This window comes from Arachis hypogaea, chromosome 20, assembly GCF_003086295.3.
Source record: "Arachis hypogaea cultivar Tifrunner chromosome 20, arahy.Tifrunner.gnm2.J5K5, whole genome shotgun sequence".
NCBI classification, from domain to species: domain Eukaryota; kingdom Viridiplantae; phylum Streptophyta; class Magnoliopsida; order Fabales; family Fabaceae; genus Arachis; species Arachis hypogaea.
Genome location: NC_092055.1, coordinates 28,697,706 through 28,769,794, shown reverse-complemented (window position 1 = coordinate 28,769,794; position 72,089 = coordinate 28,697,706). Strand labels below are relative to the sequence as shown.

The 72,089-nt window shown below is 36.7% G+C and overlaps 1 protein-coding gene, 1 long non-coding RNA gene and 1 pseudogene across 3 annotated transcripts; 1 reads left to right on the top strand and 2 right to left on the bottom strand.

The window, feature by feature from the left end:
- The window catches only part of LOC112785283 (cycloartenol synthase-like), a 7,996-nt pseudogene extending 5,791 nt beyond the window's left edge, over positions 1–2,205 (bottom strand).
- A 46,175-nt stretch (positions 2,206–48,380) lies between these two features.
- LOC112784582 (uncharacterized) lies at positions 48,381–51,141 on the bottom strand. The gene is made up of 3 exons (XR_011878688.1): positions 50,665–51,141; positions 50,406–50,522; positions 48,381–49,633 (listed from the first exon to the last, which is right to left on the bottom strand). It is a non-coding gene; the product is annotated as an uncharacterized lncRNA (long non-coding RNA).
- A 12,987-nt stretch (positions 51,142–64,128) lies between these two features.
- LOC140182584 (uncharacterized) lies at positions 64,129–68,072 on the top strand. Of its 2 annotated transcripts, XR_011878473.1 has the most exons (4): positions 64,129–65,012; positions 65,085–65,195; positions 65,275–65,420; positions 67,837–68,072. XR_011878473.1 is itself a non-coding variant. In XM_072229691.1 (3 exons), exons 1-3 carry the CDS (start codon positions 64,685–64,687, stop codon positions 65,322–65,324), a joined length of 489 nt encoding a protein of 162 aa, XP_072085792.1. In that variant the 5' UTR covers positions 64,129–64,684; the 3' UTR covers positions 65,325–65,660. The 2 variants fall into 2 exon arrangements, 1 of the variants encoding a protein (XP_072085792.1); XM_072229691.1 differs by lacking the exon at positions 67,837–68,072 and having other exon boundaries at positions 65,275–65,660.
- Positions 68,073–72,089: the final 4,017 nt, after the last annotated feature.

Below are 72,089 nucleotides of genomic sequence, written 5' to 3'. Positions count from 1 at the left end.
TCACCAAGCAATCTCAGAACAACATAATTCAAGACAGAGCCAAACATGGTGCTTGGACCTTCAATATGCAAACCCCATCCACCATCCTTGTTTTGTAGTAACAGTTCACTAATGAGAATAATTTCTGGGACAAGCCCAAAGATTAGGGGGAAGGATGGGACAAAGCTCTTACCTGTTGATTATAGAGATATCGGCATATTTCCTTTTTATGTTCTTCTGTTAAGACTGCATTCAGTGCCCTAGTGACAGAAAGTGTAATTATCTGTTTGATTGGATATCCTAAACAGAATTAGATATCCACAGTTTATCAGGTCAGAGGGAAGACAATGTCACATAATTTTGAAGGCAAAGTTGCAGTATTGTCAAAAACAATGTATTTCAAGGCCAGAATATGCATGATATAGCAATTAACCCAAACATTATTTGAGTTCCACAGTTATCATTTAGGAGGGAAGACAATTTCAAACGGAATTTTGAAGGCTGAAGTTTCAGTATTGTCAAAAAGCATGCGTTTCAAGGTCAGAATATGTGGAATATAGCAATTAACAGAGAAAAAAAATTCACAAAAGAGAAAAGATCAAGTGCTCAAAATAAAACTTACCAAGCCAGGCATAAGAAACATGGGACCTCCATAATCTCCAGGCCAGTGTCCATCGTCACTCTGGAGGGTTGAATGGAAAGTAATGGCCCTTTTTAATGTTCTTGTCACAGTCTCTTCAGTAACATCTTCAATATCATTTGCTCTGACTTTGGGTAAGACTTCACTAATTGGGTTCTCTTTTGCAAACTGCAATGTTTTGTAAGAAACATCATTGAATTTAAAAGGATTGAATTTCTGATATCAGAAACTTATAGCTTTGAAACCATAACAAAGCACAAAATATAATATACAACCTCCCAGTATAACAATATGATAAAATGATTATCTAAAATGTCCTCATTTTAAAGATTTAAAAAACACTTCTGAATTGATTTCCACGTTTGAAGAAGGAACAAGTATCAAACAGTACACAGTATAGTAATAATTGCTGTAATTTTCTAAGAAATTAATGAACTAGTTCAGTGTCTGACTGATTAACAGCAAATAAAACCACAACTAAAAGCAGAATTTCTATAAGAGGGGATTATTATGCCAGTAGCAACCAACTTTGTAGACAAGGCTAAGAAAACACCTGCACAAGGATTAGTTCCACACCCAAATGTAGCAGAAAACAACTCATAATCTTACCACCCTAGACCCACCTGTTCAAACTTAACATATGCTGTTACTTCTCCTCTACATAAAGTATGAATCATTGATAACTCTAATCCTTAAAATTTTTCAAATAGGGACCACTAATCAAATCAAATGCTCTTGCAACTTTTGATACTTTATTTAAAAATAAAAAAGAATAAAAAATAAAAAGAAATTTATAAAGTATAAATTATAAATAAATAAAACAAATTTACTTCAATATGATCATTCCAAAAGAATTGAGTGATACATAAAACAAGAAAGAGACAAACAATGCAAAGTCACTAGCAGTGTATTCATCAAAAAATCATAAAAATACATCACTTAACACATCACCACATTTAAAATAAAAATAAAATTTAATAAATGGCCAATGACCAGCAGTGTTAAATTTGTCATGGAACCTCGAAGAAGAACAAAGATGCACAGTTTCATACCAAAACAACTCAACTTACAAATTAAATTAAGATACCGATAAAATGCCGCCTAAACAACGCCAAGCAGAAAAATGTTACAAAAATGCACAGTACCATTATAATTATGACTATAATCACTATTATAAGTTTACCAAGCATCATCATCATTATTATAATCACTAATCCTTTCGTCTTTACTGTCTTCGACAATGACATCAGAAAATGAGAAAAACACAAACTCAAACACGCAATGATAGACATTAAAAATAAAAATAGAAAGAAACTAAACTAAAAAGAAAAAGAAAAACTATCAAAACTTGAATGGAAATTAACCTCAAAGAGAAAGAGTACCTGAATGCGCATGAGGAGATCAGCGCTATGCTTGTGTTCAAAGCGATTCTCGCGGAAACTCTTGCGAGAGGCTTCAATCTGAGCGAGCTCTTCCGGCGATCCGAGATTAGGATCGAAATCCCAAATCTGCCGGCCAATGTGATCGTTAAGTGTCCGAAGCCATGGGCTTCCGCCGTCGGAAACCTTGAGCTTCCACATTCTCTTCGGTCTAAACGAAACAAGAACGGAATGAAGTTTGAAAGTGACAGAGCTGAAATGCAAATGCAAATGCAAATGCGAAACTGAAAATAGAAATGAAAATGGATGTGAAGGAAGGTATGTAGGAATAAGAGTAAGTAGATGCCATTGGGTTTAAGAAGAAGCCACACGAGGTTGTAGAAGCTGATACAGGTGTACATGGTTTGGTTAATCCAAAAACTAAGCCTGTATTTTGGTTAACCAAAAATTTAATCTTGATTAATTAACTAAATTGGTTTTATATGATAAAATTGATTATTAACCGGTTAAAAAATTTAAAAATCGATTTTTTAACTGGTTATAAAAATAAAAACCGATTTTAAAAAAATAACTAGTTTTTGAAAAAAAACTAGTTTTGTACTAAAAAACCAAAAATTCGGTTTTTATTAAAAAAAACCCTTTTTTAAATTGAATTTTTAATCTAAAAAATTGAAATTAGAATTTTTCAGATTTGGTTAACCAGTTAAAAACCAATTTTTTTTTAATTTGGTTTTGGTTAACCTATTTTAAAAAATATGGATATAGTTTTTAAAATTTTGTTAAATTGGTTAACCAAAATGTGGTTATAATTTTTTAACCGGTTAACCATATTTTAGTTTTTTTATGTATATCCCTAGAAGCTGACCTGGTTCTGATGGTGGTTGTTTGCTCTTATGCAATAATTATATGAATATCATACACTGAATGTGACTCACTATAAGTCTATGATGCCATCAATGCTCGTATTAAATATTTGGTTTAACGAATGCTTTGAAAAAAAATTTAAGTTTTAATCAAGATTCTGAAAAACGAACCAATCATTGAACCACTCTAGTCACTGGTTTACTGGTCTAACCGGTTTAACTATAGTTTAATTGGAAAAACCGTTTTATAATAAAATAATTTTAAAATTATAAATACACCCTAAAAAATACAAACATCAAAATATTATTCAAACTTTAATGGCATTATGTATATCATTTGATGACTAAGATTAAATTATTATTTCATAATGACATGATATTCATAATTTATATGTAAAAATAAGATAGTAAATCAAAAACAAAATTTTTCACCATATCACTATTTAAAAACTCATATATCCACCTTAAACTAAGACAAATAAATTAATCTGAGAATTAAGACTTTCATAATGCAACATAATTTGTGAAGCTACACATAAAGGTCAGTCTTAAGATCCAAATAAAAGGGTGCTTATAGAACATAATTCATATTTTCTAGTACTAGTATAAACATCCTAAAATATAGCAGCATGGCAGAACAACCATCCTATATAAAAATCACAACACAAAATAGCAGCATAGCAGAACAATCATCCTAATCAATAATCAATTAATCATTCAATTTAAGCACAATTAAGTCACAACACAAAACAACAACACATCACTATATATAAAATACAAAACATAAAACAGCAACACAGCAAAACAGACATGGCTAATCAATTAATCATTCAATCTAAGCACAATTAAGTCATTAAGACAGTCACAATCTAAGCACAATCGAGTCACAAGACAACAAAAAACAGCAGCACAATTTTAATGAAGATTAACAAGATTAACCAGTGAACTAAATCAATTGAATCAGCACAATTTTAACAAAGATTAACAAGCAAAATAAATCAACTAATCATTCAATGATTCAATCCAAAACAAGAAAACAGAGTATAATACAGCTAAATTCAAATTTCAATCTGAGTAGCATTAGCAAAAGCCCAAAAAAAAATAATGTTCTGAGTAAAGAATGAAGAATAGAGAACGAAAATTAAAAAAAAATGAAGCTATTGCCTTCGTTCTGAGCGGTCTGAGCAAAGGGGCAGAAGCACCACGGAGACGGAGACCAGGCAACGAGCAGGACGATGGACGGCGCAGAAGCGTGGCGAACCAAACGAAGAACAAGCACTAGCAGTGAGCACTGACCTTTGAAGGACGACTGCGAGCAGACGACGTCGACGGTAGAGAACGAAGACTGAGAGCCAACAGGGGTTCTTCTTTGGAGGATGCCGACAGAACGAAGAGAGGAGCCCCTGACTGCGACGGACGGCATGGGTGGCTCACTCCTTAGGTAGTGAGGCTAGGGTTTCCGTTTTTGTTTGGGCCTTGGGGAGAAGGAAGGGGATAAAAGAAACTGGAGAAGGGGCTCCAGGGTTGGGAGGAGAGGCTTCTGTGCTTCACATGTACCCCTGACTGCAACGGACAGCGGCGGTTGCTCACTTCTTGTGGCTTGCGGCGGTGAGGGTAGGGTTTCCGTTTCTTTGGAGAGGAGGAAGGAAATGGGAGAATGAGAGAATTGGAGAAAGGGTTGGTTCTTGTGGCTTCAGTAAGGCTCTGACTACTGGTTCACTAGTTTGCTGGTTCAACCGGTTCGATCATGGTTCAACCGAAAAAATCGTTTTATAATAAAATAATAAATAAAATATAAATAAACACACTAAAACATAATTATAGTCTAATATAAACTTTAAAATATCATCTAAATTAAAAGTACTACATAAACCACAATGATATAATCTCATTCAAATATAAACTCAAAAGTCAAATAACAAAAAAATTATTGACAATATGTCACACCTATGTTTAATATCTCATTTCTTGAGTGGATCATGGCAGTAGTGTGATTCAAATAGAATCATCCTGAAGACAAGAATTAAATGCACCAAAATGAGCAGCATTTAAGGTTCCCATTACCATTACATACAATTATTCTTAAGTTTGAACAATAAACACACCTACTTTTCAACAAACTAAGAATTTACATAATGACACATCCTATATAATATATTTTCATATGGCAGTACTAAAAAGTTTACCATCAAACATTCAAACCCCATCTACTACTACTATAATATAGAGTGTGAAAGTACTACTACTACTACTATAGTATATAGTGTGAAAGTCTTGAAAACAATGTAGGTACTAAGTTTAATAACAAGAGTATGTTCATAGGAAAATTGAATAACAATCAAATGAGAAAATCAGTAGTCTTGTGTTCTCACAAAAATTGCGCTATAACAAAAGACGGATCATAATGAACAAATAGAAACCCTGAAAAACTTTTAACAAAATTTACAGCATAATTTTAATAAAGATTAACAAGATTTTCAGCTGATCGCAATTTTAGCAAAATTTTAGCACAATTTTAACAAAGATTAACAATCTTTTTCCAAAAATTAACCAAAAAAACACCCAAACAGTGGATTATTCATTCAATGATTCAATCAACACCAAGAATACAGAATATAGAGTACAGAACAATACTGGAGCATAGCTAATCATTCAATGATTCAAGTTATGGGAGGGAAAGCTCTAAGATGGTTCAATCATAGCTAAAAACCAGATATGAGTTCAATCTTGCCAAAATCAAGCAACAATTCAACAATCATCAACCATAATTTCATATCTAAACTCAATAAAAACAGAAATTATATGATAGCAAATTAGTAATTACAATGAAGCAGCAACACAAATTCAGCATCAACAGAACCAACTGCAACAACTAAAAAACTTCATACCAAAATTCAAAAATCAGAGATGCAGTAGAAGAAGTAACAGAATTGCACATTGAGAGTTTAGATCTAGGAAGTTCAATTAAGCAAAATGCGACCTCATTCACTGTGGATCTGTTGTCGCACGGCGGAGCAAAGCAATGGCACCGAGGTCGTTGGTGAACGAGGAAGGAGAAGATACTGCGATTGAAGGCAGCGACAAGGTGCTAAATGCCAACGAGGACGGAGGTGCAATGACCGGTGGTGGCGCGATGAATGAGACTGGCGCTAGTGGTTCTGCGGGTGTGCTTCACCGCGACCTCGCGAACAAGCACGGCGGAGCTGTTGCGACGTAAAAAAGAGACAATGGGAGTACTGAGCACTGACATTCAGTGACCAGACGAAGACGATGGCGACCAGAGGGCAGACGAGTATAACAGCGACCAGAGGGCAGACGAAGACGACGGCTACCACGATGAAGCTGCTCGACAAAGACGACGACGGTGGTGGAGGCTAGGGTTGCCGTTTGAGCCTTTGGAGTTTGAAAGCTAGGGTTGGCTGGGTTGCTTTCTGATTCAGAAAGGGAGCTGGATTGCTGGAAGGAGGAGTGAGTGAGTGAGGTTGTGAGGGTGCTGTAGTTGAAAAATTCAACACCATGTTCAAGTTCATGCCCTTGTACGGAGAAGAACAAAAGAATGCTTCTAAATTAAAGTACAACTAGTTACTCTTACCTCATTAAGCTTTGTTGATTTTTCACTAATTTCAAATTTCAATATGTATCTAATATAAAATCTATACCAAAGTTCTGAAAGCTGAACCGGTCAGCAAACCACTCTAGTTACTGGTTCACTAGTTTATTGGTCCAACCGGTTCAATCGTAGTCCAACCGAAAAAACCGTTATAATAAAATAATAAATAAATTATAAATAAATATCCTAAAACATAATTTTAGTCTAATATAAATCTTAAGATGTCTTCTAAATTTAAAACACTACAAAAATGTCATCAACCAAAGTCTTATGTACTTATTTAAATACAAACTCAAAATTGAAACACGCAAACAAAACAGCAGCAATTCAATCTCCAGCAGCACATCACTAAGCAAGGAATCACAAAACACTATATAACTAAAATCAATAAATCATGAAGACAGTCACCATGTAAGCATAACTAAGTCACAAAAATAGTAAAACACAAACACAAACACAAAACAGCAGCAATCCAGTCTCCAGCAGCACATCACTGCAAAAAAACACAAATCCTACATAACTGAAATCAATAAATCATGAAGACAGTCACCATCTAGGTATAATTAAGTCTCAAAACAGTAAAACACAAACACAAAACAGTAGCAATTCAATCTCCAGCAGCACATCACTATGCAAAGAAATCACAAAATCCTACATAACTGAAATAAATAATCATGAAGACAGTCACCATCTAAGCATAATGAAATCACAAAATAGTAAAACAAACACAAACACACACAAAATAGCAGCAATTCAGTTTCCAGCAGCACATCACTACGCAAATAAATCACAAAACACAAAACATCAGCACAACAACATCACAGCAGAACATATGCTGAATTAACTAACTTAACAATCTTAGCACTAGTAAGCCCAAAGCATAGTTTTAATTAACTTAATTAAACACAAAAATGCTCAGCAGTGAACAACAGAGAGCCAAAAAACACAGCATAGCAGCGAAGAAGACACAAATTAGAGTACAACACAGCATAGCAGTAGTGAGCAGAGCCATTCAATAATCAATATAATTTGATAATTTATGAACTAAAAAACAAACACGAACATCAGGCACTAGTAGTGAGCTATGTGATATAATACGTATTAAGCACCAACTTAAACTACAAGTATTCCTTTAGCCAATGAGCACAAAATTTACCATCAAGAAACTTTAACAAAATTTAACAACAGAAAAAAAATAAAAGCATGTGCAAACCAGTAATAATTTATCGGTATCAATTTATCATCAATCAGTAGGAGGATTGGCGTCGGGGGAATGGAAGGGCCTTCGAGCACGACGAAATAGGAGGATTGAAGAACGACCACAACGAACCAGGCGGCGACGGTGCGACCAACGGTGGCGCGATGGAGGCTAGGGTTGTGTTTTGGGGAGAAATAATGAGAGTATGTATGAGACTGAGGCCAGAATTGAGGCTCAAGAGGGGGGCAAGGGCTTCAAGTCACTCAGGAGGAGAACCTGGCTCTTCTTTTTTAAACAAAACGCAAAAGCGATGCCATTTCATAAAAACCGGTGGTTGCGCGATGGAAGGGAAGCAAGGTTGCGATGGCTACTACGCGATGGAGGGGAAGTGAGGGAGCAGGCGGTGGCTAGACGGAGGTGAGGGACGACCAGGAGCTCGATGAGAGGAGCCCTGGACTGAGCGTGAGAGAGGCGATCTGGATCTGGATTCTAGACAGGACGATGGAGTTTGGTTAGGGGATTGGGGCTGAGTGAGTCAGTTAGTGTGCAGCAGCTTGAAACAACGACGTTTGGTTCCTTATTCAAAAACCGATCGGATCACGGTTCGGTTCAACCGACCGGTTTCTGGCCGGTTCGACCATTTAATTGCGGTTTTTAAAATTGGTGGTTTAGCATTTGTCTGATTCATTTTTTGCAGCGGTTCACGGTTCAACTGGTTCGAACAGTCCAAACTGATTTCCAGAACATTGATCTATACTCTACAAACTTCGTGTGAAACAAAAAATAAGGGTGAGCACGGGTTGGGTTGGTTCAGATTTAGAGTGAAATTAGAATCGAACCAATTGAATTGTAATTGGTTCGGTTTAGTTTGAATTTATGTTTTTTTTTATGTACCCGAATCAAACCAAACTGATTAAGGATAGGTTGGTTTGGTTCGGGTAATTAGGTACCCCATGAAACAAAAATTCATAAAAGAAAAACAAAATTTTTATCAAAATTTTGTAAGTACAATAAACATGTAAAATAAATAGAAATAATACAAACATGTTAAACACCAAATATATTAAAAACTAAACACATTAAAATTCAAACATATTAAACATTATATACATTAAAATCCAAACATGTTAAATACCAAACACATTAAAAGCTAAATACAAAAGTACAATAGAGAGAAACTCAAAATCATTAAAAGGCATATATAATATTTGAGAAAAATCCTAAACGGCCCCTGACAATTACTTCGAAAGACAACGAGGCCCTTAACAAAAAAAATACCCTTCCCGACTCCTGATCTTTATTTTTATGGGACTGATTAACCCTGTGCAAAAAAAAAAAGTCAAGATCAGTCCCATAAAAGTAAAGATCAAGTGCCAGAAAGGGTTTTTTTTTTTTTTGTTAAGGGCCTCGTTGTCCCTTTGAGGTAATTGTCAGGGGCGGGTTGGGTATTCACTCAATATATTTTAATTTTTTTTATTAAATTAATACATGATCAGGTCCATGGGTTGGTTCGGGTTCCGCACCCCTAGAACCATTACCTGGACCAATTACTAGAGAGAGCCATTAGTTTGGTTCGGGTCCGACCCGATAATCGGGCACCTACTACTCGTGCTCACCCCTAAAAAATAGGGTAAAGTATACTTTTTGTTCTGAAGTTTATTAAAAGTTTTAAAATTATCCCTAAGTTTCAATTTGTTTCAATTTTATTCCAGAAATTTTCGATTTGCATCAATTCTACCCCTAAGCGTTAACAGCGTTCAAATCACTAACAGACATTAGTGACGTGGCAAAAAAAAAGGGTTTTAATATGGCCATTAGTATCTCAGTCATTTTTTAAATATTTTTTATTTTTGTTTAAAAATTTATATTATAAAAATTAAATGCGTACAAATCTCAACCTGAAATCCTAAAATTTACTTCTTCATCTTCACCTTCGTCTTCTTCACTCTCTGTAAAAACAATAAATCCTAACTAATGGATTTCCAAGGCTTTATATCATCACAAAAAAGCAGTCAGCGACGATGAATGCTTACATGCAACTGTGATGAACCTCTTGTGCCGAGATGGTCGAAGACACTAGAGAATTTTGGCCGGAGATTTTGGGACTGTGTATATTTTAATGTAAGTTTCAATGCTTTTATTTTGATGTCTTCATGGGTTTCTTCAAGTTTTTTTTTATGTTGCAGATTGGGAAGGAGTGCACTTTCTTTGCTTGAGCAGATGGAGTTGCAAAAACAGAAAAGGCTGAGATTGTAAAATTAAAGATGAGAATTTCCACCTTGAAGGCTAAATTAGTTTATGCAAAATGCAAACTGTTGGTGGCTATCATTTTTGGTGTTGTAGGTTGTTTTATGGTGATTTTAATGTTTCAGTTGTGGGTAAAGAATGGAACTCATTTGAGATTAGGATATTGATGTGATTGGAACTACTGAAATTAGCAGAAGTAAGAGTAGGGTGGCTGTTTGTAATCAGTTCCAAAAGTGTACTCAACTCGAAAACTTGTTAATGTAGTTGTCCTGAAGTTTAATTTATGTTTCAAAAAAACCCTTAAAAAGATTGAAATAGTTTAGATTGAAAATTGGCATTAAGACCCTGTCGTCACAAATTATCTTACATGATACAAACCAATGTTCTGAAAACCGGTTCGAACCGGCCTGTTGAACTGGTCGAACCGTGAAACAGACGCAAAGACGGTTCGGGCAATCAGCAAAACCGCAAAAAATGAAAAACGGAGTTGAACCGATGAACCGACCGGAACCGTGACCCGGCCGGTTTTTGGGTTGCGCAACAAAACGCTGCCGTTTACGCCACTGAAGCCCTAAATCAATGATGTGAATCCCTAATTGGCTTCAGCACTCAGCAGTTCAGCCCTTCACAATTCTCATCGAGCAAGGTTCGGCGTCACAGGTTCGGTGTCGCCCAGTCACCTCCGTCGCGCAGTCACCTGCATCGCGCAGCAGCCGTCGTTCGTCGGAACAGCCACCTCCATCACACAGCAGCCGACGTCTCTTGAAGGTGCTCCACCACTGCTTGAAGTCGTCGCCCAGCCAGTCACCTCCATCACCCGACGTCGCTGTCTCCCAAGTCCCACTCTCCCTATTGCATGTTCTGTACTTGAAGCCTTGAAGGTGCCTTCGAGCTTCCAAGAGTTCCAGGTAATTTTTTTATTTATGAACTTATGATTGTTTGATTGAATCATTGAATAACTGTTGCATGATGAACTCTGATACTGTAAACTCTGATAGTCTGATACTGTGAACTGAACTCTGTTCGTTGAGTAGCTCTGGAACTCTGATACTGTGAACTGAACTCTGTTCGTTGAGTAACTCTGATATTTCATATTTGTGACATGATGAACTGCTAAACTGTGACTGTGAACTCTTTGATTGAGTAGCTCTTTGATTTTTCTTTGTTTACTATCAACCTCAAGTTATGGTTTTGGATTGATAATTAGGATAACTCTGTTTTCATGCTAGCATTTATAAACACTTTTGGCATATTGGTAAGTGAAGTTGAACACTTTGTTGAGGAATATATGACTTGATGCCTGTGAAATTGCGAAGGGTGATGTTTCAGGGTCTCTGGTGGAGTTTGACAGGGCAATTGAGTTGGACCCTCGTCAAAAGGCGTGTATGTTTATAAGCATTTTGAAAAAAAAAAGCGTTATATCAGCACTTTGGATTGGAATGATTGTAAATTGAGTTCAAGTTACATGAAATTTGGTTGTGCTCATTGTGTTTGTTACCAGATCTTTGGCAAAGGGGCCTCTCCCTTTACTACCTTGATAGGTACTCACTCTACACTCTTCTGTTATTTAATTGAGTTTAATTACTATTCACAAGGAATTGCATATTTATAATGTATTGCTTATGAATCTGTAAAAAGGGGGACTGAATTGGATTCCCATTTTGTCGTAGATTTGAAAAAGGAGCTAAGCAGTTTCGGCTAGATGTTGCACAAAATCTGAATGATACCGAAGAGTCCATATGGTGCTTTCTCTGTGAAGCTCAACTGTATGGAGTGGATGAAGCACGGAAGCGATATCTTGAGGTGAGTCATTAATTATGTTACTGGAATTTAACAAGAAAAACGAATATGTGAATCTTCACAAATCTGCAGCAAGTTATGGAGGATTTTGATTATTGATGACAAACTTGGATCATTTTGATGTTGCTATGTTATGTTTGATTGGTTGTTTTGTTTTTTGACTTTTGAATTTGTATTTGAATGAAATTATAACATTCTGATTTATGTAGTACTTTTAATTTGAATAATATTTTAAAGTTTACATTAGACTATAATTATATTTTCATGTGTTTATTTATATTTTATTTATTATTTTATTACAAAATGGTTTTTTCGGTTCAACCACGATCGAATCGGTTGAACCTATGAACCAGTAAACCAGTAGCTAGAGCGGTTCGATGACCGGTTTGATTTTCAGAACCTTGATACAAACAAACTCAAATAATGAGAGACAGTTTCAGCAGTGCACAAATAAAAAATTGCATGAAAATATCCATCACATTAGTCATTATCAAAATAACATAAGTCATTAATCAAGATAATCTCTAATTAACATAAGCCATAACCAAAGTGAAAACCAAATAACATAAGTCATTAGCAAAATAATTCAGTAACAAAGAAAGAGTTGGTCCCATAAAGTTTAATACAAAATGCCAACATTTTTCATTCTTTCAAAAGAAACACCCGACACAAGATGTGACACAACTAAGATCCAGTGAGAGCACTTTGAGTCAGACTCCTTTGTGATGAGGGTTGTCTTTGTGCACTTGAAGTTGAGTTGCTCCTAAGCATTCTAGTTGGCCTTGGTGGCTGAAATTTTTTGTATTCTTTAGGTTGGGTGTTAGGCCTTACTGCAATATTGGCCAACCTTGGTCAACCTGGTCCTCTTATGCACTGATCGAGTAGATCCAGCATTTTCAGTAGTGTTGTTCTGGGCTGGCAATGTTGTAACGGTTGCAGCAGTTCTAGTATTGTTGTGCTGGATTGGCGATGCTGAGGATGTTGCAGCAGTTCCAGTATTGTTCTTTTGGGCTGGCAATGCTGAGGTTGTGGCTGCAGTTGTTTTCTATCATTGATATCAATAAAAAATAACAACAATTATAATTATGATGAGGTAAATAACATAAGAAACAGTGCTAAATCTGGAACCATAATTAATGGACAAGTACTCACACTTGGCCTTCTAAGAGGGCAGCCTTGCTTATTGTGGCCCAATTTCGTAAATACACTAAAATACAAGTTATTAGATTACCTTTGCTTGGTCAAACATAAATGTGCTTTGTAATAATTTATCCTCACCTATGTCATCAATTAAGTTTGAGAGGAACCAATTCCATGAATCTTTTGTCTTGGCCTCCACGACTGCATATGCAATTGGTAGCATTTGGTCATTTGGATCCCACCCTATGGCAACCAATAGCCATCCTCCATATGGTGCCTTCAAAAAACAGCTATCAAGTCCTAACATGGGCTTACACTTTATGAAACTCTCCTTGCAAACCTTTAAACAAATATAAATCCTATGAAATCGTGGAATTAAGTCCATTTATGTATCAGGGTGCTCAGTTTGTGCTGCAAGAGGTAATTGGACTTGCAGCTTCACAGATGAACCAGGATTGGTGCATAGCAACTCATGGCAATAGTTGTAAAGTCTTCTATACTGCTCCCTGAAAGTTCCATTAATGTCAACCAGTGCAATCTGTTTGGCCCAAAATGTCTTTGCTCTTGAAATTTGCACATTCTACTTACTAAAAGTCCTACTTTGTATTTTGCCCAGCTTCAATTTCGGATTCTCTTCCACTTTCCTCCTGAAAACCTTCGCCAGCCACTTTGACTTCATCACTTTTATGTCAAATACAGTGTTACAAGAATGATGATCATTAACAGTTCTTAGCTACCAACTATCTTCATTGGCCATCTTCACCACATATGCAAACTATTTACACCCATCTCCATACTTAGCCCTCACTCGAACATTGTCCACCATTGGAAATTTTATGTTTCTCCCAGTGTGAATAGCATATGATGTCACAACTTCTTTGAACTCCTCTTTTGTTGCATAAAGAGTTCCAAACTCCCACTTATAGTTACTCATATCCTTCAACTCCTTGTGGATGAAAATTTTCTTCTTACTGCTTTCATCATCCTCACTCGAAAGCTCCTCTAACTCATCACTGTTCAATCCTTCATCATTGCTTAAACGAGAGCTCTTTCTCTTTTTAACATCCACCTTTTGAGTTTTCTTTAATTTCTCGACAGCAGTCTTACTTTTCTTAGACTTCCTTATGTCTTGGTGCATCTCTCCAAGAGTTATATCAGCATCAAATAGCTCATCATCACCACAGTAACCATCTTCACTATCACTAAAATGAATATCAGAATCAGCCTCATTATTCGGGTCATCAATGTCATCCTCTTCTTCACTATTATCCCCATCAACAACATTTTGAAGCACTTATTCAACATTTAAATGGACATCAACTAATCCCTGAATTTGGGCCTCTGCATCCACCCCTTCACCTTGGGCCTCCACTTCAATATTTTGGGCCTCTCTAATATTACTTGGCCCACTATTAGCATCCACACACTCTTCCTCAACAACCTTGCTCCCACCCCAACATCTAAATAACCAATGTCTTAACAGAAATCATCAGGAACTGAAGTCTTATGCATTACATACAAGTCAACTACCTTTTTTTAACTGCTGTATTTGTCATTTTCATTGCTTCTTTATCACCCGTCAACAACTTCAACCCTTCTAATCCTAACTCAGCATCTTTATACCACGGTACCCCAATGTTCTCAGCAATGTACCCAAGTTTTTCAACCAAATGATAAGCCTCTATAACACTCCATCTATCTCTGTCCCACCAGTTAACTATTATTACCTCACCATCAATATACTCAATTTTACCCTTATCACTACAAAACCTACCCCCTAACACTGAAACCATCCATCTTGCCATTATAAAAAAAATTTCTAAAACAGAGAACAGAGTAACTAATCTTTCAAAAATATAGACCACATAAATATGATATTTTTCACAAAAACAGAACATAAACCCCTCAATCCCTGAATGCAATAGAACCCTAACAGCAATCAAGAGTGATAAAAAATCCTAAACCCTAACCATTCAAACAACGCAGTTTCAAAATTAAATGGTGGCCTACCTCATTAGAAACCTTGATCAGAATGGCCCTATCCCAAACTCCCTTGTCGATGACTGAACCCTATCCTAGACTCCTTGCTCGGCCTCGACGATGTCGCCACCTGCACCGTCCTACACGTCGCTGCGGCGGACTGAAGACAACAGCGCGACGTCTAACCACCCTCTAAGTTTTTTCGTGTGACTCTGTTTCTTTGGCTATGTTTCTTCGTGCCAAAAGGAAAACAAATGGGTTACATTTGAAAAAGGAAGACAATGGGTTACTTGGATTACTCACAGAAGGATATTTTGAAAATTTTACTTTTCTTGCCACATCACTAACGTTTGTGACTAATTTAAATGGCGTCAAATTAAAGGGTAGAATTGATGCAATCGAAAACTTTTGGAAAAATTAAAACAAATTAAAACTTAGGAGTAATTTTAAAATTTTTAGTAAACTTTAGAGACAAAAAATATATTTTACCCAAAAAGTATCATCATTTAGCAAGAAAAAATAATGTTTATTTTATTTCCTTTTTATATTTCGTTTGTATATATTTTTATGATATAACATTAGTTTTTTAAATTTCTATTTTGTATCTTTTATTAATTATTTTTAATAAAAATAAAGATGTACAAGAAAAATATATACAAAAATAGTACATATCTTTTTTTTTTCACAATAGGAGGAATGATATTTGAACATGTAAGTAAAGAGAATTTATTAGAAAGTCCCACGTTTATAAAAATTGTTATCATGGTTACATAACAACACGCTAAGATATCATCAAGCTAGATATGAGTTGGATAAAACCTATAAAGAAAAAGCTTGTTTTGGCCACTAACAGTGCAAACATCTTCATAAACAATTAAATTACCGACGAGTAGCTAGATAGAAACAAGGTTGATGAAATTTGTGGACTAAACCAGGGGCTGATGCAAATGTTTGGTATAGTGTTTATATTTTGAAATAATAACGAGAAAAATTTAAGGTCGGCAATTTTAATTTATGTTGGATAATATTTTTAACCAATAGTCTAATATTTTTAATTCAGTATTATATTTTTAGTTTAATATTTTTAAATATTGTTGATTAACTATTGATAAAAAATAATAAATTATATTAATTGTATAATATTGCTCTAAGAAAAAACATTCAATAAGTTCAACTATGCTTTTTCACTTTACCTACTCTTCCATTCATGTATATTAGTGAACCAAGAAACATGAAAAGAAGGGTTCAATTACATATATAATTATTATTGCTAGATAGGTATTAGGTGGTCAAGTGAGCCGACACATAAAGCACTTGAGATTAGAGATGAACCCTTTTTCTTTTTCTTGTATTAACGGGCAGTGATTTGTCCTCATCTCACAATTCAAATAGCAAAATCCTTCAAGAATATTTTATAGAATCCCTAAAGAAATTAAAAGGGGTAATGTTTTTATTTTTTTCATTATTATTATTAAAGTTGTTCTAGTATGTCTAAAATCTTTTCATTCTTTTGGTGGATTAGATTTGTTATTGTTATAACATATGATTTTGGTTTTGTTTAATTTTTACTGTAGTAAAAGAAATTCTCTATATACAAAAATAAAATGAAAAAATAGACTTAACAGGCTTTTTCAACTAATTTTAATAGTGTTTCATAATACAAGAACATTTATTTTCGACAATATCAAAGTGGTTGTGTGTGTAAGTGTATATTGTAAGTGAATTTATGATATTATAATATATAAATATATCTGAAAACAATTGTTGTACCCATTTATTTAGTAGAATTTTTTTTACTGCAATAAAAATTAAATAAAACCAAAATCTAATACAATTAACTCATCTAAATATCCCCGTTACATATTCCAAAGACAAAACTAATCCACAAAAAATATTTTAGCATATTAAATTATTAATATAGCCAATAGCCATGTTAAAGTTCTGGGTGTCAGGGCTTGTCTGCGCCTGATGGTAGCTGTGGCTGAGCCAAGGCTGTTCGTTGCTAGTATTAGTTGGTGAACTTTTGAATTGGGCTATGACAGCATTGAATTGGGTATCCCAAATAATGAATTGGATCTCAAATGTTTGGATTTTGTTAATAAGAAAATAAAAATGAGAAGCAGCCCATGTTCAGCAATCAACATTAGCAATGGAGCCTCAAATGAAAATTTACACTGCTTTCGTGTCAATATTTTTAATGCCTTTTAATTCTTTTAATATTTATCTGGTTTGGAATAATTTATTTTGATTTCAAGAAATCGAAATAATTTAAAAAATTTATTTTAAATTTATTTTAAAATAGAAAAATTTATATAACATTTAATTTAAGTTGCAAAAAATTTTAAAGATTGAAACACAAGGATAGAAAAATTAATATCCAAAATTTATATATAACTTACAAATTGCAATGATCTTTTTTTCGTAAGCTTCTAAGAGAATAGTTTTCGTAACTATTTTCTAAGATTATAAAGTTAGCATTTAATACTTTAGCTGGTTGTAGTATTATAAATTTTTATAACTTTTTATTACACTAATCATCATATTAAAATTAGATTTTGTTATTCATATTTATTCTACATTCATATAAAATAAAATATGTGGCAAAAATTTAGTTATTATATATTTGTTTATTATTTTTATTTATGTCTATGCTTTTAAATCTACTACATTAAGATACTCATAGACATAATTCTAATAGTTATGTGAAATTAATGAGACGACATAAAAATTTAAGTGTGCTATTTTTTTTAAATAGTTTTATTAGTCTTTCATTTATACTCTTTCAAAAATATAACTTTATTGTCTTATTACTATTTATTTTTTAACATTATTATTATCTGTTTTTTATTATTATTATTATTATTATTATTATTATTATTATTATTATTATTATTTGATAAAAATAAAATATACATAGAGTCAGTCTACCAATCAATTTTCTTTATACATTTTACTTCAGTAAAAATAATTTATTCAGCATAAAAATAATTGTCATCAGATCTTTTATTTTTTTAAAATGCTTATTTTGTATTGAATAAATAATATGAAATATATATATTTTAAATATAGAAAAATAAATAAATAAATAAAATATAAAATATTATTTAAATATTTTAAAAAATAAAAAAAGAATAATCATCTTAAAAAAAACATAAAAAATATTAAATAATAATTATCTCCGTTATATGATTAAACTGAAACTACTATTTTACTTTTCTTATTTTATTTCATGTATTATATATGCTTTGCTCTTACGTTAAAAGTTTTTATATTCGTCAGTCACAGCGTATGATATGATAACATGACATAATATAAAATATAATACTTTTTAAAAAACAATAAAATTATAGATAATTAAAGATATTTAATATAAGATTGAAGACATTTTTCTTATCTATTACAATTATGTACGAAAATAAAAAGTATTTTGAATATAAATTTTTAAATTTGTTACAAAGCAAGGTTCAAAAAATAGACAAAGTCTAGATATAAAGACCAAATCCACTTTGCCAATGTGTTTGATCTCATAATAGCTTACCTAGTGTGCAGAATCTTAACTGCACATACAAATATGCTCATATATATATATATATATATTCAAATGAGATCTCAACACCTCTTAAAAAAAAAAGGAGAAAATAAACTACCCACCAAAATAGAAAAGGAGGTTATAAGAGTGGTCACTAGGTTACTTATCCAATTATTTAACTTTCATTTCCATCTTAGGAATTTCTCAACTCTAATCTATATAAAAACTGCCAAAAATTGTTGCTTACTTAAACATCCGAGTCCCTTGCAGGTACCATCCCACACACATCCTCACGAGAAACTCGGACGACTTTATCCCTCCATGAGAAGACGTCATACATTGCACCTGAAGGCGTCTAGGCCCCACGTTCAGGCCCAAATCATCTTCATCCCTTTGAGATTTAACAATCTCTTTGATGTTGTGAACTGTCAGGGGTTTTGTAACACCCTAACTATCAAAATGTCACGCTTCCGGCTGCGCTACTCTGATAGCTCAGGTATTACGACTCTTAAAATATTTAATACTAAAATGTGAGCCTGTTTAAATCTTAAACCAAATTTTCAAAACATACATCTATACTTTTCAATACAATTTACAATACTTACAAATAATATATATATATATATATATATATATATATATATATATATATATATATATATATATATATATATACATCATATCAATATATAAACTTCACATATCAAAACTCCTATCCCTCTTGCAAAGGTTATAATATTAATAGCGAGGGAAGAATAATGGTAACAAAACTAAAACATCTTCTATCGCATAAGCTAAACTCAACTACTCTTCATAAGCTTCTTCGTCCATTTCCTGAAAAAGAAAAGTCTGTAGCGTGTGAGAACCTAACCACATGGTCTCACCACAGATTTTCAGAGTTTATTATAAGAAGATATTTAGTAGGTAAACTATTTTTCAAACTCAGTGATTAAGTATCCAGAAATCAAAAGCACAGTTTTTCCTACAAAAGAAAATTAAAAGTTTCCTAACAGTATGAATGATCAATCTGTTCCAAATATAGGTTCATTAAGTCTATGCTGAACCAGCTTGATTTTTCATACTTTACTAATAAGTCAATCAAAAACCAATCACATCCTTCAACTAAGGGACTCAAACAACTCCACAACCAAATCATCATCTCATCATTAATATCCAAACTCAAAGATACCACAACAGAAACAAACACGAGCAAAAACATACAAGGAAAACACAGGTATAGATTACAGTTACAGCAAATAGCTCATATAGCAGTTAATAACAGTTAAGCAATTAGGCAGAGCCAAACAAATTCAAACTCAAGCAAAGCATACAAATACATATGATGAATGCTTATCCTATGGCTGTTGATATCAACTGTCGGTTACGTAGCCATCCCGACATATTCTCAAGCTCAAAACTACACCATGGGGAGAATCCCCAAGCTGACATGGAGAAGAAAACGCCCCCAAGCTCAAATATATCCATGGGACGAATCCCAAGTTGACATGGGGGAAACAATACCCCAAGCTCAATAGTAACCACGGGAAAAATCCCGGCTGACATAGGGCAACGCCCCAAGCTCAATATATTCAATAATTTTTCATAATTATCATTATCATTTCTGATACTAATTCATATCTCATTTTCACATTCATCCTCATTGTCATTCAATTATTCAAAAATCATACTCACAGATCAATCTTCACTCTCATACTCATTCTCATCATACCACTTGTTACTTTCTTCAATAACTCAGATTCAAAATATAATTGATTCTTTTCTAAATAAATCAAGCACCAAATGTAAACTTTTTCTTCATAATTTCCAAAAATCAAATTATAAAATCCTTGAAAATCTAAATCTTTCTAAATAAATATTTTTGAAACAAAGTCTCCAATTTTTATAAAAATTTGGGCATGCGGGTCCCATCAAAACCACACTTTTCAACCCATTCTCAACTAGTTTTCAATATCAAATCCTTTCCAAATCAACCAAATTCCAACATTATACATCTTCCAGTAATTCAAGGAAAATCAATTCGATAATGACCAACTTAACAAACCAAAATAGCAAATTAAAATAACTAGCTTCCTCAATAATTCAGTAAACCAGTCAAATAAATAATCACAACCATCCAAATAGTTCAATTCAATTTATAAAACTCATGTAATTATAAAAATATATTTTTCATACTATTATCGACTTATAACAACTCTTAAAAGTAAAATGAATTTAAGAAAACGCCCCTACCTCGAATGTCGACACTATAACCCAAATGCGCCAACAGAACATTTTCTCTCAATCTTAAAATCACCTGCAGCTCCAACCACAACTTCACTCACTTCCGCAGGAACAGGAACAACCCTTACTCACAACATGTGGCCCCGATACTTAATCCTAAAAACATTAACGTCGTGAAAACTTTAATAATACATAACTGAATACTAACGTGATGGTTTTTCAAAACATAACTACTTACTGAAATCACAAAACGAAGCAGCCGTAACTCCAAATCGACCCGGCAGTAGCTCCGACCATAACTTCAAGCGACAGCAGCAAGCAAAAACCCCAGTGACGGCGGCTGTAACAACGTGCAGTGTCAAAAACCTTCCCAGAATCCAAAAGAATAGAGATCAAAACCATAAAACTCTTACCAACAGAGTTTTCCGGTGACGGCAGCGAGGTTTCGAATGACAGAGGCAGCGTGAAGCTCCGGGGGTGCAGCCACAGCGGCGGTGGCTCCTAGTATCCTCTTCTATTCGTGTTTCCTCTCTCTCAGATCAGATGGGTGGCAAACCTCCAGTGGCAGCGATAGAGCATGAGACGGCGGTGGCTGGGCTTGTCAGCGGTGGCAACGACGATGCGGCTCGGCGACGGTGACGCGGTGGTGGCGCTGGCTTCTCTCGGCGACGACGGCATGGATGGCCGCAGCGGCGCGAATCCTTCTCCCCCTTCGCGTCTCTCTCTCTCTGTCAATCTCTCTCTCCTCCGGCATGGGTGGCTGGCGCGATGGCAAGCTGGGCGGCGGTGAGGCGCAACTGGCGGCGAGGCGTGGTGGATTCGGCGGATTGGTGGGGGGCGGCAGCTCTCTTTCTTCTCCCTCACTCCCTCGACGCTCCCTCTCTTTTCCCCCTTCCTCGATTCTGTTTCCCCCCTCTTCCCTTTCTATCTTTCTTTGTTTCTTTTTGTCTGAAGCTGGTAGGTGTTATTAGGGTTTGGGGAAGGGAAAGACGGTGGGGGTAGAAGGGTAGGATTAGGTAGGGATGCCAATGGGACGGGGCAGGGACGGGGGATGCCTCCTTGCTTCCCGTCTGCGCCCCCAGAATTGATCCAATCCCCGCCCCGATCCCCGCCATGGGGATAATCGTTCCCATTCCCATTCTCCGCGTTCCCCGTGTTTCCCACGGGGCCCCGTTCTCCATCTCCCTATGTTGAACATTTATATGAAAATTATAGTGAAAAATTAAAAAAAATTATAAAACATTATTACAAACATATCTTATCCAAGATTATAAGTTCAGAAATACAACATAACAAATTATAGTCCATAAGGGGGTAAGCACTGAGCAGGAAGAGTAGCCGGTAGCGACTGACGAGGGGTATGCTGCTATGGCTGTGACTGTGGACACAACTATGGGGGATTGGGAGTTTTGAACTTTTCTAGAAAGTTGGGGCTTGAAAACAGCGCTAAGTGGAGTAGTAGGAGAGAACAGAAGACATTCAGTAAGGTAAGATTAGGGTTTTCAATAGGCGAAATTATGAAAAACTCCCTATATTAGAAATAAATTAAGGGTATTTAAATAAACTCAAGAATTCGGGAAATTATCGGGGACGGGGCGGGGATCCCCGCTCGGGTCCTCGTGCCTGTCTCGGGGGGATTTTAGTCCCCATCCCCATCCCCACGGAAAAAATTCCTCGCCTTCGGGTCCCCATTTGGGGCAGTCCCCACAGGGATCCCCGTACTTCGGGGAATTTTGACACCCCTAGGATTAGGGTAGTTTAGGTAATTTTTATTAAAAATAGGGATAGTAGTGTAATTTTATGAAATAAATAAAAAGTAAGATAATAGTAAATATCAAATTAAATATAAAGTATCCATCTTTAAAAATACCTTTTAATTAATAATCTTTAAATAATTTTCAGTTAAATATCAATTTAATAAAAATTAGAGATAAGTAAATTAATTCTCCTTTATTTATAAAATAAGGTTAAAAATCTATATATTAAAATTAAAACATATAAAATACTCATTGTTCCGAGGGTTACCTGAAACTGGAGGTCGATCTCGGATGAGATCTTCTGCACTGATCGGAGCCGACGTGTCCGGTCGGTGGATGACGGCCGGAGCGGGTGCGTCCGACTTGTTGGATTGACTGCACTGCTGATCCTTCGTCAACGGAGGGTGGGGGGTACCTGCAAGAGACTCCGATGCTTAAGTTAGCATGGGTATTAAGCAGGTTTTATGTAGAATTAGAGTATGAGTTATACCTGGGTGCTCCAGTGTATTTATAGTAGTTGTAGAGTGACCTTTCTAGATAAGGTAAGTTAGTTATCTTATCTTATCTTTATCTTTGAGTTGAGGTCAGCTTATCTTCAAGGGAACCACCCTTATCTCTATAGGCTTGGACGGTCTTTGGATTTGGGTCGTGTTCCTCTACTTGGGCCCTTTATGGGCTTTCCTGTCGATTTGGTCGAGTTCTTTAAGAAGAAGTCGGTCCGCTTGACCTGAAGAGGTCGGTCGCTTTGTCGTTAATCATCCCAGGTCGGATAGCTCGACCCAGGGTATGAACAGTGCCCCTGCTTGAGCTCGGTCTTCTTTGTCGATGTCGAGTCCTTAACTTCGGTCCTTCTTGTACTGAAGCCGAACTCAAGCATTTTGTCGACTCCTTTTTGTAGCAGCTTTTGAATGTAGAACGTTTTTCCTCTATAAGCGCACGCTTTTGTATTAGCGCTTTTTTGGGAATGCAAGCGGTTTTAATATCCGCATTTAATTGGCATTTAATTGTCCCGTTTCCCCTAACTTCTCTATTTTTGAATTTTGCATTCAAGAAACGGTTTCTCTCCTTCGCCCTTTTCGTAACTTCTTCGCACTTATTCATTTTCTGCCTTTCACCCACATTTCAACTTTTCTTGCGACGTCGCTTGGTGATTTTCTGAAGCTTCTGTTTTCGCCTGGAGTTTTGTAGTTTCGCGTTTCTCTCTGTGATACTGCTTTTGTTCATGCTTTTTTGCTCGTGAGAGGGCAATTCCAGATTTCGTCTTCCATCCTTAATTTCCCTGAAGCTTTGCTACTTTTTCCAGGTTGGTACTAGCTTTCCTGCTTCTTTCATAGCTTCGTCTTCAGTTTTTTAGTGAAGCTTTGATTTTGCATGTTTGAAAGTTTGAATCTTTTTCATGGTCCTGTATTTGCTTGTCACTGTAATGTGTTTTTCCTGACTTTCTTTTACGCATTCTCTTGGCATTTCCGTCGAGGCTTTCTAGGGTTTTGTTGTTGCTTCTGGTTGTTTCCTATCTGATATCGATAGAGAATCTGCATCTGTTCCTCGCTTTGTTTGGAGATTTCTTTTTGATTCTGACAAAGTTTGCACCTTTGATGATTTCTACTTGGCGTGTTCGATGTTAGTGCTTTCTCTTTGCTGATGATTTTTTGCTTGATTTAGAAAAAGTTTGCGCCTTTGCTGTTTTTCCGCTTGACCCTTTTTGGAATTTCTGATAAACTGTGGAAATAGTGCTTTCCGCTGATAAACTGTAGGAGGGTGGACCTTTTGCATTTTTTGCTTCCTTTGTTTTCTTTCTGGATTTTATTTTGATGAGTGCTGGGATGTAGGTTGTAGAAATAACTTAAAGACCTTGCTTTGTTTACTGCCTCCAAGGGATGCCCCAAGACCTTTGTCTTGAGTCTTGGGGTTTTTCCTTTTTGTTTATCCGCCCGTCGAGATGTTTTGCCCTCTGTCCGAGATGTTTTTAAGTAATCCATTCTTCTTTTCTTTTTGTAGGATTTAGTTGACCTCATGTCTTCCCAAAATAACGTTGTAGAGATTCCTTCCCAGGTTCCCGCGGGTATGGCCGATTGGGTGGACTCCATGGTTCTCATGTGTGTCTCGCTGGTTGATTCTGAATTTTGTGCTAAGCTTAGGCAGTTTCATAGTGTCTGTAGTAATTCTAGTGATTAGAAGAACTATGAACTTGTCCCTCCCTCTTCTGACGAGAGAGTCTGCTTTTCAACTCGGGTTGTTGATGGTCGCCCTTTCTTTTATGCTTATGATTTTTTCTTTGGTCAGCTGGATATCACCCTTCCCTTTACCAAATTTGAAACCGATCTGTTATGGTCTTGTAATGTTGCCCCTTCTCAACTTCACCCCAATTCTTGGGGTTTTATTAAAATTTTCCAATTGCTGTGCAATGGTTTTGGTATTCCTGCTTCCCAATCTCTCTTTTTCTATCTGTTTGTCTTGACTAAGCCCGGTGTGGTAAAAAAGAAGTCAGCTTGGGTCTTCTTTTGTTCTACCCAGTGAAAGAAGGTTTTTTCCATGTTTGACGAGTCGTTTCGTGATTTTAAAAACTACTTTTTCAAGGTCCGAGCTGTTGAAGGAGCTCGGCCCTTTTTTCTGGATGAAAATGACGAACCTGCTTTTCCCTTGGAATGGTAAAAAGACGTGAGGGTCTCCAGGTATTCGTGGGAGATGTTGGATGATGCTGAGCGAGCCTTTGTGACTATCTTGGAAGAACGCTGGGGTCAACCTCCCCATCTCGACACAAAGAAATTTCTAACCAATCCTTCTCTTCTTCAAACTGAACTGGGTATCTTTGTGTTTTCTTTATTATCCGTGTATGTTGCTTGTAGCTGTCTTTCCGACTTGTCCGACTTGTAACTGATTTTCTGTTTTATTTGCAAAGGCAATGAAGAATAGTGAATCCATGAAAGCTTTTAAGAGGGCGCAGAGGGCGACTGCTGCCAGAAATGTTGCTGCCAAGGCGGCTGGGGAGGGATCCTCCCAAGTGCGCGAGAAGCCATCAGTGCAGAGTTCCGCCGGGGTGAAGAAGGTGATCCCTACACCCCGAGTTCGTTTGGTAGATCCTCACGTCGCCTCTGCTGCTCCTTCTATTGCTCCTCCCAATAAAAAACAAAAGACTGCTGAGCCCTTTGACCTCGATGCTCCTAATTTTAATGCTATTGAATTCGTGGATCAACAAATCGGTCCCTACGGCGCTCTCTCCATGGACGATGTGTCCATCCTCCATCACTTGGAATTTATGGCCCGAAATCATGTGAAGATGGCGTATATGTCGGCTGCCATATATCGGACTGCTCAAAATCTCCCTCTCCACGCTACTAAAGCGTTTATGGAGGAGGCGAAACAAGAGTTTGATCGGATGAAGGAGTTAAAGAAGGAGCTTGAGACGAAGGTGGCCAAGCTGGAGAAGGATTTGAAGAATGAGGAGGCGAGTTCTCAGTCATTGGCGGCTTCTTTGAGGTTGGTTGAGGACGCAGTCTTGATGCACAAGGATAGTTACGTTACATCTTATCGAGAGGTGATGTGCCTGAGGGGGGAGCTCGACCATGCCCAGGAAGATTATTCTGAGCTTTAAGGTCATCTCGTTGGCAGCATGACTGCTGCTTACGAGAACTTGAAGGAGCAAGTTCGAGTCATTGCTCCCGAGGCCGATCTCACCCTTTTTAGCCTGGATAATATTGTTAGGGATGGCAAGATTGTCCCTGATGATAAGGGTGATGATGATGAGGTTGTTCCTCCCCCTGTGTCCTCTACCAAAGTGCCAACCTCTTTTGCTCCTCCGGTTGCACCTGATTTGGATTGCCAGATTCTGAACCGGGAGGATGGAACTGTAGACGCTGTACCGATTCAGACTCGTCCTCCTTCTCCTTGTCCTGATGCTGCCAAGAAGGCTCCTGATGCTTGCTGATCTCTTTCCTGGGAATTTGTGTAGTTGGCCCAGCTTGTGGGATTTTTAAAACTTTTTTATTTATTTACTGACGCTTTCCTAGTTGCTTTTCTAGCAACTTTTATTTTGACAAACAAAAAAGGTAGCTCGCCATCCTTAGATTTTGCTGGCCTTCGAGGCTTTTGCAACTTTTGTAGATTTTATATAATGCCTTTTGATTTGACATTTTTCTGTTTTCTGCTGATGTGTGATATCTTGCGGCTCGACCTCCTTGGGTTATTTTGTTGTTTGTAGCTTGAATCCTTTGAGGTTACGATTTGTGGGGTCCAACTTGTTTCTCGATTTTCCGTATTTGTGACCGGTTCCTTTGTATTGGTCCCTTTCTAAGTTATTATTGTAATCCTCTCTTTCAGATATTACTTTTATAACTTGTTTGTAGGAGATTGACTTCGTCAGGTCGATCTCTTTTTAAGTTATTTTTGTAATCCTCTTTCTTGGACCTTTGTCAGGTCTCTTTCAGGGATTACTTTGATAACTTTTCAGTAGTAGGAGTCCAACTTGGTTATGTCGGTCTCCCTTAAGTTATTTTTTGTAGTCCTCTTTCTTGGATCTTTGTCAGATCTCTTTCAGGGACTACTTTGATAACTTTTTGGTAGTAGGAGTCTGACTTGGTTATGTCGGTCTCCCTTAAGTTTTTTTTGTAGTCCTCTTTCTTGGATCTTTGTCAGATCTCTTTCAGGGACTACTTTGATAACTTTTTGGTAGTAGGAGTCCGACTTGGTTATGTCGGTCTCCCTTAAGTTATTTTTTGTAGTCCTCTTTCTTGGATCTTTGTCAGATCTCTTTCAGGGACTACTTTGATAACTTTTTGGTAGTAAAAGTCCAACTTGGTTATGTCGGTCTCCCTTAAGTTATTTTTTGTAGTCCTCTTTCTTGGATCTTTGTCAGATCTCTTTCAGGGACTACTTTAATAACTTTTCGTTTTGGGCTGACTTTGTTGTGTCGGGCCCTTCTAAGTTAAAGTAATCCTCTTTAATAGGGTTGGCCAAACCTCTTTCCAGGGTTTACTTATAACTTGGTTTGACTTGGTTCGACTTCTTAATGTTCGACCAGTCTTTAAGTTATTATTTTAGCGATCCGTAAGACCTCGTCAGGTTCTTTTTTAGATCACTTTCGATAACTTCTTACATTATTCTGTGTTTATCTTTGCCGATTTGTGGAAAGTTGTTGTCATCTCTAGATCGTCCTTTGGGTGAATCGCGTTTTCACCTTTATCGGACGGTTGTCTTTATCGTGATCGTGCAGTGAAATTTTTTTTTTCACTTACTGCCGATCTGTTGCTTTATAATCGGACGATGAATGCTTCAGATTAATGCGTCTTGAAATCTTTGTAGAATATCTAAAATATATTTTATTTAAAGGAAAAGTGCAAATAGATACATATGGGATTGTCTGAGTCTCAACTTGGTGCCTCATTAAAAAACCTTTTCAGGAAAAAGAGTGCATCCAATGATGAGATCTTTTATCTCTTCTTAACTGTAGTACCTTCTTAGGTTACAAGCGTGTCACGACCTGGGAAGCTCTCGTCCATCGAGTTCAGACAGTCTGTAGTAGCCCTTTTCAAGTACTTCTACAACTCGGTAGGGTCCTTTCCAGTTTGCTACCAGCTTTCCTTCTCCTGGTCGAGTTGTTCCGATATCATTTCGGATTAGGATGAGATCATTCTCTGTAAAACTTCTCGGCACTACCTTTTGATTATATCTGGAAGCCATTCGGCGCTTTAGAGCTTCTTCCCTGATTCGAGCTCTTTCCTGGAGTTCGGGTAGCAAGTCAAGCTCTTCTCTCTGAAGTTGGGAGTTTGCTCCCTCATTGTAGTGAACTACTCTGGGCGACCCTTCTTCAATTTCAACTGGAATCATCGCCTCTATTCCGTATGCTAATCGGAAGGGGGATTCCTTCGTGGTGGAATGTGGCGTTGTTCGATATGCCCATAGGACCTGTGGAAGCTCTTCTGCCCAGGCTCCCTTTGCATCTTGTAATCTCCATTTTAATCCGGCCAGTATGACTTTGTTAGCAGCTTCGGCCTGTCCGTTGGCTTGTGGATGTTCAACGGAGGTGTACTGGTGCTTTATATTCAAGTTGGCTACTAGTTTTCTGAAGCCTGCATCTGTGAATGAGTGCCGTTGTCTGTGGTTATTGAATATGGAACCCCGAACCTCGTGACAATGTTTTTATATAAGAATTTCCGGCTTCTTTGAGCGGTGGCATTGGCTAGGGGCTCTGCCTCGATCCACTTTGTAAAGTAATCTACCCCTACAATGAGGAATTTAACTTGTCCTGATCCCTGTGGGAAGGGGCCAAGAAGATCGAGTCCCCATTTTGCAAATGGCCAAGGCGAGGTCACGTTGATGAACTCTTCTGGTGGGGCGATGTGAAAGTTGGCATGTTTCTGACATGGTGGACATGTCTTTACAAATTCTGTGGCTTCTTTCTGTAGAGTTGGCCAATAAAATCCCGCCCGGAGTACTTTTTTGGCGAGAGCTCGTGCTCCGAGATGATTGCCACAAATACCGCCATGTATTTCTTCTAGCACTTCCCTTGTGTTGGAGGTCGGCACACATTTTAGTAAAGGTGTTGAGATTCCTCTTTTGTACAGGATGTTGTTTATGATGGTGTAGTATTGTGCCTCCCTTTTTAACCTCTTTACCTCCTTTTCTTCTGTGGGGAGCGTTCCTGTCTTAAGGTAGTTGGTTATAGGGGTCATCCATCCTTGGTCCTGACTTGTTATAGTCAGGACTTTTTCCTCTTCCGAGATTGACGGATTCTGCAACATTTCCTGGATGAGGCTTCTATTGTTACCTCCTGGTTTGGTGCTGGCTAGTTTTGAGAGTGCATCAGCTCGGGCATTTTGTTCGCGGGGTATGTGGCAGATCTTATACTCCTCGATTTGTCCGAGCTGTTCTTTGGTTTTATCCAAATAATTTTTCATGGTGGGATCTTTGGCTTGGTAGCTCCCTGTTATTTCTGATGTAACCACTTGTGAATCGCTGTAAATATGGAGTTTTTGAGCTCCGACCTCTTTAGCCAGCTTCAAACCAGCTAATAATGCTTCATATTCCGCCTGGTTGTTTGAGGCCGGGAACCCGAACTTGAAGGAGAGCTCAGCTTGGGTTCCTTGGTTGCTTTCTATTATCACGCCTGCGCCGCTTCCAGTTTTATTTGAAGAACCATCCATGTAAAGGTTCCATTCTGTGGGGGTTTCTAGGGCATCTGTGAATTCTGCGATAAAGTTGGCCAGATATTGTGATTTGATTGCCGTCCGAGCTTCATATTGGAGATCAAACTCTGACAACTCGACTGCCCATTGTAGAATTCTTCCTGCTAGATCTGTTTTCTGCAATATTCCTTTTATGGGCTGGTTAGTTCGAACCTTAATGGTGTGAGCCTGGAAGTACGGGCGGAGTCGTCGAGATGTTAGGATAAGAGTATATGCAAATTTTTCTATTTTCTGGTAGTTCAGCTCGGATCCCTGTAGTGCCTTGCTAATGAAGTAAACAGGTTGTTGTCTATTTTCGTTTTCTCTGACTAGTGCCGAGGCTATTGCCCGGTTCCCTACTGCGAGATACAATATGAGCGATTCTCCTTCTCGTGGTCGGGATAGGATATGTGGCCGTCCTAAGAACTCCTTGAAGTCTTGGAAGGCTTACTCACATTCTGTCGTCCATTCGAACTGTTTTCCCTTTCTTAACGTAGCATAGAAGGGGAGGGATTTTATCGCAGCTCCTGCTAAGAATCGGGATAGGGCGGCCAATCTCCCGTTGAGTTGTTGTACTTCTTTGACACAGGTTGGGCTCTTCATGTTGAGTATGGCTTGACATTTGTCTGGATTTGCTTCAATTCCCCTTTGTGTGAGCATGAAACCTAAGAATTTGCCTGCTTCTATTGCGAAGGTGCATTTTGCGGGATTGAGTCGCATGTCGTGCTTCCTTATAGTGTCGAATACTCGAGCCAGGTCGGATAATAATGTGTCTTCGCTTTGTGTCTTTATCAACATGTCGTCCACATAAACTTCCATGATTTTTCCGATGTGATCTGAGAAGACTTTATTCATTAGCCTTTGATAAGTAGCTCCTGCGTTCTTGAGACCGAAAGGCATCACGATGTAGCAGTAGTTTGCCTTTGGTGTTAAGAACGAGGTCTTTTCCTGATCTGGTGGATACATGGGGATTTGGTTGTATCCTGAGTATGCGTCCATAAACGAGAGGTATCTGTATCCGGAGGAAGCATCTACCAGAGCGTCGATGTTTGGGAGTGGGTATGGATCTTTTGGGCAGGCTTTGTTGAGATCGGTGTAATCGGTGCACATTCGCCACTTCCCGTTTGATTTTTTCACCAAGACGACGTTGGCTAGCCATAGTGGGTACTTGACTTCTCTTATAAATCCTGCCTCCAGTAGTGCTTGTACTTGTTCTTCCACAGCTTTGGATCGTTCTGGCCCGAGTTTCCTTCGTCTCTGCTGCACCGGCCGAGATCCTGGGTAGACCGCCAACTTGTGGCACATTAGCTTAGGGTCTATGCCTGGCATGTCCGCGGCTTTCCATGCGAAGAGATCGACATTATCTCGTAAGAATTGTATCAGTAACTCTTTTGAGTCTCCTCTGAGGATCGTGCCAATATTGGTCGTTTTGTCCGAGGTGTCTCCGATTTGAATCTTCTCTATCTCGCCTTCTGGTTGCGGACGGAGTTCTTCTCGTCGCTGGACTCCGCCCAGTTCGATTGTATGAAACTCTTCTCCCCTGCCTCTAAGGTTTAGACTTTCGTTATAACAGCGGCGTGCCATCTTTTGATCTGCTTTTATCGTGGCTATCCCCTATGTGGTTGGGAATTTCATGCATAGATGTGGAGTTGAGACTATTGCGCCGAGTTGATTAAGTGTTGTCCGATCTATTAGAGCATTGTAGGCTGAACTTACGTCGACCACGATGTAGTCTATCTTGAGGGTCCGAGATTGGCTCCCTTTTCCAAAGGTTGTGTGTAGCGATATGTATCCCAGTGGTTGTACTGGGGTATCTCCTAATCCGAACAGACTGTTCGGGTATGCTCTAAGCTCCTTTTCATCTAAGCCGAGTTTGTCGAAGGCTATTTTGAATAAGATGTCGGAAGAACTCCCTTGGTCCACTAATGTGCAATTCAGATTGGCGTTTACCATTATGACAGTAATGACCATGGGATCATCGTGTCCCGAGATGATGCCGGATGCGTCCTCTTTAGTGAATGTTATCGCAGGGATGTCGGGTGCTTCCTCCTTTCCCTCGACCTGATATACTTCTTTGAGATATCTTTTTCGAGATGATTTGGAGATCCCTCCTCCTGCAAATCCGCCGTGTATTATGTGGACGTGTCTTTCTGGTGTCCGAGGTGATTGTTCAGTTCGTCCGTCATCCTCGTCCCTTCGTCTTTTTCTTTGGTCATCATCTCGGGTAGCCAGAAATCGATCTAATCTTCCTTCTCTCACCAATTTTTCTATGATATTCTTTAAGTCGAAGCACTCGTTGGTGGAGTGCCCTCGAACTCGATGGTATTCACAATATTCCTTCCGGTTTCCCCCTCTCCTTTTGCCTTTGAGTGGTCGCGTCGGGGAGATTTTCTCTGTATGGCAGACTTCTTTGTACACATCGACCAGGGATGCCCTGAGAGGAGTGTAATTATGGTACTTTTTGATTTTCTCCCCCTGTCGATCTTCTTTCTTTTTGGATTCCTTGTCTTTATCTCGGTAGGGGTTCCCAGATTTTGAGGTTTCTCCCAACTGAGCGTTTTCTTCCATGTTGATGTATTTTTCTGCTCGCTCATGTACTTCGTCTAATGAGGTAGGGTACTTCTTTGATATAGATTGGCTAAATGGTCCCTCTCGTAGGCCATTGATGAGTCCCATGATGGCGGCCTCTGTTGGTAAGCTTTGTATGTCCATACATGTTTTGTTGAATCTTTCCATGTAGTTACGGAGGCTCTCCCGATCTCCTTGCTTGATCCCCAGTAGACTGGGGGCGTGCTTGGCTTTATCTTTCTGGATGGAGAATCTGGCCAGGAACTTTTTGGCCAGGTCGTCGAAGTTTGAGATGGACTTTGGAGGTAAGTTGTCGAACCATCGGATTGCTGTCTTCGTGAGAGTTGTTGGGAAAGCTTTGCAGCGAACGGCGTCTGAGGCGTCGGTAAGGTACATTCTGCTTCTGAAATTGCTGAGATGGTGGTTGGGATCTGTGGTATCGTCATATAAAATCATATCTGGGAGTTTGAAGTCCTTTGGGATTTTGGTTTTCATGATCTCCCTGGTGAATGGATCCTGTTCTTTACGTGAGCTTTCCTCAGGAGTGATCCGAGGGGCCTTCGATTTGAGATCGGCTTCTAATTGCTGTAATTTTTCTTCCAATTCTCGACGTCACCGTATCTCTCTTTGTAGATCCTTCCCGATTTCTCGTTGTTGTTGGGTTTCTTTTTCAAGTTGCTTCAAACGATCTTGAAGTGCTTCTATTTCTCCCGGGTTTGCTGGATTTTTGTCTCCGTTGGATTCCGGGGTGTCTTTTAGTGGGGTGTCCGCGTTTTTGTGCGGCGTTCTGTTTTCTAAATCTGAATCGTGATCGTTGTCATGGTCGTCTGCCATGGTGTTGGTGTAAGACCCAGTTAATTAACGGCTAATTAACCCATAAATGAGAATTTATTCTAGAAAGCCAAAAATGTTATTTTTATGGCTAAATGTGATAGAGGAAATTGAGACGAGAATTTCGGTACCAATTTTATAGAAATCGGACCAAGATTGGACCGAACGGGCCAAACCGGGCCAACCGGACCCAAAGTGGGCCCTTGGCCCAACTAAACTAAACCAAAACCCTAGTTTTCAGCACTCTCTCTCCTCACAACACACTAAACACGCTGAAAATGGAGGCTATGGAGGGAAGAACACTCTCTCAAGTTCTTTCTCTCACTTAATCTTCAAACCACCATAACTTTTGATCTAGAGCTCCGATTGCCGCTCCGTTTGCGGCCACACGTTCACCGCGGAGAGCTCTACAAAACCCATACAATCAATCTTGAGGTAAGCCACGTTTTACTGTTCGAAATTCCAGCCCTTGATTTCGAGTTTCATGAGCAAAAATGTTGAGATTTTGGGTTCTTTGATGTTATAGGACCCAACTCTCTTGAAGGAGAAGGTTAATCTTGTCTCCTTGGACCTTGGGTGTGGTAAGATTCTCAACCCTAGTATAATTTGTTGTTCTATGATGTTTGGGTATTGAGATGTTGTGTGTGGGTATGATGATTGTGGCTTAGGTTGTGTATATGTGAATATTGGAGCTTGATTGGTGATTTTGGAAAGCTTGGAAGAGGGTTTTGTGTGATAAAATCTGTTCTTGGAGGTGTTGATACCTTGAGAGCTTGTGGACAAGTGGTTTGGAAGTGCTCCGGTTGAGCTTGGGGAATCGGCTAAGGTATGGTTTTAGTTTCCCGTATCTAATATGTAATGTGGTAGGAAATACTTAGGCTAGAGGCCCTAAGATAGGCATTGAATTGTTGGTGTTGTTGAATGGTTGAAATATATGATGTGTTCATATATGTGATGATGAATATTGATGCCTTGATTGTGTGAAATATGAGAAATGCGTGTTGTGATATATGCTTGATGGATGATTGAGGTTGAATTGATGGGTGGTACCATGTTGATGGTGAGTATGATGTTGATTATGTATAAGGATGGTTAATTGGAAATGGTATTATTGGAAATTGGGATGAGGAAGGATGTATGACATGATATTGTGTTTGTCCTTTAGCCATTTGATTGAGAAGTGTTAAAATGGTTGGATGTGGTTTTGGAAACCTTGGTAAAGTGTCAATGTGTGAGTTGAGGATGGCTTGTTGTTGATTTTGGTACATTTTGAATGATTTCAAAGAGAAGGATTGAAATTGGCATGTTTGATTGATTTTGAAAAGAGTTGAAAGTGGCTTGTTTTGAAAATGGCACCTTGTGGTTTTGTATGAAAACATGGTTTTTGGGCATACTTTGACGGGACATAACTTGGACTACGGATCTCTGATTTGTGCCAAATCTGTTTAGAAATGAAATTGGATCCGGGATGTCCATGTCGTTCGAAGAACGAGTGAAAAACGATTTAAAATGAGGAAGTTATGTCCGTCGGAAGATTGGGGTTTGAATCTGTAAATTCTGCAGCTTTTAACTTAGAAAATTTTTAGCAGAATGACCCCTCGCGCATAGGCGCACTTGGTGCGTACGCGCCGTTCTTCGAGAAAGCGCCATCCACGCGTGCGCGTGGAGTGCACGTACGCGTGGACCTGTTTTCATCCCAAAGTTGATTTTTGAGTTTTAAAAGCCAAATTTCATACTTCTAAGCCTCCGATCTCACCACTTATGTCTTAAATCATTATGATATGCCTAGCATGAGAAAAAGGGCTAGTGAATGTGGTAACTTGGGAGTGAAGCAAGGGAAAAATGAATGATCATTGAGGATCAAAGATGATTATGTGAGATGCGGAGAATGGCGGTGGAAGTGCTTGTTGTGCCATGGGCCGAAGGGCCGTAATTGTTAATGAATTGGCTGGTTATGGATTTAACCGTGAGCCGGATGGCTAGATTATTGCCGTGTTACGGCGGAGCCATGTTTATGGCCAAGTATAAATGCATATATGATGTTGATTGAATTGTGAAGGTTTGCACTTCCACCATTGGAGATGAGGGTTTCCCTGGGTAGTAGCAATGGCTAGCCACCATGTGCTCCAGGTTGAGACTCGAAGCTCTTTTGACCCTATGTCGTAAGTGTGGCCGGGCACTGTGAAAGGCCCGGATGAGCTCGCCCCCATAAATATTCACCAGTGATGGTGATGGATAAATATTCACCAGTGAGGGTGATGGATATGGATCATGATTATGATCAAGTTTATGATGAGTATAACTCGAGTTGGGGATGCACGACAGAGGGACAGTCCAATGGCTAGCTACCAGGACTTGTCGGGTTGGCTCTATAACCGACAGATGATATCATCAGCCACTAGGGACAGGCATGCATCATAAGCATACTACATGAATTGTTTGAGATTGCCTATTTGACTGCATATTACTTGCTAATTGCCTAAATGCCTTATCTGTTCCTATTTGTAAATCTCTTGTCTGATATAACTGTGTTTGCTATATTATACTCCTGCTGGTGGTTGGGAGGTCTGAAGGAATTGGAAAGGGAAGTATTTGTTAGACTGAAGAATCTTTAGTCAGTTGCCACTTACGGTTTAGCTTGTTTATAAGCTTTGATATTATCTGAAGGAAGTTCTAGGATTGCCTTCGGCTTTCCTCTATTATTATGTATTATATATGTGGAAGCTGTTACCGTACTGGGGACCTCTGGTTCTCACCCATGCGGATTTTGTGGTTTTCAGATGCAGGACGCGAGGCTTCTCGTTGAGGCATGCTGGAGACTTCTGGATTAGCGAAGATCCTTTGTTCTCGGGACTCTGTTTTGGGATATATATTTTGTTTAGATACTTTTATCTCCATTAAATAATACAAACTGTGATGACTCCTTCTAGAGGGGATTTTGGAGATTAGGTTTTCGGTATTTATGTCCCTTTGGGTTTTCCTTGGGGTTTTCCTTATTTTATTATATGTATATATTGCTATGCTCGAACCGGTTATCTTCGCAGCCGGATTTTGAGTCTTGATATTCCTGTTTTTGATACTCTTTATATATATGATCTTGCGTTAGCTTATCCTTTGCTCGTTGTGTTAGTGATCGGAGTGTTGCGCTTTGAGTTGCGGTTTTTGTTTATCCTTTTTTTTTCTACAAGGCTCCTAGTTATAATCAATCATTCATACTACTATACGTACTAAATTTTTGTTTTAGAGGTCGTAATACCTTGCCATCTCTGAATTATGACTTAAGCATAAGTCTCTGTATGGTAGGGTGTTACATTATGGTATCAGAGCAGTTCGTTCCTGTAGAGCCTGAGGAATGGACTGACTATGCTTCTGTGCATTCTCTGTGTGTGTGTTATGTGCTACTAGTATATCTGCTTGATATAATTGGCATAAACGTTCATGAGCATGCATTTGGGACTTTGAAGCACTGAACTTCCGATATTGAGACTGATCAACTTAATATCGATTGTTTGGTGTGTATAGGAACCAAATGGCGCCTCGTGGACGCGGTAGAGGTCGTGAGAGAGGTCGTACTAATACTCGTGTGTCGGAGACTAACCCTAATGATCCGGTGAACTTTATGACTGCGTTAGAGAACATGGCTGCTGCTATGCAAGCCACTGCTGAGGCTCTTGGTCAACAGATGAACAACCATGGTAATGACGGAGGTGGAGTTTAGGGTCCGATGACACTGGCGAACTTTTTGAAGGTTAATCCACCGAAGTTCAAGGGAACTACTAGCCCGACTGAAGCCGATACATGGTTTCAGGCCATGGGACGAGCATTGCAAGCGCAGGTGGTGCCTGAAAGGCAGCGTGTAGAGTTCGCTACCTATTTGCTCACTGGGGAAGCGTCGCATTGGTGGCAAGGAATCCGACGCCTTCTGCAGCAGGGTGATGATTATATCACCTGGGATGTCTTCCAAGAGGAGTTCTATAAGAAGTACTTTCCGACTTCTGCTAAGACGGCCAAGGAGCTTGAATTATTGTAGCTGAAGCAGGGTACTATGTCCGTATCTGAGTATACTGACAAGTTTGAGGAGCTGTTCAGATTCTCTCGTATGTGTCAAGGGACTCCGGTGGAATATGAGGAATGGAAGTGTGTTAAGTACGAAGGAGGACTCCGGAGCGATATTTTCGGTTCGGTGGGGTCAATGGAGATTAGGACTTTCTCCGAGTTGGTGAACAAGTGTAGGGTTGCTGAAGAGTGTGTGAAGAGGGCAGCCACTGAGAAAGGGAGTCACAAAGGATCATTTTCACAAAATCGAGGGAAGAGCTTTGCACCTAGAGGTCCGCCCTTCAAGAGGGGAGGTTCTTTTAGGAGGCCCAACAACAACAACTCCCAATGGAAAAGGTTTGGGAAGCAGCCTCAGAATGATCAAGCTTGTACTAGGTGTGGAAGTCACCATCCGGGAGCACCATGCAAAGCCGGATGGGGTTTGTGCTACAATTGTGGAAAAGCGGGGCATAAAGCCACAAGTTGTCCGGAGAAGCAAAAGCAAGGTGCTGGAAAAGCACAACAGACTGGTCGGATGTTCACCACCTCAGCTGTGGGTGCAGAGGGATCTGAGACACTCATTCGAGGTAACTGTGAAATGGCTGGTCAAACTTTAAATGCTTTATTTGATTCGGGAGCATCACATTCATTTATTGCATTTGAGAAAGCCCATGAGTTAGGATTGAAGATCGTAACCTTAGGTTATGACTTAAAAGTGTATAATGCTACCCATGAGGCCATGGTAACTAGGCTAGGATGCCCGAAAGTTTCGTTCAGGTTCAAGCAGCGTGATTTTGTCCATAATTTAATCTGCTTACCGATGATCGGTCTTGATCTTATCTTGGGATTGGACTGGTTATCTGAGAACCATGTCCTGCTTGATTGTTCTACAAAGTTGGTGTACTTTATGCCGGAAGATACAGAAGGGCCGGTCGTGGTGAATAATTATTACTTGAATTCGATGATGGTGAACTGTTCTGGAATCGAATGTCAGGGTATCCTGTTGTTAACCGCTGGTGTTTCGGGTGATGATCAAAAGTTGGATCAGATTCCGGTAGTGTGTGAGTTTCCGGAAGTGTTTCCCGATGATATTGAGGAATTTCCACCTAACCGAGAGGTCGAGTTTGCTATTGAGTTGGTGCCTGGGGCGGGACCAATCTCAAGTGCTCCTTATAGGATGTCACCGTTAGAGATGGCCGAGCTAAAGTCTCAGTTAGAGGAATTGTTGGGTAAGAACTTTATCCGACCAAGTGTTTCCCCGTGGGGTGCTCCAGTGTTACTGGTAAAGAAAAAAGATGGAAGTATGCGGCTCTGTGTGGATTACAGGTAGCTGAACAAGGTCACTATAAAGAATAAGTACCCATTGCCAAGGATTGATGATCTCATGGATCAGTTACAAGGAGCTGGGGTTTTCTCTAAGATCGATTTGCGATCCGGTTATCACCAAATAAGGGTAAGGGGTGAGGATATCCCTAAGACCGCTTTCAGGACTCGTTATGGTCATTACGAGTATACTATGATGTCTTTTGGGTTGACGAATGCTCCTGCAGTGTTTATGGATTACATGAATAGAGTATTCCGTCCGTTTCTGGATAAATTCGTTGTTGTCTTCATTGACGACATACTGATTTACTCCAAGACCGAAGAAGAGCATGCGGAACACTTGCGGACCGTGTTGCAAATTTTAAAGGAGAAGAAACTCTATGCGAAATTGTCTAAGTGTGAGTTTTGGAAGGATGAGGTAAAGTTTTTGGGTCACGTGGTGAGTAAGAGGGGAATAGCCGTAGATCCAACTAAGGTGGAGGCTGTGATGGAATGGAAGCAACTAACCACAGTAACTGAGATAAGGAGTTTTCTGGGTTTAGCTGGCTATTACCGAAGGTTCATCAAAGGCTTTTCGCAATTAGCTTTGCCGTTGACAAAGTTAAATCGCAAAGACACTATGTTTGTTTGGACTCCTGAGTGCGAGGAGAGCTTTCAGGCATTGAAGAAAAAGTTGACCACTGCACCTGTTTTAGTGTTACCTGAGCCGAACGAGTCTTTTGAGGTGTACTGTGATGCATCGTTGAAGGGTCTAGGGTGCGTGCTGATGCAGCATCATAATGTGGTGGCGTATGCCTCACGACAGTTGAGACCTCATGAAGTTAGTTACCCTACGCACGATCTGGAACTCGCTGCGGTCGTATTTGCCTTGAAGGTGTGGAGGCATTATCTCTATGGGGTTAAGTTCCAAGTCTTTTCCGATCACAAGAGTTTGAAATACCTCTTTGATCAGAAAGAGCTTAATATGAGGCAAAGGAGGTGGATGGAATTATTGAAGGACTACGACTTTGAGTTGAATTACCATCCGGGAAAGGCAAATGTAGTGGCGGATGCGTTAAGTCGGAAGTCGTTATATGCGTCTTGGATGATGCTTCAAGAGGAGAAGTTGCTCAAGGGATTCGAGAGTCTAAAAATTGGTGCTCGAGAAGTATCTGGAACCTTGTGTTTAAGCCGATTAGAAATCTCAAGTAACTTTAAGTCCGAACTCCTAAAGGCTCATGAAAATGATGAAGCGTTATGGAAGGTGTTACCGGCTATCGAGCAAGGAAAAATAGTGGAGAGTGTCGGAAGAAAAAGATGGGTTATGGAGATTCAAGAGTAGGATCATTGTGCCGGATGTTGGTACTTTAAGGCAAGATATCTTAAAGGAGGCACACAAAAGCGGATTCTCCATTCACCCGGGAAGTACTAAGATGTACCATGATTTAAAGGCGATGTTTTGGTGGCTGGGTATGAAGAATGATATGGCGGAATATGTTTCAAAGTGCTTAACTTGTCAAAAGGTAAAGATTGAACATCAAAGACCTTCCGGGATGTTGCAACCTTTAGAGATTCCGCAATGGAAGTGGGAAAGTATTGCAATGGACTTTGTGTCGGGATTGCCAAGGACTGGTTTTGATGCTATCTGGGTGATTGTGGACCGACTGACAAAGTCAGCTCACTTTTTGCCCATTCGGATGACTTACACCCTTGAGGAGCTAGCTCGGTTATACATAAAGGAGATTGTGAGACTCCATGGTGTACCTGCTACTATAATCTCTGATAGAGATCCTCGTTTCACTTCGAGATTCTGGGGTGCATTTCAGAAAGCTTTTGGAACCCGATTAAGCTTGAGTACAGCTTACCATCCTCAAACAGATGGTCAATCTGAGAAGACGATCCAAACACTAGAGGATATGTTGAGAGCTTGTGTTTTGGATCAACCGGCAAGTTGGGATTGGTATATGCTGTTAGTGGAGTTTGCATACTATAATAGTTACCATATGAGCATCGGAATGGCTCCGTATGAGGCATTGTATGGGAGGAAATGTCAATCTCCGCTATGTTGGTATGAAACTGGAGAGAAAGGCTTGTTGGGGCCGAAAATGATAGCTGAGACTACTGAACAAGTTAAGAAAACCCGAGATAGGATGCTTACGGCGCAGAGTCGCCAAAAGAGTTACGCCGATCAGAGGCGGAAGCCCTTGGAATTTGAGGAAGGAGATCATGTTTTCCTTAAGGTTACTCCGACCACAGGAATAGGTAGAGCGATTAAAGCAAAGAAGTTGAATCCTCGATACATTGGTCCATTTCAGATCCTGGAGAGGATTGGGCCGGTGGCGTATCGCGTGGCTCTACCACCTCATCCTTCGAACCTGCACGACGTGTTTCACGTGTCGCAGCTTCGGAAGTACACCCCTGATGCTAGCCATGTGTTAGAACCCGAATCGGTTCAGTTAAGGGAAGATTTGACGCTTCCAGTGGCTCCAGTCAGAATTGATGATACTAGTATCAAACGACTGCGTGGAAAAGAGGTTTCATTAGTCAAAGTGGCTTGGAGTCGAGGCGGTGTTGAGGAACACACTTGGGAACTTGAGTCGGAGATGCGAATGGATTATCCGCACTTATTCTCAGGTAATTGCATTTGAATTTTGTGGGCAAAATTCCCAATTAGGTGGGTAGAATGTAAGACCCAGTTAATTAACGGCTAATTAACCCATAAATGAGAATTTATTCTAGAAAGCCAAAAATGTTATTTTTATGGCTAAATGTGATAGAGGAAATTGAGACGAGAATTTCGGTACCAATTTTATAGAAATCGGACCAAGATTGGACCGAACGGGCCAAACCGGGCCAACCGGACCCAAAGTGGGCCCTTGGCCCAACTAAACTAAACCAAAACCCTAGTTTTCAGCACTCTCTCTCCTCACAACACACTAAACACGCTGAAAATGGAGGCTATGGAGGGAAGAACACTCTCTCAAGTTCTTTCTCTCACTTAATCTTCAAACCACCATAACTTTTGATCTAGAGCTCCGATTGCCGCTCCGTTTGCGGCCACGCGTTCACCGCGGAGAGCTCTACAAAACCCATACAATCAATCTTGAGGTAAGCCACGTCTTACTGTTCGAAATTCCAGCCCTTGATTTCGAGTTTCATGAGCAAAAATGTTGAAATTTTGGGTTCTTTGATGTTATAGGACCCAACTCTCTTGAAGGAGAAGGTTAATCTTGTTTCCTTGGACCTTGGGTGTGGTAAGATTCTCAAACCTAGTATAATTTGTTGTTCTATGATGTTTGGGTATTGAGATGTTGTGTATGGGTATGATGATTGTGGCTTAGGTTGTGTATATGTGAATATTGGAGCTTGATTGGTGATTTTGGAAAGCTTGGAAGAGGGTTTTGTGTGATAAAATCTGTTCTTGGAGGTGTTGATACCTTGAGAGCTTGTGGACAAGTGGTTTGGAAGTGCTCCGGTTGAGCTTGGGGAATCGGCTAAGGTATGGTTTTAGTTTCCCGTATCTAATATGTAATGTGGTAGGAAATACTTAGGCTAGAGGCCCTAAGATAGGCATTGAATTGTTGGTGTTGTTGAATGGTTGAAATATATGATGTGTTCATATATGTGATTATGAATATTGATGCCTTGATTGTGTGAAATATGAGAAATGCGTGTTGTGATATATGCTTGATGGATGATTGAGGTTGAATTGATGGGTGGTACCATGTTGATGGTGAGTATGATGTTGATTATGTATAAGGATGGTTAATTGGAAATGGTATTATTGGAAATTGGGATGAGGAAGGATGTATGACATGATATTGTGTTTGTCCTTTAGCCATTTGATTGAGAAGTGTTAAAATGGTTGGATGTGGTTTTGGAAACCTTGGTAAAGTGTCAATGTGTGAGTTGAGGATGGCTTGTTGTTGATTTTGGTACATTTTGAATGATTTCAAAGAGAAGGATTGAAATTGGCATGTTTGATTGATTTTGAAAAGAGTTGAAAGTGGCTTGTTTTGAAAATGGCACCTTGTGGTTTTGTATGAAAACATGGTTTTTGGGCATACTTTGACGGGACATAACTTGGACTACGGATCTCTGATTTGTGCCAAATCTGTTTAGAAATGAAATTGGATCCGGGATGTCCATGTCGTTCGAAGAACGAGTGAAAAACGATTTAAAATGAGGAAGTTATGTCCGTCGGAAGATTGGGGTTTGAATCTGTAAATTCTGCAGCTTTTAACTTAGAAAATTTTTAGCAGAATGACCCCTCGCGCATAGGCGCACTTGGTGCGTACGCGCCGTTCTTCGAGAAAGCGCCATCCACGCGTGCGCGTGGAGTGCGCGTACGCGTGGACCTGTTTTCATCCCAAAGTTGATTTTTGAGTTTTAAAAGCCAAATTTCATACTTCTAAGCCTCCGATCTCACCACTTATGTCTTAAATCATTATGATATGCCTAGCATGAGAAAAAGGGCTAGTGAATGTGGTAACTTGGGAGTGAAGCAAGGGAAAAATGAATGATCATTGAGGATCAAAGATGATTATGTGAGATGCGGAGAATGGCGGTGGAAGTGCTTGTTGTGCCATGGGCCGAAGGGCCGTAATTGTTAATGAATTGGCTGGTTATGGATTTAACCGTGAGCCGGATGGCTAGATTATTGCCGTGTTACGGCGGAGCCATGTTTATGGCCAAGTATAAATGCATATATGATGTTGATTGAATTGTGAAGGTTTGCACTTCCACCATTGGAGATGAGGGTTTCCCTGGGTAGTAGCAATGGCTAGCCACCATGTGCTCCAGGTTGAGACTCGAAGCTCTTTTGACCCTATGTCGTAAGTGTGGCCGGGCACTGTGAAAGGCCCGGATGAGCTCGCCCCCATAAATATTCACCAGTGATGGTGATGGATAAATATTCACCAGTGAGGGTGATGGATATGGATCATGATTATGATCAAGTTTATGATGAGTATAACTCGAGTTGGGGATGCACGACAGAGGGACAGTCCAATGGCTAGCTACCAGGACTTGTCGGGTTGGCTCTATAACCGACAGATGATATCATCAGCCACTAGGGACAGGCATGCATCATAAGCATACTACATGAATTGTTTGAGATTGCCTATTTGACTGCATATTACTTGCTAATTGCCTAAATGCCTTATCTGTTCCTATTTGTAAATCTCTTGTCTGATATAACTGTGTTTGCTATATTATACTCCTGCTGGTGGTTGGGAGGTCTGAAGGAATTGGAAAGGGAAGTATTTGTTAGACTGAAGAATCTTTAGTCAGTTGCCACTTACGGTTTAGCTTGTTTATAAGCTTTGATATTATCTGAAGGAAGTTCTAGGATTGCCTTCGGCTTTCCTCTATTATTATGTATTATATATGTGGAAGCTGTTACCGTACTGGGGACCTCTGGTTCTCACCCATGCGGATTTTGTGGTTTTCAGATGCAGGACGCGAGGCTTCTCGTTGAGGCATGCTGGAGACTTCTGGATTAGCGAAGATCCTTTGTTCTCGGGACTCTGTTTTGGGATATATATTTTGTTTAGATACTTTTATCTCCATTAAATAATACAAACTGTGATGACTCCTTCTAGAGGGGATTTTGGAGATTAGGTTTTCGGTATTTATGTCCCTTTGGGTTTTCCTTGGGGTTTTCCTTATTTTATTATATGTATATATTGCTATGCTCGAACCGGTTATCTTCGCAGCCGGATTTTGAGTCTTGATATTCCTGTTTTTGATACTCTTTATATATATGATCTTGCGTTAGCTTATCCTTTGCTCGTTGTGTTAGTGATCGGAGTGTTGCGCTTTGAGTTGCGGTTTTTGTTTATCCTTTTTTTTCTACAAGGCTCCTAGTTATAATCAATCATTCATACTACTATACGTACTAAATTTTTGTTTTAGAGGTCGTAATACCTTGCCATCTCTGAATTATGACTTAAGCATAAGTCTCTGTATGGTAGGGTGTTACAGTTGGGATGACTTGCAGGTCCCCGGCAACGGCGCCAATGTTCCGAGGGTTACCTGAAACTGGAGGTCGATCTCGGATGAGATCTTCTACACTGATCGGAGCCGACGTGTCCGGTCGGTGGATCACGGCCGGAGCGGGTGTGTCCGACTTGTTGGATTGACTGCACTGCTGATCCTTCGTCACCGGAGGGTGGGGGGTACCTGCAAGAGACTCCGATGCTTAAGTTAGCATGGGTATTAAGCAGGTTTTATGTAGAATCAGAGTATGAGTTATACCTGGGTGCTCCAGTGTATTTATAGTAGTTGTAGAGTGACCTTTCTAGATAAGATAAGTTAGTTATCTTATCTTATCTTTATCTTTGAGTTGAGGTCAGCTTATCTTCAAGGGAACCGCCCTTATCTCTATAGGCTTGGACAGCCTTTGGATTTGGGTCGTGTTCCTCTACTTGGGCCCTTTATGGGCTTTCCTGTCGATTTGGCCGAGTTCTTTAAGAAGAAGTCGGTCCGCTTGACCTGAAGAGGTCGGTCGCTTTGTCGTTAATCATCCCAGGTCGGATAGCTCGACCCAGGGTATGAACACTCATTATTTTTTAATTATAAAAATTCTAAATAAATAAGAATTTACTTAACTTATATATACAAATCTCTAAAAATATATTTTTAAATAAATATAACTGATCACAAATAATTTATTAATAACTTTTCGAAATTCGGGGTCTTACAGGTTTTCCCAAACCCCGACAGTTCCACGTTAGCATCTTTATCCTTCCTGGGGTGCCTAACCTTCCCCATCACAGTTGATGTAGTTTCTTTCTGACATTGCCTCTTTCTTCTATCTGCTTCTTCTATCTCCTCAAGCCCTCTCTTAACTCCAGTGATAGGACTAACTTCTTCTCCCTTCCATGCTAATTTTTTCAGTTTTATCTTCTTCCTTACATCTCTTTCTTTCAGACTCTCCATAAAACCGGAATTAAGGAGGCTTCCTGAATTATTTGTATTATCCGAGGTCTGTTGGAAGTTTTTCTCCTTTCTCATTGCCTCCAAGACTCTCTCACTTTCGACTACTTCCTCCTTTACTTTCTCTTCTACCCAAGTTCCTTTCTGGTTGTTTTGAACTTCCTTCTCTTCTTCTGAATTTTGTGTATTGCTCTCATCCACCAATAAACTTGCAAAGACCTGGATTAAGTTGACTAGAGTTAGCTTCTTACTATCTTCCTTTTCTCCGCTGCTGAAAATCTGTTGGGGTATTGATTTTCCTTCTGCTCTTCGATTTTTCTCCCAACCCACTCTTCCCGTAACCATTGCCACCCCATTTCTCCTCTGTTGTCTTTCCAGTCGCAAAGTCCTCTAAGTACTGTTTGCATACTTTGTTTTCATGTCTAAGGAAGCCACAGTAATGGCATAAATTATCAATCATTTCATACTTTGGCTGAACCTCAATAACCTTCTGATTTCTTCCTGCAATTTTTAGAGTTCTACGCAGGGGTTTTGATATGTCCAACAGTACTTTAACTTTTAGCAACATCTCTTCCTTCCCTTTAAAATTAAACAAACCAGCCTACAGGTCCCTTCTCATTGCCTCTGCGACTCTCCTACCTAGTCCCTTGGTTTTGCATTGCTCTGGTAATCCACAGAGTTGCATTGGAGTCCAAACAGACTCGATGAATGTATCACACAAATTAGGATTCCCTACCAAACCCTAACAGAGCGGATGACTAAACTCCAAAGTCGGGGCACCGTAGCTTTTTCGTTTTTCTCTTAAAATTCTAGAATGATAGCTCAAATAGCATAGTCTTTCCATACTTACCTAGAGGTCGCGGGTTCAAGTCTCCCTATCTTTGGTAAACACAAATAAAAAGATACATGTATGATTTAATTTAGGCCATTTCTAAAATGTTCACTCCTTTTTTTATGCTAGAGTTAAATAATATACACTTTATTCCATTTGATTAAAATATTTTTTAATAATTATTTTTTATACAAAATAGTAATTGTTTTATTATTTAAAACAAGAAATAATATAAAATATATAATTATTATTGTAATAATTTTTATTTATTTTCAATATTTTAACTTGTTACAAAGATATTTAATTCAAAATTTTTTATATACTTCATGATTAATGAAAACATTAAAAATAATTAAAATTTATTACATGAATGGTAATATATATTTCATATTATTGTTAAATTTATTATAGTAGTAAAAATAATAATATAAAATATATTAATTATTTGGGAGAAAAAACTAAGCCTTTAATTCTAAGGATTTTCACATTTAATTCACGCATAAATACTTAAATACATATTGGTAGATCTAAAATAGATGCCAAAAATTTTGGTTGACCAATCCATTAATAAGCCCACATTTATATAACTATGGTTTATTATTGACAAAAACAAGCCAAACATCAAAACATAGCCCATCACCTAAGTACTCTGTTTGCATTGGATCGGCTCACAAGAATACACCTACACAGCTACACCTAAAGCCACATCCAACAGGTTCTGACATCCACTGGCAACCTTGCAGCTTCCACAAAAACAAGTATTCAGGTGTTAATACCTCATTCATTTAAAGAGAATATCTTTACCTCATATTTGTACCGCATAATTGGCCTATTCTTCTTCTTCTTAATTATTATTATCATTATGAATGATGAAATCCTGCATTATGTTCTCACATGGTGGATACATATATACGGATAAGAGCTTTTTGGTCACATTATTAATTAGGAGACCACTTTAATAAAAATACTAAAAATATTTGTTTAAAGACATTTATATGTGTCATGTTATTATTCGACATTTTTATTAAACTGGTTAATAATTTATTTTTTAATAAACTAAAACAACATCGATTTATTATAGCAATAATAATAAACCCAATTGTTTGCATTATAATTATTAGACCTGATTTGATCCGATCGAATTATATAATCTAAATCGAATATTTTTAAACTTTTTTATAAAAAAATAAATATATTTCTAATTTTTTGTTTTGTAAACATTTAAATTCCTAAAAATTTAAAAATATAATTAAATCTCTAAAAAAATAGGTTTATTATTATTGTTATAAAAAAATTGATTTTATTCTAATTTGTTAAAAAATTTAAAATAATTAATTCATTAATACGTCCAATAATAATGCAAAACGTAAGTATCTTTACAAAAAGACATTTTAAGTATTTTTATGAGAACATTTTTCAATTAATTATTATATATAGAGTAACCTAGTTACTTGTCAGAAATGTTGCACCAACCACGATGAAGCGTACAATCATCCCATATATTTCTCCAATTTAAAAGTGTTTTGTTTTAGAGAGGAAGAGAGAAATGATGGCGCCAATTGGCAATTGAGTTCATTTTGAGTGCATGTATTGTATTTTCTGTACAACTTGAAGGAAAAGATTCTAATAGTGCAAATTATGGTTGCATGAGGTTGAAGGAAAGCCTGTAATACTGATTGCTGAACCCCCTCCCCCTCTTCCCCTTTTTTTTACTCTGTAATTATTATTTAATTAAATAATAAAGACGTTGCATAAATATTTCTGTAACGTCTATCTTTGGGGCATGTGATTTTCACGTGGTAGCATGTGCTTTTGTTCTCGATTTAGTCCCTCAGATCATGTACTTTTTTAAATCACGTCTAATTTCAAATAGATAATATATGCTAGATTGATAACTTCTTACTAAAAGAACAATACATTTTAACTCTTATTATTTGAATTTAAATAACCCTTTTTTACAAAACAATAATTCAATTCAAAAGGATTCAAAACTTTCATAAAAAAATCACAATTTTTGTAGACAACAGCGGCTATACATAACAAAAATTTTAAGTTTGAACAATGATAATTAAATGTATATGATTATAGGCAAACTTAAGCTTTTTGTAAAGAAATAACTCAATTTAAAGTATTTTAGAATTGAAAAAAATATAGTTCCATAATTTCTCCTAGTTGAAAAGAGTAAGAAATTGGTATCATTTCTCTAATTTAACAGCAGATGTTTTGGTATGAAATCTACCTTTCTTAACTTCTATCATGAACTCTTCTAAAGTCTTTGAAATATCATATCTTCCCCTTAGCTCATCTTTGTCAAAAGGTTCATCTAATGTTTGGTATCACTTCTGCCACCTATTAAAAACAAACATAATTTTCAGTCTCAATAAATATTCAGGTCAAATAATTTTTTATTGATTCAGATTGTGATATATAAAACTGGACAAGTTCAGAAGTTTACATTTGATTTAGTCTTTCTCCCAGTTTTTTACCCAATCAACCTATAAATATGTTTTGGAGTAAATCAAAATGACATATATAATCAAATAGCAAACAACTTTATTAGAATTATAATCTTCATGTGTAATGCATGAAAAAGATATTCTAGTTGCTTGAGAAGGTCAATTATTATAGATAATCATGTTTTTCATCAAAATTTTAGAAGTTCAGAATTTAAATAAAAATTAACCTGCAATTAATAGAAGACAAAAGATAAATGAAAGGAGGAAGCACTTATAATAAAAGCTGTTGTTCTTCTATTTGAGTAGGGATGACTCTTAGATAGATAGAATCTAATGAATAAGAAAACAATTTCTTCTCATGAAAAACTTCTTGCCTCAAAGAGAAGAGTGGCCACTATTAAAAAATACCTTGAAGTCTTGAATAACAAAAAGGGTAAATGTTAGAGAATAAATAAATAAATAAATAAATAAAACAAAAAGACATCAAAATCATCACATCTTTCGGGTAACAAAAATCATTAAAGAAATCTTCTTCAATACAATATCATAAAACTCTATTTGGTAATTATTTGTCTATTATATAGCTTACTTGCAAACAAATAATTATGTACAAAATCTAGGAAAAGAAAGTCAGCTAATAGTTCAATCCCAAAAGAAATTATTAGTACTCCTAAGAAATCCTTCTAAGTTTACTCCTATTTAATAAAAGAATAAAGAATTGATTGCCTTTTAAAATTTGAAATACATTGAAAATATCTCATGTTCAATTAACTTAGTACTTAAAAGGATATTCAGTTTAAAAAGAAAAAAAAATAATAAACTAAGCATACTGGCGTCACAACCACTCTTATTAATTTTATCACATCTTTCTTTTATTAACCCCCCTCCCAAAAAAAAAAAAAAAAAGAAGCAGAACATGAGATACATTTGTACTAAATTTCCTTATTCTACTATCAGCAGATCCTACAAAAGAAGCATAACAAAAGCAACATATAACAATACATTTGTTTTAATTTTCCTTTAAAACATGAAAAAATTGAAAAGATTTCTCAGCAAAGAAATGACAATTACCAGTCTCCCTCACAAACCATCTTACCTTTCCAGATTTCACATATGAACCGAATCCCTTGCTCTTGTCCTGTATCCTCTATGAACATATAAATACACATAAACTATTAATCCAATACCATGGACACTTCAACTGACCACATGTTAATAAAACAGGGTTACCTCTTAACCCCAATGAACTAACCCAAAAATGTTTCCGAATAAAGTAACCAAAAGATGAGATTGACACCAAATCAAATCATAATCATTGCTAGCCAAGTAATTAGGAAGAGTTCAAGCCAAAACATACCCATCCCAGCAGAAGGTTGTATACAATTAAATCTTGAAAAGGGTTGACTTTAGAGGAATTAAAAAGAGATGATATGGTGTATTTTAGTCTATAATTGTTTTAAATCTAGGATTCATTTAATTTGATAATTGTTTTAATGAACAGAAAATAATTCAAAAGCAATACTTTGAGCTAAATCAACACATGAAGGACTAAATATCAACAGAAAATAATTATTATGTAATAATTCGAACTACATGAAGAAGGCCTAAAACTGAAAAAATATCAGTTCCAAAAAAGAAACATAGTTAATAACAAAATCAACACATTCACCACAGCAATTTTTTCCATCTCTTCAACAACATAATCTAGTTCCACTGACAACCAATTAGAATCACACAAAGGCTGGTATACAAAAATGGCAGAGAAAGCATAGTTTGTGTCTTGTCTCAGTAAGACACTAAGCGGGTATGTTCTCTGGTCAAATAACACCATGGGAAAAATGTTATTAAACACTGTAACACCAACAATATTGGAAGTAACTCAACAACAGGATATGGAGTTGAAGAACACTATGTCTCACCTGTTGAATTAGTTCTTTGCTTCAAAGCTTTGACAGTTCCAATAGATGGTGTATTTGTGGTGCCATTATCATTCTCATGCAAAGCCAGAAATTCTGAAGCTTTGGTCCCAGTATCAACTGCAGTAACTACCATTTCAGGTAAAAACACACAATAGAGATAATGCTTGTTTAACACATGCAACTACAAAGGCCAGCCACAAGAATAACTGAGATTTTAAAAAAGAAAATAATAAAAATATTGAAATCAGATCATTATTACCTGTGAGAACTGATAAACTATTGCAAATGGTATAGAAGTGTTCTAGTCCAAAATTTCATAGTGCAAAAGTCATCAAACAGTTGGATTTGAGATCACTTGCATTCAGATTCTTTGTGTATTTAAAAAAAGCAAAAGTCCCTGTAATATATGATGTAAAATTGTTATTGAGTGAGAATGCACTTGATAATCAAATAGATCTGAACGTCGGACAATGATAAATGTGCATGCAATCATTTGAAAGCAAAAAAAAAAATGATTTTATTGTAGATTAACCAAAATTTTAGAATTCCTGACAAATTTTATGCATTGTGCTCCCTCTTGGAAACGGATTCCATAAATTTTAAGAATATCTAGTTAAAAATAAAATAAATAAAATGTAAAAACCAAGCATGGTTAGATTGAATTGAACCGGGTTCAGTACATTTCAAGATATCTAGTTTCATTCATCATAGAATGTAAACATTACCTATTGCTCATACCCACTGGCTTCAGAATCTAATGTCACTGATTCCACTTCAGACAATTCATCTTTTACTTTAAATAGAAGACAAACGTGTTCCACAACTTTTCTACAGCAAAGGTTAGCACCATAGGTTTAGATCATGTCCTGACCTTGACCTAAAGAAATAACTTTCATCATTGCATCTATCTTTGAAATTTTAATAGTAATTTAATGTACCAAAATTACATATAATAGAATGAGTAGATGATTTCAAATCATATAATGTACAACAGACTTATAGACTTTTTTTTGTTAATTGATCATAATATAATCGGATTAATACTCAAAATCTCTTGAAAGATCACGCATTTTTCATTTTCGTTGCTGAATGATTTTTTTAATCAAATTAGTCCTTACAAAATTTAAAATCAATCACATTTGTCCTTCCGTCAATTAGTTAACACCTTCCATTAACGTTTTCCACATGTATCGTTAAATGACAAATCAACAATGATAAAATGACGTCGTCTTTTGGTATTAGGGCATATTGTGTCAAAATGGTGCTGTTTCTCTTTTCCTCTCTCTCAAAACGCATGAAACATCACAATAGCTAGAGAGAACGCGACGGAGCTCGGATCATTGGAAGGGATGAGGAAGCCATAATCGGCGATGCTATGCAGAGTGCGACTGGGCTCATTCTTCGCAGTTTAGGGTACCAATGCTAAGCCATAGTTGGAGTTGTGACCACTAACCAGCGACATTAGCAACATGACAAAATGGAGCAACAGTGATGCCAATTACACAGAGCCAGAGAGACTCACTCAGTGATGCGACACAGAAACCCGACAGCCCAACCACATCACCAATCCACTAGCGACACCCACAAACAGCATGCCACACAAACAACCGGCAGTAATTTTGGTCGAATTTCAGAGTTCAGAGGTAGAGAAAAGTGAGAGATGGAGAGAAGTAAAAATGGAGCCATAGAGCTTGGAGATGGAGGTAACGTTGTGGATTGTAAATCGTAAAAGTGAGAAAGATTGAGAGGCTAGGGATTTATTGCTAGGGTTTCCATATATTCAACTCAAATTGGGCTTTGATTGGGTCAAAATGCATTCTGGGTTAAGTATTTGTTTGGGCGCTATTATTCTGTTAAAAAAAAAAATCTTTTTTTCAATGAAAAAATATTTTTTTTATTTTTTAGCGTGTTTGGCAAATTTTTAGTAGTAAAAGTAAAAGCACTAGAAAAATAAAAAAAGGATCTTTTTGAGAAGCTGATATCTTTTTTTAAAAGATATTTTTTTCTTAAAAAAAGATGTTTTTCATGTAATAAATAAACAAAAAAGTACTTTTATATTGTTATACCCAAACATAATTGATAGATAAAAAGATCTTTTTGCATGAGATATCCAAACATAAAATTACTTTTACTTCTCAATAAGATCTTTTAAAAAAAGATAACTCGAAAAAAGATCTTTTCTTAAAAGCTCACCCAAACAAGCCCTAAGAAGATAACTTTTAAATTGGCTTCTTTCTAAAATGCAACCTCGCACCATAGACTCCAGTCTGGCGATTTAGCGACTTTTTCCGGCGATTCTACTCAAAGCAACTTCTTTCAACTCAAAGTGTAGAACCGCAATAGAAAGGAGAGGTAGAATTATAAAATCATACCCTTTGATCAAAGCACCGTGTTCTTCTCTTTGATCAGAGTTCTGTCGTCTTTTCTCTCTTTGTATGTTTGATATTTTGTGTTTCATGTGAAGAAGGAAAAAAGAGCGTCTGGGTAACGACTAGTGAAAGTGAAAGCTTCAAATGGGGAGAGATGAGAGAAACGGTGTCGTTTTGATATGTGCTGTGTCACTTAACGATTTAGGTGGCAAAATATTAATGGAAACGGTTAACTAATTGACAGAAGGACAAACATGATTGATTTTAAATTTTTCAAGAACTAATTTAATTAAAAAAACTATTTGGGGATGAAAATAGAGAATGCATGATCTTTCAGGGATGATTTTTAGTATTAACCCTAATATAATCTCAAAAGGTGCAAGCAAGAAGCATCCTTATGCAGTCTTAATTACTCTGATTGTCCTCTATTAAGCATTTCTTTATCAATCATGTTAAATGAGGCATAAAGTGCAGAAATTTAATGTCAAAATTTCAATATATAGCATCAATCTCAACCATCCTGGGCAGCAATATTTTCCTTCCTCTAATAACAACATAAATGCAAATCGCAGTGAAAGAAAATTATAAAGGATAGTGTTACCTGGAGGAGGTTGCAGGCAATCAGAGACTCTATCAGAGACCACAACAAACATGTCCTTCTTGGATCCAGTGTTGCGAATCAATTTCCCAAGAACTCGAATGCCAAGCAAAAATTCCTCATCGTACAATAGAGTAGCATATGCCTCGTTGGAAGCTCCCCTCTCTCGAATGACTTTCTTCTTCGGCGGCGGATCCAGCAGCAGTGATGGCCTCCATTAGCGCCGTTGCCTTATTCCTCTTCCTTTCTTTCTCAATCTAATCTCCTTCTTTCTCCCTCACTTCTCTGTTTGCTTTCGCTCTCTTGCATTTGATTCAGCGGCGGCGATGACCTCTCTCACCGCCGACGTTGCCACCCTCTTCTCTTTCTTCCGTCGTGCTTCCCATTGTGTTTTCTTCTTCTTCTTCTTCTCTACTTCCCATCGTGTTAAATTTTCCTTTTTTCTTCTCGTTTTTTTTGGAACATGAGGTTAAGAGAGAGAAAAGAAAATGAGAGCAAAAAAATAAAAAATATTTTACGTTGTTTAGATGAAGAAAAATGAATGAAAAAAAAATAAGAGAATTTTTTTATTTAAATGGAAGAAAAAGTAAAAAGAAAGAAAATCATATTTAAGTTAAATTACAATAATACTCTTATCTATATTATATATAAATTATAATATACTAATGTATTTAAATTATTTTTTTAATAAAAAATAATTCTAATTGTATTTTAGAATTCTAACATATTATCTTTGTTAAAATTAATATTTTTAAAATTTATTATTTTCTATTGTCTTTTATATGCCATAAATAAAAAGATGTATCATTATATTTTAAATATATACGAATAAATAATTTCATAAAAGAATAATAAAAATTTTTCACGTTACATCATTAATCTCCTTAATCATATTTAAGAAAAAGTTTCACTAAATCGTCTTTACAAAATAAAATATTAGCATCAGAAGTGGCTAGCATTTCTTTCTTACTATCTGCGACAAAAACCCATATACAATTCTTATAAACATATAATAAAATACAAAAGAGTAACAATGATTAGGAGGACTCCAGGAGAGTACTATTTTATCACATGTAGGACATTATGAAAGTAACGACTAATTATCTCTCTTGAGCGATGAAAGAAGAAAGATATAGTTCTAGTTTTCACATTGTACCCTATAATATGTAGAAATTTAGCATAGAGCAAATTGAATCCTTTACTCTGCCTGTTCCTCTTAATTTTTGACACAACTGCCTAAATGCTTTAGGGCCCATATGAATGACATCTCGACATTTTTCAGATTTTAGTAACCGTGTCATTAGTTGAGTACGCCTCATTTCTCTCTTCAAGTTGTTGTCATTAATTTGCTTAGGCCTATATTGTGATAATAATTCCAAAGTATACAACACATGCACTGTAACACATGAAATAGATGTGTCACAGATATGTTGTCTCTTTTCTAACTCTTCGTTAACACGAGTTAAGATTTGTATTGGTTCAGGATGATATTGATCAATAGAAGTGATTTGATTTACTTGAAAGTCTGAGTCATGTATGACGTTCGTTCTATCTTCAATATTCGTATCTTCGATATTTTCAATATCCATTTATAAAAATATAATATTTAGAGTGAGCATATCAATAATAAAAGTACTCAAAAAGTGACATTTTATGTTAGATTATAGCAATTTATTTGTTGGAAAAAAACTAAAGTTTTATATAAAACTATGGTTTTATGTTACGCATTTTAAAAAGTACCTTATTTTGATGCACTTATCTCCAATTCTTAAATGCCAAACTTGATTTCGAAGCTCACTATTGTAAAGAAAAAAAAAACACTTTCATCTTATATAATAAACTAAATTTCACTCATGTTTTTCATATAACCTAGGACAATTAAAAGAATTCTGCAACTCAAATTTGAACTTTTAAGGATTTAAATTCAAGAACATAACCTTATACAAAAGCCATCATGTAATAACTAGTTTCAAACTCCCTTCTTTCAATAATATAATATTTATGGTGGACATAAATAATAAAAGTAAGTAAAAAGTTACATTTTTAATTATAATATAACAATTTATTTCTCGGTAAAAAAAAAAAACTAAAGTTTTATACAAAACTATGGTATCACCTTATGCAATATAAGAATACCTTTTTGTGAGGCACTTATCTCCAATTCGTAAATGCCAAATTCAAGTTCAAATCTCGTTGTCATAAACAATAAACATAAACTGTAAAGCACATGATACATTAAATAATTTATTTGTTAAAGAAAAATAGACTTCATGGCAATACATGATACAATGTGCAGCACATATGAAAAATTCAAACTAAAAAATATAATCCTATACAACTAAAATTAGAGTAAATGCTCAATCCAGTCTCTAACCATTTGAACAACGGACAAAACACCCCCTGAAGATATGAAATTGATCCACCGGACCCCAACCACACCCGAAACTGCTTATAGCGGACCCTGCAACCGGATCTGAGAAGGTGGAGTGACGACATGTCAGTTTCTCCGCCACATGGATATTGTCTTCTTCCAAATTGAGACCAATCGACTCCTCCTAATTTTAGAAATGGCGTCGTCAAAGTTGGATTGAATCTTCTCTAAATTAGGGTTCAGATCTTTGTTGGAGCTACATTTGGAGATTACTATATGCAAGTCATGACTGAAAAAGATGGTGGTTGCTACCCACGAAGTAAAATCAAGACGGGTGCCGATGCACAAAGCGAGGATTCGAGTGCAATGCTGGGCTCGACCAGTAGCTTTCGGAAAGGTGCGAATAGTAGGAAGAAAAAATTTACAGCACTTACATGTAACTATGGAATATATACCATAATATTTGAATCAAGCACCATAGACAATCCAAACAGACTCTTCTTCGGGTGCGCCTATTTTAAGGTAAATACATTGAAGTGGGACATTCTCCAGTTTCACTTTCTTTCTTTCTTTCTTTCTTTCTTTCTTTCTTTCTTTCTTTCTTTCTTTCTTTCTTGTCTTAGCAAGTTCATGTGTTGTTGCAAACTAGAACTCCTCACTGTAAATTTATTGCTTGGTTGGATGAATATTTGACATCTTTCTATGCTAAAGGTGTTAGTTCTAATGAATTAGTGGACCAAGTTAAGAGATTGGAAGAGAAGTTGGAATCCATGGAGTTGTTGATGGCAAAGGATAGAGCAAGAATGAAAGCTAAGAGTACTAAATGCAAGACTATTCTGACATTGTTGGTTGGAATTGCAATGGAACTGTCATTTTGGGTCTTATTCAGCGGACTGTATGGTTGAAAAATTTGGTTCCTAGTTTATAAGAACTAGGTTAGGATATAAAAATAGGGTTGTATCATGGATATTTTTTGTTGAAAAATGTGTGAGTTTATATCTATTAATATATAATAGGAGAGTAGTAAGGAGGTCTGTGATCGACAAGTGGAGCGTTCCATGTTCGACACGTGGAGCATTCTGTGTTTGACACTTGGAGCTGTGTATGATTGACAAATGTATGTTTTCAATGCTGGGCACTTCACTGTTTTCAATTCAAAGAAGTAATTGGGCGGGATTTGATTCAAATTCAAATTTAAAAAGGATTTTGTTTCGGGACTTTCAAGAAGAGAATATGAAAGAGAGAGAGTTTCCAGTTCTGATAGGGGGAGTAGTTGGCACCAGACTTTCTCTTTTGATGTCGCAGAGGGTGGCAATGACAACGACGGTCACAGAGAAAGATGCTAGATCGACAGAGAAAAGAATAGGAATGAGGTGACGGCGGTGATGAAGGCTACTGCCGCTGTTGGATCCATAGAACTGCCTTTACCGCAGAACGCCGTCGCAGCCGTTTCTTCGCCGGTTGATGCTGCGAATGAAGGATGGTTAGTTCTCTCTTTATTTTGTTGTTTGATTTCGTTATAACTCGAGAAGAATCCTTTATAATCCATTCTTCGGTGAACGACAGCTTTAAGTTTCACTGCTCCATGGTAGGAAGTCAATTAAAGCTCTTCTTCATCCTTTTTAATTTTCTCCACTGAAAAGTAAGTTGAGGAGTGCTTCTTTTTTAATTATTACTAGCAGCTGATGATGATGTTGCTTAGAACTTTATTATTTACAAAGTTGTGTATTTGAAAACTCATTTTAAATAAATTTTCTCTGCTAAATGTAACGAGTCATGATAAAACAGATATTTGTAAATAAATTTTAGTTAATATATAAATTTTCAAAAAATAGATCTAACAGGAACTTATCATAATGCAAATTGTTTGGTTATAGCTGCCTCTGAATCGAATGCAAGAGAGCGAAAGCAAATAGAGCAGTGAGGGAGAAAGAAGGAGGAATGAAGCAATGGCGGTAATGGAGGCCACTGTTGATGCTGGATCTGCCACTGAAGTAGAAATTCGTTCGAGAGAGGGGAGCTTCCAACGAGGCATATGCTACTCTGTTGTACGGTGAGGAATCCTTATAATCCAGTCTTCGGTGAATGACAGCTTCAAGTTCCACTCCTCCATGGTAGGAAGTCAATTAAAGCTCTTCTTCATTCTTTTTAATTTTTTGGTATAAATTTTTATTATAATCTATATTTCATCTTTCTAATTTTTAATGAGTACAGTTATGTGTTTGGGTCAGATATTGTAGATTCAAGAACCAGTTTGGAGTTTTTATGTGAAAGTCACCATTATGCCAGATTTAAGAAACAAATTTACACGAAAGTCACCATTATGGACTGGGATTCGGGATTTGTTCAAGTAAGTTGAAGAGTGCTTCTTTTTAAATTATTATCAGTAGCTGATGATGATGTTGCTTAGAATTCTATTATCTACAAAGTTGTGTATTTGAAAACTTATATGAAATAAATTTCCTCTGCTAAATGTAACGAGTCATGATAAAATAGATATTTGTAAATAAATTTTAATTAATATATAAATTTTCAAAAAATAGATCTATCAGTAACTTATCATAATGCAAACTGTTTGGTTATAGCCGCTTCTGAATCGAATGTGAGCGAAAGCAAATAGAGCAGTAAGGGAGAAAGAAGGAGGTTAGATTGAGAAAGAAAGGAGGAGGAATGAGTCAATGGCATATGCTACTCTGTTGTACGGTGAGGAATTTTTTCTTGGGAAATTGATTTGCAACAGTGGATCCAAGAAGGACATGTTTATTGTGGTCTCGGATGGAGTCTCTGATTGCCTGCAACCTCCCCCAGGTAACGCTATCATTTATAATTTCCTTTTATTGTGTTTTGCATTTATGCTGTTATTAGAGGAAGGAAAATATTGCTGCCCAAGATGGTTGAGAATGATGCTATAAATTGAATTTTTGACATTAAATCTCTGCACTTTATACCTCATTTGACGTGATCGATAATATTTTTATCAAGCCCAAATATATATATCATTTTAGAGTTTAATTTAACATTATTTAGACCTTCTCAATTATACCGGTACTTTAATCACAGGTTGAAAACAATCTTTTTTCTCATTCGGAATTTTCTTGGTTCCTTTGAAAGAAGTGGTTAGTTTAGTAATTTCATCTATTAGCAACAATCTAGAAGAATTGATTTTCAATAATTGGAATATGCAAAATAAATCTTTTATTTTGGTTTCTAATTGAAATGAGTGGTTGTGTTCTTAGTCCAATATAAGATAAGGTATCTACTGCATTTTATGCATTCAATATAATATTTTTTTTGTGGTTTCTACAAAATTTTCTATTACTAGACATGCTTTGGGCCTAAGATAAGGAAGATATTTTACAGCTGCAAGAGCAATAGATGTTCTGAATTTCACTCCACTGAACAACAAACCCATTAAGAAAAAGAAAGAAATGCTAGACAAGTTCTGTGAGAACCCCTTTTACTTGAAAATTCTCAACGAACATGTACTGAATCAGTGCTGTGTTTGCACCACCATGTAAACATAGCTTCTCTGTTCCTTTACTGTTCCAATATAATAGTATTGTTCATGCTGATTCTACCTTGCTTTGGACTATTTTTTTTCTTAGCCCTCACATGCTTTTTTTCCAGGGATTAATTAATGTGAATTACGAATCAGAAGTGGAACACAAATTTCTTTCTATATTTCGGAAGGGATGGAGAGGTACAAAGTAACTTAATTTTGTCTTCCCATTTCTAGGACTTAAGAAGCTGTTCATTTAATGTTCATCTTCCGAATATTACTTGAAATTAACGTTTTTCTTTGTTTTCCAATAATCCAGGTCCTTATGTTGCTGTTTCTCTGGATAGGGTTGTGGATGTTGATAGAAATCTAGGAGATGAAAAGTTGGTTACTGATGGATTTCAAGAACCCATAGACATGTTAGAATCACTGACTTTAGATTTTGAGGCCAGTGGGTTTGAGCAATAGGTAATGTTTACATTCTATAATGATTGAAACTAGATATTCTTGAAATGTGCTGAACCGGTTCAATTTAACTAGATATTCTTAAAATGTATTGAATCCATTTCCAGGAGGGAGCACAATGCATAAAATTTACTTAGCTCTAAAATTTTGGTTAATCTACAATAAAATAATTATTTTTTTTTGCTTTCAAATGATTGCATGCACATTTTGGTTGATCTACAATAATCCGTTTCCTTTTTGTTGTTGGATAGCTTACCGGGTTTGTCTTCTATTAACTATATTGCTAATTTTTTTTGTCTATTTTCGCATCTTATTTCATTTCTTAAAGAACATCTGAGGTGGTGATTGTCTCTCATGGAGTCTTTGATTATGCCAACAATGTCCTCCAGGTAACACTATACTTTATAATTTCCTTTTGTTGCCATTTGCATTCATGTTGTTATTAGAGGAATGAAAAAATTGCTGCCTAGGATGGTGGATATTGATTCTATATAATGAAATTGACATTAAATTTCTACATTTTATGTTTCATTTGATATGATTGATAACACTTTTATCCAGTTCAATATTATATTTAATGTTATATAGACCTTTTCAATTTTGTCGGTACTTCCATCCTCATCATCATAGAGTTCATGAGGAAGTTCAATAATATTTATTTGGGTTTGATGCCTGTAATCAGCAATCCTTAATCTATAACATATAGAGAAGAAAGAATAAACATTTGTGTGTTATATCCATTTCATTTTAATTAATTGGATCTAACACTAAAATATATTTGTGTTCTGAATTTGCACCCACCATCTCATTGTTAGGGATTCTTTCATTTGGCATGTCAAACCTCTCATACTAACACTTTACATATGCCAATATAAATTTTATCGAAAGATGTTTCGAGGTCTTAATTTATCAGCTAGAATTGATTTCAGTAAAAAAGATTTGGTTTTGGAAATTCTACAAGAGATAATTTTAGAGCAATGAAGATCATCAAGTAATGCAAAATGCAGATTACAATGTTAAAGTTTTGATTATCATATTTTGAAGGTTTATGGGATTTTTGTAAAAATTTTAATGAATATGGAGCAGTTTGTTTTTTATCTGAAACTTAATCATGTGATACTTTCATGAGATGGTTTAAAACAAACCAAACCATGGAGCAGTTTCTTGGACTATTAGGAGTCCAACAGCAATAGCAGAAAGTTGGAGATGCTATTGCTCTTGAAGTTAGAGTTGCTTCTCTTGAAAATGTTACCCCTCTTGAAGTTGGGTGTTTTTTTATAATTTAAAAAAATTTGGTAAAAACTATTTATAACAACAATGGTTTTTCTCAAAGGCTATAGTTTTTTTTCCTAAACATAAAATGTTGTTCAGCGGTGTATGCATATCTTAAGTTTAGGAGTTGTTTCATAAAATGCTGGAGTAAAACAGCATCACACTTAAAATAAGCATAGTCATTGTTGTCTGTTGACATCTTATGTAATTTAGTAGCTTTGACTTTTATAGACTTTTTTTGTTACTACAAATTTCGATTTGCTTTTGGTTTTGCTAAGTAATTTGAAAACTTGATTTCTTTTTTAAGGAACAACTTCTTTGACAAAGCTCAAGGTGTGAAATCTGCTGCAACGTGCTCCGGCTGAAGTTGCACCTGCCAAAGCGGTATGAATGATTCATTTTCCTTAATCGCTATTTTTTCATCGTTTTTTATGTTTAAATTAGATCATTTTTGTCTCTTCTTTAATTTGTTCAGTTTAATTCTTGGATGGCACTCTTTAAAATTTAACTAAGTTTATATGTATTTAAATAATTTTGATCTTCCTTTTCCTTCCATAACTAACATTTGTATATATTTTTTTTGAGTTTCCTTTAAAAATGATTTTCATACCATATATAAATATCGAAAACTCAAGGACACATAGATAATGCAAATGGTTAAAGTCATGTATTACATGCAGTATTTTGTGAATATGCAGCAATAATAATAATAATAGTTCGTAAATTATCTACTTTAATTTTCTTTTTCTTCTGCTATACATGCATGATGAATGTAGTTTTTCATTTTTTATTTTGTACTATGATTTCTATTAACTCAGTATATACCACTACTGCAGCTTTATGTTATGGTTTGTTGGCAGTTTTTTAATCATTAAACCATGCTCTTGACTATTTTCTGTAAGTCTGCAACTATAACAACTTGAAAATTATATAGATTTTCTTTTCCTTATTTTGTAAAATAAATATTTTATACTTAACTAATTTAACAATAGGTCACTACATGTAAAAAAAATATTTTTTTACTTTTTTAGTTAACTAATTCATTGTTAGCATTTTCATAGATAAGAGATCATGAACTTGAATTCTACAATAATTCCATTAGCCTGTGTACTAAAGAGTTCAATTGTATCTTTTTTATGTGCCTTTGATGTTATGAACTTCCATGTAGATCTTCGATTGTGGTTTAATAGAAGAAGGTAGAGATAATAGGAGATGTATTCATCCTAATTTTGTATTATTGCTGAAAGTTTTCAATTGCTCTCTCTTACTTTTTGTGTTGTTCCTCGCTCCCCCTCTGATTTAAACTTCTATGTTTTTAATTTTAAAGATTTTATTATCAGCTTAGGTGATATTGCTTGAGCCATTCACCGTTCAATTTGTCCCATTGATCTTTGGAGGTGATGTAATTATTGTGCTACTAATAATTGTAATTTTAATTATTATAATCGACAGAGTATGAAAATGACTATAAGATTAGCAAATATATAATTATTTGTTGCACATTGAAGATACAAATTTGTTGTCTTTACATAGATGTCGACATAGATGAAAGAACTTCTTAATCTAAGGTTTAATCACTGCATTATTATTCAACTTTGTTGGCCAGTGATAAATAATTTTACTTCATTAAAACTGTCATTGCAGTGTTTTTTAGTAAGCACAGAAACCAAGTTCATGGTATATAATTATATCACTGACTTTGTTGCATATTTGGTTCTTCTTAAACTATGTTTTGTTAGTATTATTGTTATTGTTTGTGTTGAAGCTTGATATGTTTTGTTTTATGTTCCTGGTGGGTTAAGTAGGAGATTATAAAAAAAGAGATATTTTATTTGCCATGTGGTTAGATGTAAATTATAGCCTTTTTTTACAAAGGATTTATGTATAATTATTAGTGTTTATCAGTGTAAAAAGAAATAGTCTTTACATGTTGGGAGAATGTAGAGAAATGAGAAAGAGTTGCAAAGATATTTGCCCTTGCTCTTGATTTGGATGCCAAGAGCTTTAAGAAACGTTATTGCTTGGAGAGCCAATAGAACTTCTGTCTTTGCTGCACTATGAAGGTTTTGAATCATTACTATCCTGTCATATACTCATGATTTTTGTTTAATTACTCATGTTGCAAATAAAGGAAATTTTTTTGTTTTTAATTGAAATGATTGGCTGTGTTTTTAGTCCAATATAAATTATCTATCACCAATAACCATAGTTTCACCAATTTTTTCCATAGATTCTAATTTTTAGTATTCTTGAATTTTTGAATTAAATTTGAAATTAAGATATTGCAAGGAATTACAATATGAGGAAACCAAAAGCATGAGAGAAATGAGTATTATTAATTTACACGTGATGACCAAAGATAAAGTATAATCATCTATCTATATGTATCTTTTCTTTCTTTTTATTATCAATTACTATCCTTAAAGATCAAGAAAAATGAAGGATATTTGATTGAAATGTGCTTTATTTCGAATTTCACTATTTAAATATCCTCATGCCAACTTAACATTCCTTATTATATATGATTTATAATGGTTTGAATTAATCAATGATCTAGCTATTTACCTTTTTTTTGTGATGTGATGTAATTATCTTTCCTTGAATACTTATATTGGAATCCGCCAAAAATAGTGATGAAAGAAATTAAAGAAACAGTTGCCAAACTTTAATTTTAGTGTGACTGTAAGACCCAAAACTTTTGAAAAGTCTTATTATGATCAAGTCTCAAATCATATAGTTATTTATAACATTAATTTCAGAGATTATTTTATTAAGGATAATTAAGGCAAGTTTTGATTTATTGAACTTGAGATAAGTTATGATTATTATCCAATTTTATAATTATTGGATTATTTTCTATATTTAAAGTATAAGGTTGATAGTTATGAAATAATAAGTATTTTATATGATTTAGATTAAATAAGTAATATTTTAAATATTATTACTGCTATTTTGGAAAATGAATAAATTAAGTATATTATTTCTAATTTTTAGATTTGGGCATTTTATTGAAAATATTGTGAAATTGATGAGCAAATAGTATTTTCTATATACAATTAGTGTTTGATTTAATTTGGGTTTCAATTACTACATTATTCCCAATTTCATCTGAAATTACTAAAATGCCCCTAACCCTAATTTTTGAAAATGAAACCCTAATCCTAAAACCCTAACCCAGTGACCCGGTTCCTTTCTCACCCAACCCAGCAGCAGCAACACAAATGTTTCTTTTTTTCCCTCAAACCCACACGCAGCAACAGTAGCAGATCGGAGGAGTGGGGAAGAGAGGAGGGGCGACGATGGCTGGGGCCTCACTGCCACCGCCGTCCAGCTCAACGCCGCCACACCCTACCTGTTTTCCTTCCTCCCCTCATTCACGCGACACATAGCAGCAACAGCTGCCAAACGAAGCAAAGAAAGAAAGAGGGAACGGAGTGCGGCAGGGAGAAGGAGAGGAGACGCGTCGGAGCCGCGGGGCCTCACCGCCACCGTCGCGTTGTGCCGCCGCATTCCACGCCTTGCCGCCACTGTTGTACACCGAAGGGAGAAAGAGAAAGAGACACGGAGTCAGCGTCGCGCAGAGAAGGAGTCGCTGCCAGCTCCATCGTCCTCACTGCCTTGCCACCGTCGAGCTCGCAACCTTGGAGGGAGCACAGCGCCGCCGTGAGTCCTGACCAGAAGAGAGCGAGAGACCAAGAGAGGAATATGGAGTCGGCGACGCACAGGGAGGCACTCGCCGCTGCCGTCGCGCGCCGTCGCCCGTCTGGGTTGCTCTGCCGCCGTGAATCTCCTCGCTGTTGGGGTCTCACCGTCGCCGTCCCTGTTGTGGCTGGTGTCGTCACTGAAGACCCACCATTGCTGGAGAAAGGAAGAGAGTCAGAGGAGGAGAGCCACGCCGGAGAAGAACTGCTGCGGAGCTGTCCCTGCCGCTGCGCCCAGCAGCTGTCGGGAGCCTTGTCGCCGTTCATGGGGTGTGCCGGTAAGCTCATGCCGTCGGAAAACCTCGCTGCCATCACCGGAAAAGCCACTGCCGGTAAGGGTCTTGTCATTAGCCTCTGTCCTTTTGAATTCCGAGAATATTATGGTCACTGCATGTTGGTTTCAGTTGTCGTGATCGGAATTCGTTGCCGCTGCCGCTTGAGGTGGCTGTTGGGGCTACCGCCCAACCGGTTCAGAGGTCGTTGCTGTTCGGTTCGGCCGTTCTTTCTTAGTTTCAGTAAGTATTCCGGTTTCGAGAGCTCTGCGTTAGTGTTCTGTTCTGTGTAATAAAGTAATCGTAATGTTAATGGTTTTAGGAGCTAGAATCCGGTTCGCTTGTGCCGTTTGGGGCTGTTTCTGCTTTTGAGAGAGCGGGCAGAGCCGAGATTTTGATTGCCGGTGATTTTGGGTCGAGTTAAAAGGAGTTGGTTAACGAGTTGGGTTGTGGTTCCAATGTTGTGAGGTAGGGGCGCTTTCCGAAAACTACAGTTCATTATTGGAATTATTACATATGGATACTGATGTGAGATATGATGTAATTAGTGATTGTATCTGCCTTATGTATTATTTGATTGACTCGAATGATTATGGATGTTGGCTTGGCTGAATTGTTGTGTGGCTTGTGAAATGTAATGTTTGAAGTTGATTCTTTAAATATTTGAAATAAGTCTAATCCGTTGAGGATTGGTTTGAATTGAGTCAATTATTTTGATGATGTGAAAGATAGAATGCTCTTGAAATCCAGCCTGGGTTGCTTTAATTGCTCTGGTTTTGATAAATGATTTATTACTGAACCGATTCTTTAAAGCTTTGGAAATGAGTTAAATTGATTGATATTGAGTTGATTTCTGAAATAGTTTCCTTGAGATATGCCACTGAGGCGACTGTTGGATTTAGCTTGCTTTTGAATTGATTTCTGGTTTTGGGCTGTTAAAAAGGAATGAGAATCGGTTTAGTTGGGACCCGAACCGGGTGGCAAAAGTCCAAGTTTTAGGGGAGGTGCTGCCGAAATTTCTATAAAATCTAAGTCTTGTTTGAAAGGTTATTTAAAAGATTTGGATTTGAGAAATTGTATTATTTGATTTATTAAGAGGATAATTATGCTTTCCAGCTTAATTTATTTGATGAACCTTATACGTTGAGTTCGGTTTATTTAGAACTGAACTATGTTTACCGTTTGAATCACTGAAGGAAAGAATGATGCTATAATATTGATTTCAATATAAAAAGGAGTTTTTAGTGATTTTTAAAGGAACCTAGATTTTTGATTGAGTAATCAAGTTTGAGGCATTTTAAAAGAGTTGGAAAAATGGGTTCCAAAAAGAAATCTGAAAGCGGTTTGATTCAAATGAACTGGTTCCGTTTCAAATGAGTTGATTTTTGGACCGGGTTGGAACTTGTGATTTTGTATGGTTCAGTTTCATAATAAATTTAGTTTTATTTACTTGAACCGGGAATCTATGATTTTAAAAGTTTCAATGAATTTTAAGGAATTTATATAAGTTGACCTTCCCTAAAGACTTGGGACTCTGGCAAGAAACTTTTGTTATAAAATCCCATTGTTGGATGGGTGATTTTGAATGTTCCCAAAAAGAATCTTTAACTTTCCATGGTTTTGGAAGTTTTGGAAAGAGAATGCCGAAAGTGGCTTTGCTTTAAAAAGGAAACTCACTTTGAGTAAATTTGGCTTATGAGCCTGAGATGATTTGAAAATGAGATCTTCAAAGTCAAGGCTAAAAAGAGTTGAAATTCTATTTCAAGTGAAATGATTTGGGAAAAAGTGATTTATGGCTTAAATGCCGATTTTATGAATTTATGATGTTGAATGTGGAAGTGCTGTTTTGTTGTGAGCCGGAATGGCTATGTATGATTATAAATATTGCTTGGTTCTGGATTGAACCGTGAGCCGGAATGGCTGTGTATGATACGAATATTGGCTGGTTCTGGACTGAACCGTGAGCCGGATGGCTGAGATGGATGTTGATCCATGGATGAGATTGAATGCTTGTTTATGCTGAATCATTGGTAAATGTGAATGTTGCGCTTCCACTATCTGAGATACGAGTTTCCCTAGGTAGTAGCAGTGGCTAGCCACCACGTGCTCCAGGTTGAGACTTGATACTCTGTTGACCCTATGTCGTAAGTGTGGCCGGGCACTGTGAAAGTCCCGGATGAGCTCGCCCCCGTAAATATTCACCAGTGAAGGTGATGGATATGGATCATGATTATGATCAAGTTTATGATGAGTATAACTCGAGTTGGGGATGCGCGACAGAGGGACAGTCCAATGGTTAGCTACCAGGACTTGTCGGGTTGGCTCTATAACCGACAGATGATATCATCAGCCATTAGGGACAGGCATGCATCATATGCATCTATGTGACATTGTTTGGGTGTGCATATCATACTTGGTTTGCCTATGTGATTGATTGCTAATTGTTCTACTTGCAATAACTGTTTGTTTGTGCTTGCATCTTCCTTTTTGTGTTTGCTACTGGGACTTTGTTGGATTGTGGTGATTGGTTGATGGTTGGATTGTTTGGGCCTAGGGCCGTGGTTGGAATGATATGAACCGATGGTTGATTTTGGTTTCGTGTTTCTGGTTTGGAATAAAATATGAAAAGCTATTTTGGTACAGTATAGATAAACCTTTTTGAAAGGCTTTGATGTTTTGAGAATAGAATGGTTCCTCTTTCAGAAAAGATTTCCGACTTTACTTTTATTGTAAACCGTTGTTTTTGAAAAGAGGCATAAGACGGTTATAAATCACTGGCACGGTTTATCTTCATGTATCCTATTACAGTAATTCCCAAAAACCCTCTACTGAGAACCCTTTCGAGGATGATGTTCTCACCCCCCCTACATTTTTCCCCTTTCAGGATATGGGCGCAGAAGTTATGAAGAGCTTATTTAATTGTTGTTGTGATGCTCTGTATTGTTTTAGTTATGGTTTATTGTACCCTCACCTTTATCTTGATATATATTCTGTAAGAGGGATAGGGATTGTATTGGTTAATGTTTGTAATATTATTTATATATATTTATGTATATATATGGATGTACTCTTTTTGAGTTGTTGTAAGTTGAATGGTATTTATGGATGTACGTTATCGAACGAAAGTATCTTTGGGAGCGGTATTGCGGTTTAAAGTTTTTAACAGGCTCATATTTTAGTATTAATTAATATAAGTGTCGTCGTAATGTCCGAACTATCATAGTCGCGCAGCCGGAAGTGCGAGTTTTGGTAGTTAGGTTATTACAGTGACTATTGAATTTTGATTTTTTAGATATAAAGTACCATGTTTAGAGGCTTATATATGATGCCGCCTTTAGGTTCTAATTGCTTTTGTTTGACCCTGTTGACTTAGAAATGATACTTGAAGCCCATCAAATGTAATAGTTAAGTTCAACACTGTCCTTTAACTATATCATGTATCTTTTTGTTCTATCTTTCTTTTAGTAGTTTGAAAAGTTTTCTTTCAAATCTTACTGCTTTTTATGAGATTATCAACCAATGCTTTGAAGGTAAGTAAAAATGATGTGACAGTGATCTTGGAATATGATAATATAACTGATTGATTCATGACTCATTTTATATAGGGACAAGATTTAGGACATATTTGTTCGAATTTCAAAAAGTGATATTGGATAGTTTTTAACTCAAGTTATTATGTATTTATCTTCACTTTCAAGCTATAGGATTTACAATGTGAATGTCAGAAGTAAATCCCTCTCTTGCTGAGGAGGCACTACAGGAACTCACGAACAAGATAGCCAATCTAGAAATCAAACAAGAAGATTTGAATTTGAAAGTAAAGCGCAGTATAAAATAGAAGAAAATGATATTTTTCGAGCAAATTATTCGTTCTAGGAGATGGATTATGCAAACTTGAGTGTTATTGTTGGAAAAAAGAGAACTTAAGTGATAAATTGTGGATTATGCAAAAATCTAAATGTGGTCAAGTTAGTGTTACACAAAATATTTTGCATTTACTATATGTTTCTTTTTCTTATAGTACTTGCTTGAACTTGTGAGAAATGTAATATCATCATTTTTAGCATAAATTCAGTATTTTAGTTGATGAAATTTTCAAAAAAAATCTTAGTTTTAGTTTATAATTAGCATTGTAAAAAGCTGTGAAAGGAGTTGCAATAACTTTTAAGTTTATCGCATACTAAATTTAATTTAGAAATGGAGTTGAAGCAACTAAATAAAATATTTTAGTATGATTAGTTTAGTATAGCTTAAACATAATTCAATATTTCTAAAGCATATGTATTTATTATTTTCTGTAGTTATGCCATAGTAGAAAATTGTCGTAGAGAAATTGTCACAAAAACTATGTGCATGTGGAAACATAATAACAACTTTATTAGCATATATATATATATATATATATATATATATATATATATATATAAATAAACAAATTTGTAGGTCTATAAGGGATGAAGAAACAATTTTTACAATAGAAAAAAAAGGTTTGAATTAAAACATAAATTGATAAACATAATTTTTTCTGCGTTTTATCTGATTCAAAGTATAGTTAGAATTAAAAAACAATGACTATTACATCAATACAGTAATTATAAAATAAAGAAAAAGATTAATACATTAATAAACTTTCATATCCACGCATTATGTATTTAAATTTGTCATGAGCTTTGTTATTTTTTTGAAAGGGAAGAACCTTTTTTCGTGTCTATTTAAGAGGGTGTGGTTGCTTTTGGGAACGAAGATGGTTGAAGAAGTAAAAATTTTTTGATTTTTTTGTTAAAAATTAAATGCACAATGTAATAGTATATTCCTTAACTTACAAACTGATATTGAATATGTATATAAAAATTTATTTATGTTTTTTATATGAAAAAAAATTATCCAGCACATATAAACAAGATAACATAGTTGATATATATACATTAGATCATAAATTAAGTCTGTTGGTCCTTATAGTTTTGTAAAATTTTCAATTAGATCCCTATACTTTTTTTTTCTTTTAATTTGGTCTCTGCACCAATTTTTTTTTTCAATTAGGTCCCTCTTAACAGTAATTAGTTTAATTGTATAGGACCCAACTAAAAAAATTGGTGCAGCAATCCAAATAAAAAAAAGTATAAAGATCCAATTAAAAAAATTGGTGCAGAGACTTAATTAAAAAGAAAAAATATAAGGATTTAATTAAAAATTTTATAAAACCATAGAGACTAACAAAATAATTAAACCAAATATCTATTAATATTTTTATAAATAAATTATACATAAATACAATAAAATAGATTATGTACCAGGCTTTACACTAGTGTAATATGTATGTTTTGCAACCTTGAGAATGAAAATAGGTTGTTATTTTCTTCTATATTCACTGCATGAATACTAGCAACTTTATTATTAGGTGATCCAAGTTGACAAAAAGAACAAAAAGACTAGAACTGGTAACATTACCAGAGTACTTGTAACCAAATTAGTAGTAGACAAGTGCATTTAAGGTACTCAAAATACATAAAATGAGGCAACCAAAATATATAACCAGAATAATGACAGCAGAGGCGATGTCTAAGCCAATTCAGTACTGCTACACAACATAAGTAAGCCAAATCAAAATACAAAAGAGCATTAAGTCTAATAGCATTTAAGCCAAAACAAAACATAGGATCCCATGTACTACAAGAAGACCTTACAAAAAGAGTATTTCATCGTGAAAAGGTTCATTAATCCTTCTTTGGTAGATTTAGGCCTGGGGTTGGAATGAATTTAAGCAACCTTGATGAAGTTTGGTTGCCAGCTACTGCTATTGTCTCCATTGAAGTGGCTTCACCACTGATGTTAGGTTGTACACGAGGAAGTCTTGGGTCTTGAGTAGGGTTTGCATTAGGTTGAGTTTGTGGAATGGTGGTATTTTCATGTTGTTGTGTTGCTGGTGGGGATAGGGGCCTAAATATCTTCTGTTTTGGCCTAAACCTTATGCCATTGTTTGCCATTGCAACCTTAGGAGCTTTAGGTTGAACCACAGTGGGCTGTTAACATAAAGACAACCAGTACAGATAAGCACACAATAGGCTTCAAATACACAAAAATAAAAATAGTTGTTGTTACCTCTGATTGTGGGGCAGATTGTAAGACATTAATTTCATCTGCCTCACCTATGGGCCTCTTTGGCATCTTTTTTTGTTCTTCCTGGCCTTTTCCTATATGAATGCAAAAGTGAAAATTCACTACTAATCTTGATAACATACACAACACAACAATTAAATCCACACAAAATTATGTACTTGCAAACTAAAAGGATCCATTACCACTGAGCTGACCAAAGGTTCATCAGTGACATCTGTAGTACCTATGTTAATTTGACCCGAGCCTCCAACCTGAATACAATTAAAAGACCATGAATGTCTATCCCTTATCTTTCAAGATAGAAAACACCCTAACCAATTTAAGTTCAGTACAGATAAATACCTAACCATTATAAGTATAGTACAATTTGGTCCTTGAAATCACAAATATGTACATGTTCAGTTTGTTCATTTGCATTATGCACGGCCAACTGTAGATTAGAAGCCTTTGATTTTTTTTCTCTTTGGTTGCCAATTAGGTCTTGAAGGTGTTCCCTTGCAAGTCTTGTAATAATGCTCATTTTTCCCGCACTTGCTGCACGTGACTTGAAAAGTCCTCTTAACCTTGTCACCATTAGGTTGTGGTGGTGGGGGAGCTGCATCTGACCTTCATTTTTTCGGACGTCCAGCCGGTCTTGTTATTCTAGGTGGGTTAGGCTTTGGTTGACTTGCTTCTTCCCAAAACTCTTCACTATTTACTGGTTTCACACACACATTATAAGTGGCCCTAACAGCATCCATTATTAGTAGTGGACTAATAAAGTCCTCAGCAGCTTTGATCCTAAGTTTAGATATGGCAGCAACAGCATGTACACATGGCACACCTGGACAGAACAATAATAATACATTGATTTCTTTTATTCCAAATACAATATATTATTCTAAGTGACCATTAATAAATTTTGTATTATTAAAGCATACACATCCTTTACCTGAAAGCTGCCACATGTTGCAGGTGCAAGTATGTTATTATAGATTCACTCCTAATTTATGTTTTCCTCTTGTGATTTCAAATAAGACT

Coding starts and splice junctions, on each gene's coding strand:
- LOC140182584 (XM_072229691.1), top strand. CDS start 64,685: ATGGAGTCGGCGACGCACAGGGAGGCACTCGCCGCTGCCGTCGCGCGC. Junction 65,013..65,084: donor CACCGGAAAAGCCACTGCCG/GTAAGGGTCTTG, acceptor TGTTGGTTTCAG/TTGTCGTGATCGGAATTCGT. Junction 65,196..65,274: donor GCCGTTCTTTCTTAGTTTCA/GTAAGTATTCCG, acceptor TAATGGTTTTAG/GAGCTAGAATCCGGTTCGCT.